Source organism: Arabidopsis lyrata (genome assembly GCF_000004255.2).
Source record: "Arabidopsis lyrata subsp. lyrata unplaced genomic scaffold ARALYscaffold_8, whole genome shotgun sequence".
In the NCBI taxonomy this organism is placed as follows: domain Eukaryota; kingdom Viridiplantae; phylum Streptophyta; class Magnoliopsida; order Brassicales; family Brassicaceae; genus Arabidopsis; species Arabidopsis lyrata.
The window spans coordinates 13,718,426-13,782,011 of NW_003302548.1; the positions used below are offsets into that span (position 1 = coordinate 13,718,426).

Consider the following 63,586-nt stretch of genomic DNA (forward strand, 5'->3'; position numbering starts at 1 on the left):
ACATGTTCAATAGAAATAAAAAATGAAAGAAGTCATTGTACTCATTATCAATTGGTTTAGAGTTGGAAAGCAAATTAAAAACCCATAATATTTTACTTCAAGAAAAAGAAAGTGTAAGAAAAAAAAGTGTAACAAAGATTTCTTTTTAATTTTTTCATTCTTTGGGTATATTTCCAACTCATTCGATAATAATCTTCCATCGTTTATTCATCTTAAATGTATTCAATTTTTTATATAAAGTGTAAATTTTTTTAATCCTCTGGTTTTCATTTTTTCATAGAATTTCAAAACTCTTAAAAGGAGAAAAAATATTATATCCTTGGCTTCCCAAACTAAAGGTCATCTTGTAGTTTGCTTCAGGGATTTGTTTTTTTTTTTGGTAACTGTTGTTTTGGTGTGGTAGTCTTTTCCTCAGTGTTGTCAATTACAATGTGTGATGGTTGTTCAAGCCGCATTACCTTATATGTGCAAACGTCGATGTACAAATTTGTAAAGTTTGTTTGTATATCTCCGGATTTTCCATACATTATCTTAAAGACAAACTTTGGTATATACTTACAAAAAATAAATTATGTATAAACGAAGCCGTCTTTAGTGGAAGAACACGTGCTTAGGTAGTAGGGCAAGAGGTTTAATTCGATTTTCTAAGTGAAAAGAATGGTCCTTTTGATACATCTAAGCAAATACACTTTTCGAAAAAAAATAGCACACAAAACTAAACAAAAGCTCATTCACAAGTTGTAATTATATTTCCTCTTGTCGACGTAAATATTAGGAATGTGGTCTAACTTAACCCAAAATTTAGTTCAACTGTTAAGGATTACAACCATTCTATATATATTGTCCAAAGATCTTAATTTAAAGCAATGTGGGATATTCTAATAGACCTTCTCGAGATGTAGGTGGGAAACGGTCCAACGGAAAACAGCCCAAACCCAACATCTCGGAAATAAAACAAGACATGCCACTTATATGGGTCATATAGGTGGGAAACCATTTGTGTGGAAAATTTGCTTGTTGGGTCAACTTTGGGCTCTGATACCATATTACGGAAAATTATCTGAGAGAATTTGTTGAAAATAATTTTCTCATTAAGAAACAAAGTAACTTTACATGGCTTTTATATACAAGTATGAAATCGTATAAACCGTAAATTATATACAGAATTGAACCGGATAATCATAACCGGTATACTAAACCATTACTAAACACCATGCGTCCAATCTTGTATCGTTTCGATTATGTTTCTGGATCTTTGTTCTAATATATGAAGATACATTTCCAATTGAACAATACTTCAAATCTTATTCAAGAACCGGACAAGAAAAAGATGGAATTCTTGTTAAATATTAAATATTATATTTACACTTAATTTAACCCAAAAAGACTTATAACTATTAAATGATATACTAATTAATAATAGATACAAAAAAATATTCACTGTTTCAACAACCAAAAAAAAAAAAAAATTCATTATTTTTGTCTAGGTTGTATATATAGAATCAAAAGTGTGTACTTAAATGTAGTTTTTTTTCAAAATTTTAGAAAACGAATACGTGTTGAAAACGTTATTTTTTTCAGAGCCGTGCCTCCTTTTATGGAGAGATGGCAAATGTCCAAGGCTACAAATTTACTTTTTCTTTATATAAACTATAGAGGCCACATTAAAAAAAAAAAGAAACTAAACTTATGTATTTAGTTAGTTTGATATAATGTGGTTCCTTGAAGTATATTTGTTTCTGGTTTCTTTAGTGAAAAGTTTTTTTCTAGTGAGATTTGTTCTCATAGAAATTTTCCTAATTCATTAACGTATTTCACTTTTTCTTAATTTGACACACATGCCTTAATAATATTATTATATATAAAACAAGTAGTTACTATAATTAAAAAACTTAGAAGCTTAAATGAACAAAATGTGTTTTCAAACTTGTCTATTACCGGCTTTGTTTATCATTATTTTGTTTGAGACAATATTATGGTTATTTTTAAAAATTTTATTACAAGAGTCATGCATATTTTTCCAACTGCCATAGGCTTTCCCAAACTCAAACATTTCAGTTAATTTCTTTGAAAAAAAAGAAATTAATACTAAACATACGAGAGACTCAAACTCGAAACAAATGGATCATTTTATTCAAACGAACTGTTTAAGTGAACATTAATTTTAATAGTTTTAAACTTTCAATTAGTTTATGTTAAGTTTCATGGCTTCCAACTCAAAACCAATTGGCAATGAGTGGATTGGCCCAAGTCCCTTATATACTACTCAAGTCCTCTCCCATATGTCCAATGTGGGATTTTTCTCCACACGCTCCCTCGAGATAATGACTCTTCTAGCTATTAATCTCGACAGAATCCATCACGTCCCATCGAGATAATGCTCTTCTAGCTATCTCGACAGAATTGAGCCTTCCTTTAGGCTATCAATTAGTGGGGGTGATCATGCCACTTTCCGGACCGGATTAATGGGCCAGCGTATGGATCGGACTCTGATACCATGTTAGGTTTCATGGGATTTCACTCATTGCCAATTGGTTTTGAGTTGGAAGCCCATGAAACTTAACAGTTTAAGGATTGTAAACACCTAAAATAACAACACATTCCCTTTTTTTTTACGTTGTCACACTTCCAATACAAGAATGTAAGCTTATATTGCATTTGCAAAATGAAACAAAAGCTTCCACCACAGTTCTAAACTAGAAGGGCAAGTTTTTGTTGTGCTTCCGATATGGTTTTTTTTTTCTACAACGCACCTCCATGATGTTTTCTTACGTATATCAGTATATGAGAGCTTTATAAGATTTTGATTAATTATGATTATGAAGCTAAAATCTTCTTTTTTGGTAACCCAGGTATCCCAATGCTTGCCGACAGGGTAGGGGTCCACGTGTTAGCTATTGGTTATCCGACAGAGCAGGGGTCCATGTGTTAGACTATCGGTTCGCATCAGACTAGCCACGTAGTTGGCCAAATGGCACTCCACGTGTTGGCTCCTGGAACGCTGCAACCCGTATATGAATACCGCAGTGGCCGGGGATCAAACTCGTGATGGCGGATACCTGAGGGTCCTTTACCAAAAGCTAAAATCTTACCTCGCAAAACAGCCTCCATGCAACTGACGGGTTTGTTCTATTTGTAAATAACAAAGAGCAAAAAGGAGTTTTGACCTCTCAGGCAATCAAGCTCTTCGTCTGTGGTGTCTTTCCGGAAGCATGTCACACGACCAAACTACAAATATTTTTCTTATGTTAACTTTTATACTTTGAAATATATACTAGAAATGTAGAATACAGTAAGATATCACAACTTGATTTAGAATCCATGATTTTTATTGTTTTGCTTTTTTTGTTTCTTTTTAGAACACATAAATGAGCCAATGCCCCAACAAATAGTAGAATACTACCACATAGGTGAAAACAGATAGAAAGACGACGATGATGATATTTTCTTTTTTTTTGAATGAATGTAAAAATATATTCAACCAAAAAGACATGTGTACAATGAATGCATCTGTTTTTTGAAAAGTTAGATAGAAAACATTAAAGGCAGAGTAGAGAGTTTAGAGAGGTGTCGAAGTCTTGTTTATGAAGTTGGTCGCGTAGAGAACCACAGACTTAGGCCATCACTATATCGATGATCTCCCAAGTCTTTGATAGCGCTGATGCGGTTTCGAACAGTCTTGTCTATGAGTTTGATGAGACGAGTTTTAGGGGATTGAAGTTCTCCATGTCTTCTTGCATTTCTCTCGCGCCATATGTGGTAGAGAGTAGCTTGAAAGACATACCTAAACAAGAAGAGGTTGAGCCGCGGGATGGTTGAGTTGTTGAGCAAAGCAACCAGTTGGGTCCAATCCGTGGAGTAATTGACGTGCAGCAGTCGTTGGGCTAGAGCCTTCCAAATAGCAGCAGCATATGGGCAAGAGAAGAATAAATGATCTCTTGATTCTTCAGTATTTTCACATAAGACACAGTCTACGCACTGTCCCGAGTTCCATTGTTTAATACGGTCTTCGGTAGCTAATCTGTTATGAATTGCAAGCCATAAGAGGAATGAATATTTTGGGGTTGACGATGATGATATTTTCTTACACATTGGTGACGTATCTCTATATTGCCTATGTGAGCACATCACAACTTGATATAATGGAGCACTCAAATCCATTATATATGTATCTGTATATAAATTCCTTACTAACATATTTGGTGACAACTTTGGGGCGACCAAAGATGGCTGAAGATCATAAGGTTCCTCTATTGCTTTTTTGAACTTTTAATATGGAGACCATGTGCTTTGTCTTTTTTCTTCAATTATTTCAGTGCTTTAATTAAATAATATATAGCATTGACAAATTTTATATCCATAGGATTTCAGGATAAGTACTATTCGCAGAGGTATATGTTTGAGTTTAAACCAAGAATAGTTATCCACAATTGGACCTATATTGAATTGTATTAAACGAATTATATGTAATTTCAACAAAATTGTTAGATTAGAAGATATAGAAGCAAACTGCTCAAGATGGTGGTATGGTTCAAGATTCATTTTACTAGTCGAGGCCATCGAGCGAGTCCCGCCCATGAGACCGAGTTCCGTAGACTGCAGCTCCAAATTAACTACTTTAAAGTGTTACCTCCTCCTCTATCAAAACTTCAGAAATTGTTATTCGGCCAAAAAACTTTTTTAGAAAAACCTTAATCAATGGATTTGGACTTCAATATAAGATAATGTGATTATAAAAAATAGAACAAATTAAAACCGAAGCACCAACTTTTTATACATTGAAAAGTGACATAATTGAAGAGGACCTATATTTGTGGTTGTTGACTGGCACGTGCTTACCGACTACTTTTTCATTGAACATATAAAGTCTGCTTTACAATGGTATGCAAAAGAGAACAGAGTTTGTTAATCAAAACTGCTTAATTATATATTGTTTTTACCAAAAGGACTAAACATGATTTATATATATTGTTTCTTGTCTTTCATTTCGAATGTTTGATCTACCAATAAGGCGGGGTCGATCATCATTAAAGTTTCCACCAATTTTGTTAAATTTTTGTAGCGAGTGAAAGCATAAGTCTTTTGTAATTATTACGCTTTTGGAAGAAAAAAAAGAACTATATAGTCCATCCGATTAAACGTCGGTCAAAATTTACGAACGAGAAATTTAGGGACTTCGAAAGTGGAATCGATTGGCTAATGAAAGATGTTGCTCCAACCGTAATCAAGTAGTTAGAGCACTCATATCCCATCTTTTTTCTCCACTTTTGACAATCTTGGAACCATGTAATTATTAGGTTTAACAACATCTCAACACTCTTAATTTGTTTTTCTTTCTTAAACTCATTTATAATTTCTTTATGAAAGAATTAGTGAAAATGAACCGTAAAAGTTTGAAAAATATTTTTTGGACCCTTTTTAAACATTTAAAGAAAACAAATCTTTCTATAGAGAAATACACTATTACCCTTTTCAGAAGATAATTTTACCAAAGGGAATATTGCTGATTTGGGCATTTGTTGGCCCAAAAATTTGAGAAAAGGAATGATTTACTGGCCTTCACGTTTTAGGCATTTTTAAGTTTGAGTAAATGATTTTTTTGCCCTTCTTCTCTCTCGATCACAATCCTGCGACTTCTCCGACCAAAACTTTCGATTCTGACCACAATCTTCTCTTTCCCAGTCATAGTTCTCACCATCGTGCTCCATCAAAACCACATCTTTCACTTTCAACACTTCAGATTTTGTTTCCGAAACTCAAATCTGAAACACAAAATCAACCTCCGCGGCTAACATCTTCTTCGATCCGACGAGTTCAATGGATTCAATCAGATTGCGTTTTAAATATAGAAGCTAAATCCTAAGGGGATAGTACTTAGTAAACCCAAGGGCTCTAATCAAAACACTAATCGAATCAAAACTTCCAAATCTATCTTTAAATCTAAACAAAATTTGTCACCGGATCTCATCATCTCCTCATCCCGTTACCGGATCTCATCATCGTCACCACTATCTCGTTTCCAGTGTGCATCTTCGTCTCGTCTCTTGATCGACACCATCATCTCTCACGAACATAGAAAACAGAGGCTGTGAAGAGAGACAATTGCTTCTCTTCATGATAAGGGGCAATTTTGTCTTTTCATTCGTCTCAGAAATGCCTAAAAACATAAGTCCCGATAATCAATCCTAAATCCGTAAGAAGTTGGGAAAAAAAACCCATTCCCGTAATTGATTCTTTTACCAAAACTGTATATATAAAATAAAGAAATATCTTCAAAAGTTTTTTTTTTCAGAAGGAAAAAAATGTAAAAATTTTAAGAGTGCCGTGTAAAAGAATTTGTTTTCTTTCTTTTCTAGTTCAAGCGTACAAGTTTTTTTGGATTTGGTTCTGTTTGATAACTTTTTATATGAACTACCCAAAATGATCGAAAACAATACTCGAAAAAAACTAACACCTTTTTTAATTCTAATAAAATTTGGTTAAATTTTGACAAATATAACTAAAGACTTTCAGATATTTCGGTTATTTCAGATATTTCGGTGTAAAAATAACTAATATCTTCGGATTTATAATTGTAGTTTTGGGTATTTGAATTATTTCAAACCTAAATGTAACTAACATTTTTGGGTATATAATTGTATTTTAGATATTCATTCGGTTCTCGGTTCAGTTCTTATTCTTTGGATATATGTGTCTAGAATCCATTCGAATAGTTACGATGATTCCGGTTCGATTCGGTGTTTTTCGGATTCGGTTTTATCCTGGCATAATATGTAGCATGTTTTGCATGCACTCTTTTGAATTTTCGAATTGACCTCAAGTATTTCCCGATTCCACTCCTAAGGTTCATACATGCTAGGATGATGAAATGAATTTTGATTGAAAATGCTAAGAACATAAAACTAGACATAAGAAAAGATCGATAATAAGAGAAAAAAAAGAGACAAAACAAGAACTTGAAATAAATAAAGAACAAACTGCAAGAGATATTACACGATTGAACAAGTAAGAATAAGCACGGGCAACAGAGCAAGATAATTACTACTCAATTTAAGATGCTAGATTAATAAGTTAAGCATATCTCAAGACAATACTGGAACACTCAAGTAGTCTAATCGACTTTCATGGTATTAATTCCTAATTAGATCCACTTTCAAATTTCACTTAGAGATTAAGAAGCTATTCAGTTATGTTCATTAAAATCACTTAACACCCTAGACTCAATATGGGAATGGAAAGCTCACATATAGGAGTTGGTTCAAATATTTTCATAAACATTTCGAGCATAAAATGTCTAAGATCTAGATATTGAATGATCTAGTCAAATGTAGATATAATTTCACTTTAGATGAGGAAAACAATCATATGTAGCCGTAAGCATCAAGAATTGACCATTAAACATCCTATTCTACTTAACCCATCATCCACCTAAAGAGATTACCCAGACATGATTAAAGAACAAGGAAAATTGAAAGGCATAATTAAGACACTTGTTACTTGGTAAACGATTGCTACCTTTCCTAATGAAAATGAAAGGCACTAGAAAACCAAAACACACGCAGATAGGTATGATGGGCCTGGCAATGCCAAACTTGTAGCTAGTAGATCTAACAAAAACAAGCTTGCTAATTGGTACACACCCCAAGTGCCAAGTCCGTCCACCTACTGAAAAATAGTTCAAATGGAGCTAAATCCAAATTTTGGGTCCCAAGAATAACTCAGTGAAAAGTCAACAGCTTGGAAAAAGGCAAGAGAATGTGCACACGGTAGCTGCTTTTAAGCAGAGACATATATAGGCAGAGTTCACATTACGTTAACCGGCTTTTTGGGTAAGAAACTAATTATGGAGAATGTAATCAAGAAAAACTGCGAGAGAATTCTCAGTCAAGAGGAGGAAAATTTGCGGCAATGTGATACATCATGGATTTACCGTTTTTAACCATGATATAGGTATTATTTTTAGAGTCTTTTTATTATTTCTAGAGTCTTTTATAGTTTTTTTCAGGTTTATACACGTTCGGGATCAATTTGGAGATTATTGATCATTCTGGAGCAAAACCGAGAAGTTATGCTACGAGAGCAATCCGGAGACCAAAATTCGTGCAAGTGTCGATCGACACCACCCCTATAGGAGTATTATGTAAATAATGATTAGTTAAAGTCCTAACTGTAATTTCCTAATCTTAGCTTAACCCTAGTCCTTCTCTAGAGTCTGTATAAATATGTGTAAACAACATTCTCTCATTAATAAGATTGATACAATCCTTATATGGTATCAGAGCAAACGCTCCTAAACCTAAAACCTTCAAATTTTCTTTCCAGCCGTCGTCGACACCATGTCGTCCTCTTCCAACACGCACGATGGGGTCGGTCGACACCAATATCAGACGGCAATTCGATTTCACGTCTTTTTGATGCTATGAAGATTTACAAAATCGCCCTAGAACTTTTCCCTATTTTCAAAGAAGTTCCTACACGTTTTTAAGAACATATAAATAGATTTTTAGGGTTTTGTTTTAGAAACATCTCTCAATCTCTTATTCTAGTGTATTTTTCGAGCTTGAACCCTTTGGGGAGATAATTGGAGAGAGCTCCTCCAGAGAAGATTTTTTTTAACTCTATTCTCTTATTTATTTTCTTAATGTAATTCTATTCAATCATGTTGTTTGTTTCATTCTCTATGTCTGAGTAGTTTGCTTGTTAGGTTTAGGGATTCTCATTAGAGATTGAGATGAATTAGTAGATCGATTACCTGTTAGGATTAATATATAGAGTTCTTCACCTTAGGTTGTTTTTAATGCTAGTTCTAGAGTAGCTAACTAGAACTTGATCATAGGATAATAGGTTTTGATATGAGAGGGCGACTGTTACTGGAACTATCTTAGGTCGACAGAAATTACTAGATACATTCGAGAGGAGGTCTAGGAATATATGTGAACATATCAAACCAGTTATTAATGCTAGTCTAATTCTAGGAGTTTACATTCGAGAGGTGGAACTTCCTGATATTAGGTTTAGTTAGTCAATACATCCGAGAGGAGGTTGGCTATACATTAGTGCTTTGAGTTCTAGAACTGTTCGATAATAATCCTAATTAATTTGCTAGATTTACTATTAGTTTATTTCCTAAGAAATTCCTAAGCTTGATGTTTCATCCATCTGTTTCACAACCGATTTACTTGCTTTTCTTTTATTTAATTTATAACCTTTTCTGTTTAGCTTAATTCAAAACCTGTTAGTCTATTGTGTGAACACGAGAGCTTTGTGGATTTCGACCCTAAAGTGCTACACACGATCTCTTATTTGAGAGAGTAGTCTTATGTCTAATTTGACAAACATCAAATTTGGCGCCGTTGCCGAAATTTTCTTTGCTTCACCATTAGATTAGGTGTAGAATTTAGTCTAAACTTTTTCTTTTATTTTGTTACTCACGCGTTCTTTTCCTTCTTTGTCCTGTGACAGGAGATAAAATAATTTGAACGCAACAAGGGATGGCAGAATTCGTCGACGGTGTCGATCGACACCACACGGGCAACAAGCCAATGACGTTTGCTGATTACAACAGACCCGATCTCTTCTACTCAAATCGATCAGCAATCAGACTACCTTCGTTTGCACGAGCTGATTTTGAAATCAAACCCGAGCTCTATGATCTTATTGCTAAGAACCAGTTTGAAAGTCATATTGGAGAATTGCCTTTTGATCACATCGAGACATTCGAAGACATGGTTTCAAGCATCAAAGCAGAAGGTGTTCCAGCTGACTACTTGCTCTGCAAACTCTTTCCACACTCTCTTGGAGAAAGAGGAATTATCTGGCTTAGACAGTTGAGACCAGGATCTCTAACTATTTGGCAGGAAGTTAATGACGCATTCTTAATCCAACAACAATATGTGATATATTGATACATTTGTATGTAATTATGTTATTTATATAGTTTGAAACGGGCTTTGGCCCAGAACCTCATGGTATTCAAAAATAAAAATAAAAAAAATCATGTGTAACTTGATTATAAACAAACAAACCTTTGTTCTATCTACTCTCTTGTGATTTATTACTCCAACCACACACATCAAAATAGGCTCATGATTAGATACTGAATTGACATAATTTGAACAACATATGTATAACTAACTATTCATTTGTTTCAAGAGTTTTCATATGAAAAGAAAGAAAAAAAAACAAAATCTTGAAGAGTATAATTCAAGATTTTTAGATGTCTCTCCTTGTATTTCTATATATATGAGAGAATTGTCGTGTCATGAATTCTTTGGTACGTCTAGCGTCTCAAAGGTCCATTACTTGAAAAAACTTGCATGTCATTGTCAATATTACCAACTTACCAAATTACAAAAAAAAAGGTCATATAATCGTATGTGAACCATAAAACATAATAATAACAAAAGATTCAAGGTAAAATACTAAACTAAGAAGAGGTTAAGTAGCAAACAGTGAAACTGTAAATTTTGTCATTATCGAGTAATAATCATTGATAAAAAAAATTAGTAAAATAAGAAGAGTATAATAAAAATAGTAATTGATACATTAGCATGATTTTTTACTTTTTTATTTTATTTTGAAGAAATCAATAAAAAGTGGTATTAGTGGAGGATTTAATACAATTGAGGACTTTTGATTTTACTTCACTTAATTTTGTTAATTTTCTATTTATTAATATAAAATAACACATGTCATTTTTTATGTGATGATGTGATATTCATATGAAGAGAGTTGACCAACTTTTATATATATACTAGATGAATACCCACGCTACGCGTGGGTTTGTTTTAAAAGTTGTTAATAACAAATTATTTTGATTGTTCTTGTTACTAGTTAATCACCCGCTAATCATTTACTCATAGAACAACTACTCTTAGTATTAAAATATATTTTCAACCAACATACTCAACAATACATGACTCACACAATCCGTAAACAATCTTTCCTAAACCAATTTTATAGATGGTAATGTTGGGATTATAGAACCTCCAAAATTTGATGAACTTACGTACTCTTCACCCTCAATGTCATATATAGATCAAAAAAATAAGAGAAAAACTTACTCAAACCATTAGCTAATCCACTATACTATTATCCACTCATATTTTGAGTTAAGATTACAAAAATTAGCGGAAAAAAACTTTGGAGTATATATAACCAATAAAATAATTTCATGCAAAAATAACATAAAATAACAAAATAAGTTAGTATTAGTAAAAATCAATATGTAAAAAAAATTAAATAATATATATAATTAAATAATAAATATATTATTAACTTGTGAAATAGATTTTCAAATTCATATGGGCCATCCCTTATGGGCTATTGTGTTTTCCCCATTTGACATTTATAATTAAAAGCTGATGTGTAAAAAATAAAAGATGACTCATATTAATGAAATGTTTTGATTGGATGGAAAGAAAGCTGATGTGGCATTTCCAGAAGAGCCTAAAATGCTGACGTGGCGACCATATGGAGAGAGATAACCTCTTTTCATATATATGATTCATCCACAACCATGAAAAGAATAGTCAATTTGGTGAAAAGAAGTGTGTTTGAATTTCTTCATAGCGTCTAGATACAATACATAAATTTCCTTTTCTTTAGAATAATATTATCCCACTGAAAACAAAGAATATATTATTTTCAAATAAAAGTTCAAAGTATAGTTTTTTTTTTCTAATGGCAAAAAGAAGAAGAAGAAAAATGAATTATTGGTCATCGTTGTTTCTATTAATGTTTTTACAAGCATGGATGGATTCATTATCTTACACAATATTATTAATTGTCCAAAAATATACACTCTATTATTTCTACTAGATACTTATAAAAGATTATGAAGTACTTTAGATAGAGCAACACGATATTTTGTTTTGTTTTTGTTTTTTTTTTCTTTGCTACATTTTGGCGACAATATCATGGTGGTCTTATGGTAAGCAAACAATAAGGGTTATTAAAAGGGAAAAATGTCATTTAAATCGTCACTTTGCCATTTGTGGAGGTTTAAAGCATAAACTTTGAGCCTGGTGCTTTTAATCCTCAATTTCTAGTTGACTTTCAATTTAATCTCTAACTTTCGTTGACGAAGCCGATTAAGGCACGTCTTTAACTGGACAAACCGAGGATTAAGACGCTGTTATCTGTCCGTCTAATATATCCGTTAATAAGCGAAACGACGTCGTTTAATCAAATGAAAACTCCCAAATTCGATTAAGCTCGAACCCTAGAATACCAAATCGAAATTATAAATACAAAATCGAATATTTTCTCTCGTTTTCTTCTCTAATCTCGATTTCTTCTCAAATCTCGATCTCATCTTTATTCCTCAAGATTTGTTGTCTCGATTCCGATGAGTTCTAGCTCCGAGACATCGATAGTACTCGCTGCCCGTGGAGTGCCTTCAAAGTGTGTGTGTGGGTTAGATGTAAGGATCTTTACATCGAAAACTCAACACAGCTTTCTTGAAGTCTTGATTAGAGAAGAAAACGAGAGAGAATCTTTGATTTTGTATTTCTAATTTCGATTTGGTATTCTAGGGCTCGAGCTTAATCAAATTTGGGGGTTTTCATTTGATTAAACGACATCGTTTAGCTTATTAACGGATATATTAGACGGACAGATAACAACGTCTTAATCCTCCGTTTGTCCAGTTAAAGGTGTGCCTCAATCGGCATCGTCAACGAAAGTTAGAGATTAAATTGAAAGTCAACTAGAAATTGAGGATTAAAAGCACCAGGCTCAAAGTTCATGCTTTAAACCTCCACAAATGGCAAAGTGACGATTTAAATGACATTTTTCCGTTTATTAAAAACGAAATTTTTAGGTTTCAAATATAATAGCCTTCAATTATATCTAAGTTTTACAAGTTGGTAAGATTTTAATATATAACCACATTAATGATACTTTTAAATATACCTCACATATGGCCCAAAAAACAAATATTGTCCAAGCATCCGTGGTCTAGTGGCAGAAGAAGCTTTGGGAAAGGGTGAAACTCCCAAACCTGAGTTCGATTCTCCTTGGAAACAAAAACACTTTTGTTTGGGAAGTCTGTCAGTTGGGTCTTGGCCCAATTAGTTTACCTGGTAGCTAGAAATGCAGGCGGCCTGACTACCCCCTGGCACTTAGTCGGAAGGCATTCCAAACTCGGGATAGGCATAGTGGTAGCCCGTAAAGGCCTAACCGTTAACACGGTGAACCAGTTCGCTATGTAGCACCTCGGTGCGTTCCTACCGGGGCCGACCGGATAGCCGATAGGATTTATCAAAAAGAAAAAAAAACAAATATTGTTCATATATAAAACGAATATATAAATAACCTTGTAGCTAATATATCAATCATGATAAATTATCCAAAATGGAGATGGTGTAAGCACATCAACGTCAGTCTCCTGAGTCCTGATGACGTCTCGATAGATACCAAACATAGTTCAAATCCATGGTTGTTGTACATTTGGATAGGACTGCATGCTGATTAATGGCTAACGTATTGTACAACACCAAGTTATTAATGCTAGTCTAATTCTAGGAGTTTACATTCGAGAGGTGGAACTTTCTGATATTAGGTTTAGTTAGTCAATACATCCGAGAGGAGGTTGGCTATACATTAGTGCTTTGAGTTCTAGAACGGTTCGATAATAATCCTAATTAATTTGCTAGATTTACTATTAGTTTATTTCCTGAGAAATTCCTAAGCCTGACGTTTCATCCATCTGTTTCACAACCGATTTACTTGCTTTTCTTTTATTTAATTTATAATCTTTTCTGTTTAGCTTAATTCAAAACATGTTAGTCTATTGTGTGAACATGAGAGCTTTGTGGATTTCGACCCTAAAGTGTTACACACGATCTCTTATTTGAGAGAGTAGTCTTAGGTCTAATTTGACAAACATCAAATTTGGCGCCGTTGCCGAAATTTTCTTTGCTTCACCATTAGATTAGGTGTAGAATTTAGTCTAAACTTTTTCTTTTATTTTGTTACTCACACGCGTTCTTTTCCTTTTTTTTCCAGTGACAAGAGATAAAGGAATTCGAACGCAACAAGGGATTGCAGAATTCGTCAACGGTGTCGATCGACACCACACGGGCAACAGGTCAATGACGTTTGCTGATTACAAAAGACCCAATCTCTTCTACTCAAATCGATCAGCAATCATACTACCTTCGTTTGCACGAGCTGATTTTGAAATATTCTACAAACCCGATCTCTTCATTCAAACGTCTTAATCCAACAACAATATAAATGTCTTAAAGTCTCTTAAATAAGAGACAATTATAAGACATGTCTCTTAACATAAGAGTTCTCTTAAAAAACTATCAATAAGAATGGTCTAAGACGTTAATCAGAAGTTTTTTATTTTTTCTTTCTTACTTTCACATGGAACTAAAGTAAGCCAAAGTAAAATGCTTACTCTTCTCCTTTAATCGTAGCTGTCTTTTCCTTGTAGGAATTTTTTCTCACATTAGCAACAACTTTTCTCCAAATCTCAATCAAACAATAGCTTTCACACATACATTTAGATATTTCTATTTATCAAAAGGAAAAAAAGAAAAGAAAAACATTTAGTTGATTCACATTTAGTTTAATAGAAATATCTTGTGTCTTAACAAGACAAAACACTTCTTACTATCATGAAATTGCCAACGTCACTAACTTTTTCATTTTTACTTTTCTTTCCTTTTGTCAATAAAGAGAAGATCAATTACCTCGAGGGAAAAAAAAAATTATAATTAATTAATATTATCCACTATCAACTGTAAGAAAATAAATTTTTATTAGTTACACTAGATATTGTCTTTTATATAATTACAACAATATATACTGATATATTGTATTTTTATCGGTTTTGAGTATTTGTTTTCTTTCCTCTAATGTTTTATAGAGTCAAATTGTGTTTTTATAGTCTTTTAGTCTTTTATCGAGTCTTTACAGATTTTAGGTTGCTTTGGAGGAAAACAAACTGTTTTGGGTTATAAACACACTTTTAGAGATGCAGTTTTGTTTAGAGATGCCAGACGTTTGGTCTTAGATGGAATACTTTCTACCGTTAGATCTTTCTGAATTTTTTGACACAAGCTAGATGAAGATGTTAGCTTGAGTTCCAAATGGTTTGAAGGCAATCTAACGGTGCATTCAATATTTATACCCGAATTAGTGAAGACAGATCAGTCTGGCGAGCGTTTGAAGCAGGTGCAGAGCTTGACACCAGGAGCTCCGAGATCGATCGATCCCAGGAGTGTTCATAGTTAAGAATGGTTCTTCATTTATGAATTCCTCGTTTCGTTTACCCCGCTATTCATTGTCTTTTGAAATATCCTATTGCCCAGTATCAGTTATTCATAAGTTTAATCGCCTATTTTAATTGCATTTTTATTTACAATTCTGAAAGCCCAAACAAAACAACTTTTCGCTTTAGCTAATAAAGAGTCAGAAATCTTTAGTTCTTGTGGATCGATCCTATATATATTATCTTGCGGTTAAGTGTATCGGGTAATTACTCGAGCAATCATATACCCACACCAAAAAAATAACTAACCCATGATGATATCAGTTAATATGTATTTTTCTAGAAAATATATTCCAAACATCATCTCCGTGAATTTCATTGCGAAGATCTGTCCAACCGCAACAAAACATGTTACTTGATACTCCATTTGTAGCATTATTAGTGATTTTTAAAAAAATTAAAAGACACACATTTGACGCTTAGTCATTGCGTATACAATTCTCTCCTAGGCACGACCATCGATTCAGCTCTCCCGTTAATCTCCTCCGACGTCAGCGTAGCTTTTGCTCGCCGGCGTCGGGATTTCCTAAGCTTCGCTCTCTTTCGATTGGTTTTCTTTCTTTTTGTCTTCCCTTCTTCGAATTTTTTCCCCAATCTTTCTAAGTTTTTTCAACTTTTTCAAACCCTCTTGAACCCTTTGATCCCCGACAGCTACTCATTATCCAGCGACAAAAGACAGAGGTGGTTTCCCCCCTAAAGAAACCTCCACTTGGGCTTCGTTGATGGCAAAAATCTCTCTCTTGGACCATCAGATGCGCCATGTCCGGTGGAGACGTCGACGGCGCACATCGATTTCTTCTTCAGGTCAACGGTTTTTCCTTCTAGAAAAGCTTTGTCTCTCAGCCTCTGTTTCGGACCGTAGTCATAGTCTGCTATTGTCGAATCATCAAACGCCGGAGATGCTTTATTCATCTCAGATCTCTCCTTCATTTTTGGTAAGCCGCCGCATCTGCTTTCTCCCTTGGTTTGCAGTTGCGAGATTAGGGTTTTGTCTGGTGGGCCTTGTCCCCAGTTTTGGCCCAAAATCAATTATGAAGCCCAAACCCACTTCAATTAAACCCAGGTCTGCTATCTATATTAGTATAATCGCAGCACTTTTTGTGACGGGTGGGTAAAAAAGCTTTCGGGTATATCGGATATCCGACCTATTTTAAAAATTCCTTCAAAAAAAATTTATTGGGTTGGGTTATATTTAACCCAACTCATACACCGGATATTCCATATTTAATAATTTAGATTTTTAGAAGATTTGATTAAGATTTATAATTATGATTCTCCTATCATTTTTGTTTGATTTGTTTTTAACTGTTTTGAATCATCATATAATACATAAAGTAAAAAAAAAAAATTCAATTTTTTTTCTGCATATACTGTGATTCGAAATTTTAAAAACAGACATATATTATCCAATTGACGAAAATGTGTGTTTAACGTTCTACATCGATTAAAATATTTAGACAATGATTCAGAATCATATCATAAATAAGAACATTAATAAAATAAATGAGTTTTTTGGCGGGATGGGTTTGGCGGGATGGGTTTTTGAATCAACAATAATAAAAAGATTAAAATATCATTAATCCGCCGCTTCAATACGGATTTAATCCTTATTTTTTTTAATACAAATCACAGGACGGGTTAAGAAATTACGGAACGGGTTATATTTCGGAAATGATTTATATGGCGGACGAATTTGAATCAATATTTATATACCGCTTTAATACGGGTTAAATCCTCAGTTTATTAATAATTATCTCGTGGACTCGTGGTATACCGTTACTTAATAACAATTGTAAACTATAATATAAATAAATATGTTATAAGAAGATACAATTTACAAAATATTTTTATACTAACTTTAAAATTAAATCATCCCGCGGTGTACCGCGGGTTAAAATCTAGTTCTATTTATTTTGTCAATCTTTAGACAATGTTTGTGTCGACATTACACTTTCAATGGTCAAGGAAACCATCTGAGACTTCATTCTCCACCTTCGTTGCTTTGGATTAACAATCACTCCCTGAGAATCCTGGATTTTGCTTCAGCTATGGCTATGATTTATGATTCCAAGAGTTTGAAGTCTTATGGTTTTTTGTTCCCAAACTCAATTTGTTGGAGTTTTGAAGACAGTCATGGAAGATCTGTGACTATGTTTCAATATCTGACAATCCTATCTAAAGATTTCAAACACCGTCCAATTACAATCTCTTCTAAGTTTCGGATCCTTCTCTTCCAAGAAGATATCGAGTGTTATAAGAGAGATCATGAGCCCCTGTTTTGTGCCTCAAAGCAAGCTTTACCCGACTACAAATCCGTAGCCTCCCGAAGCCTAGCCGATGCACTACTCCGTGTAGCTCTTCTTGCGTCGGCGAGAACCTTGGCTTTGCTTTCTTCATCAACGTCACCTTGTCTCATGACAGTGACCATCTTGTCATCCATCGAATTGTTCGTGGAAGATCTTTCGACTAACCGTGATCTCACATGTGCCAAAACGCTTCATAGCCTTTGTCTCAAAGCTCTCATGGAATCCTTGTCGATCTACTTTATCTATATTGTTAAGGCATTGGGGAATGTCCATCTTTGTTATGTTTTAAACTTTGAGTATCTTCAAATCCTCCTCTTTGTACTTGGAATTATTTGAATGAATTGTAACAAGTATTTTGAACCAAAAAAAAAGAAGTGATTTTTAAAAAATTTATACACAAATTCATAAAATACATAATTTTAATTTAATTTATCTCTTTTACATAAAACACCATTGAGTAAAATGATATCAACCAATAAAAATATATACTCTAAAATATATTGGGTAAAAAAAAAAAATTGCATAAAAATTTGAAAATATCACTTAAAATGAAAAAACAATTTTTTTTTAAAACATGACTTATAGTCTTATAGACTTATGGTGATACACAGGGATATTAAAATTCAGCTAAAAGAAAATTAAAGATCCGACCCAAATTCCAAAAAAAAAAACCAACCAAAGTTTAACACAGCCCAAAACAAATAAGTTAACTGAACCCAACTACATATATAACCCGACCCTCCCCAAATGACATTAAATCAATCAAATAGATTTCTCTATGTTGAACAAAAAAAAAAAAACTTTACTCTATGTAAGTAAGACTCACATACATAGCATGGTAGGCCTAATTGCATTTGCATGTATACAAATTTAACTAAATTGAAAAGAAAAAAAATCGTGTGTGACAATTTGGTCATATTACTCCCGACTACATTAACATTCGTAAATAGCAGTCATAGGATACGAACTTGAACTCTCTTTTTTTTTGTTCATAATTAATTTTATTGTTTCTCGATTATATATATTTTGTCTAATCTATAAGTTAATTCAGTAACAAATGGTAAGATTGATGAACGGATGGACCATCAATCCACTACGCAGTTAAGGGACCAACTTTCCTCAAGTGAGGAAATAGGATCGCGACTACCACTTCCTTACACACCCGTGATAATATTGTCAACGTCATTCATGCTTTTTCACCTAAATTTCTTTATCTTAGTGGACTAGGCAATCAATTTGAAAACTCTACACTGAGTTCCAAAGTTTAACAAAACCATAAAATGAAGAGTCCTACAAATATGTTCTGTTTCGTCGTGCAACAAGTTCCACTTTGGCTACACACTAAAACAAAAAACCTAACAATTTTCCATGATTAAGGTCAAATGTTTTGTGGTGGATTTCTGACAGCCATATATATATGTCAGAAATGAGTTATTTTCTTCTAATGGTTAAGCATCGTCTTTCGCATTTCAACTATCACTTTTTCAAAGTTTTTGGCTATAAAGTTCACAACCATAAGGTGTTTTATCCACATTGGAATGTTTTCAACTAGATCCACCCCTCTTTTATAGTCCCTCATTCCAAAATAAAACACAAATAACGTAAAACTTGTCCTAAGGAAGCCTAAGTTGTACGCTTTCTATAAGGGCCGGACCAAGTAAAAGAAAATATAAATTAATTTGAAGCTAAACATCATAAGTTTGATAATAATAATCAAAGAAAATTTTCCAATTTATCGTGACAAGGTTTGCAACAAATCAAAAACAATACAACGACAACGTGAAAATAAAATAAACATAAAACATTTTTACTCATAAATGAAGTGTCCTGGACCATGAAGAATGCATGAGAAGACAGGGTAGGGAGCAATTCTAGGGAAAGACGGACGACAACAAAACGTCAAACCTAACCTATAAAAATTAAAAACGTGATTTATATATAAAGAACCGTAATGAAACAAAAAAAAAAAGTTAATAGTGAAAAGTTTAAGAAAACCAAGCTAATGATGGGTCTTTTTAACATAATAGTTTCACTTTTAACCACAAACACACACAAAAAATGTTTGAAATGACTAAGAAATTAATAAACTAAGGGAAACTTAAATGATTTCTTAGTACAAATTACAAATACATGATGAAAACTGAAAAGGAACAAATGCTTGAAAGTGCATAGCAATCAAGACATTTTTAGGAAATTACGAATAACTTACACATTTTGGTAAAGCACAAAAAATCTCAAAGTCACATTTTGGCATAATCTCTAAGGTTTCAACTTTCAAGAATAAATAAATAAATCATCAAATAATTGAAAGCACAGTAAAACTAAATTCTACATCTCTTGATAGTAAAAAAGAGAGTTGTGATAAGGTGGTGGGGCCTTTTATTTGGTCTTCTTTATTTTGAGTCCATATATAGAAAAATTGGAAGAAGCTAATCAAAAGGTTCAAAACTAAAACCACTTTTCAAACATTGGAACTATCTAAGTATTGAACACAAAGATGGCCAAAGTGTTGACACTACTTGTTCTCCGACTACTCATGAATCTCTCACTTATCGGTTGGATTTCTCTCTGGATCATCAAACCCACGACCCTATGGATACAATCTTGGCGTCAAGCTGAAGATACCGCCAAACACACTTTCTTCGGCTATTACGGTAAACCCTCAAACGAACCACAAAAATTTCTTTTATTGTACTTCAATATAAGTCTAATTTTTGCATTTATGACTTGTAAGGTCTCAACTTTGCCGTATTCTCATTCCCTCCTATTGCTCTCTCTATCGTTGGACTCATTTACTTGAGTTTACTGCCACAACATCATCATCCAACAAGGTAAAAATAATTTCAGTCCCAAGTCAAAGTTGAAAGTAAGTAATGATCAAAACATTGAAGTAGTGTTTTGTCAAGTTGTAGAGGAGGTAGGAGTGCAGCTATTACTGTCTCAAGACCAGCCATTATCAATAGCTTCATTGGAATTGTGTCTTGTTTCGAGATACTTGCTCTTCTTTTGTTCCTCGTCTTTCTTGCTTGGAACTTCTATGCCCGCGTCTCTAACGACTTCAAGAAGCTGATGCCTGTCAAAACCCTGAATCTTAACTTGTAAAAACTCTTTCCAATTCCAAATTCAGCAGTCTTTCTATTTATAGTTGTTAAATATTAATTGTTGACTTATTATTATATGTTTTCAGATGGCAGCTTAAGTACTATAGAGTTGCTACAAGGTTCGGTCTATTAGCCGAAGCATGTCTCGCTCTTCTTCTTTTCCCTGTCTTGAGAGGACTCTCGATGTTCCGGTTACTTAACATTGAGTTTGCAGCTTCTGTAAAATATCATGTGTGGTTCGGGACTGGTTTGATTTTCTTTTCTTTGGTTCATGGTGGAAGCACTCTGTTCATATGGACTATTACTCATCACATTGAAGAAGAGGTAAATTTTAATAACTCAGTTTCTTATAACAATCTTGAACTAGTGTCCTAACTCTTTCTTGTGGTAAAAACAGATTTGGAAATGGCAGAGAACGGGTCGGGTATATGTAGCTGGACTGATCAGCCTTGTAACAGGATTACTGATGTGGGTCACATCACTTCCTCAAATTAGAAGGAAAAACTTTGAAGTTTTCTATTACACACACCATTTGTATATAGTTTTTCTTGTAGCTTTCTTGTTTCATGTCGGTGATCGTCACTTTTACTGGGTGCTCCCCGGCATCTTTCTGTTTGGACTAGACAAGATACTTCGGATTGTTCAATCACGAACTGAAAGCTGCGTTCTTTCCGCCAATCTCTTCTCTTGTAAAGCCATTGAGCTTGTTTTGCCAAAGGACCCAAGTAAGAAAGTAAATTTCTCCAGTAATTTACACACAACAAAAAAGTTGCTTAAATAATTGGTGAATTATTTTTGTATTTTGCAGGGCTTAACTATGCACCCTCAAGTTTTATATTCTTGAACATTCCGTTGGTCTCACGGTTTCAATGGCATCCCTTTAGTATTATATCGAGCTCTAGTGTAGACAAACACACATTGTCTATTATGATAAAATGTGAGGGGGATTGGACAAATTCTGTTTATAACAAAGTAGAAGAAGCGGCAAATTCTGAAAAGAAGATTAACAACATAACCGTAAGAGTAGAAGGTCCTTATGGACCTTCCTCGGTAGATTTTCTCAGGTTGCTAAAACACTCTCTACATCAGCTCAATTTCAATAAGTTGTTTAAAACTTAAAATTATTGATATGTTTGGCAGGTATGATAATCTGTTTCTTGTGGCGGGAGGGATCGGGATTACGCCATTTCTAAGTATTTTGAAGGAACTCGCGTGCAAAAACCGCCTCAAATCTCCCAAGAGAGTGCAGCTTGTGTTTGCGGTTAGGACATTCCAAGATCTTAACATGTTGCTTCCAATATCCTCTATACTCTTTAACCCAATCCACAACTTAAACCTCAAGTTAAATGTTTTTGTCACTCAAGAAAAAAAACCTTCCAATGGTACAACAACATTGCAAGAGTTCTTGGCTCAATCACAAGTTCAGTCTATTCACTTCAAAACCGACGAGGACTATTCAAGATTCCCAATTCGTGGGCCAGAAAATTTCAGATGGCTTGCCACATTAGTCCTTATAACCGTGCTTACGTTTCTCGGCTTCTTGATAGGTCTAAGCCATATCTTTATACCTTCTGAACACAAGAATCATTCAGGGGTTATGAAGTTAGCTGCTTCAGGAGCAATGAAGACAGCTAAAGAAAAGGTTCCTTCATGGGTTCCAGATTTGATTATCATTGTCTCTTACGTTATAGCTATCACAATTGGTGGTTTGGCTGCAACAATTCTTCCATGGAGAGGAAAACACAGAGAGGCACCAAGAATGACTAAAGAAGAAGTAATTAAACCAGGGGAAAGAAACTTCACCGAGTTAAAACCAATTCCTCTTATTGAGGAACTTGAGATACATACCGGGGAAAGGCCAAAACTCGAAGGTACTTGTTAATTAAAACTACAATCTTCTTGAGTTATAGTGTCTATAAATTAAAGTTCTATGTATTTATTTTTGTAACACAGAGATAATGTCGGAGTTTGAGAAGAACTTGAGAGGATGGTCGAGTATAGGAGTGTTGGTATGTGGACCAGAGACAATGAAAGAAGATGTGGCATCGATGTGTCGCAAATGGCCTCAGTGTTTTGGAGTAGAGGATTCAGGAAGAAACAGAATGAAGATGAATCTAAATTTTCATTCTCTTAATTTTAACCTCTAATCTAAAAGCATTTTCTAAGATTGTATCGTTAGGGCATCATCAATGGGAGATCATGTCAGGTTGTTCTTAGAGAAAATATAATATTAAAATAATGTAAGATCATGTGTTTAGATATTTTGTTTAGAAGTTGATTAGTGGGAGAACATGTGTAAGATCTTAAGATTTAATAATATAATAATCTAAAAATTTTAAAACATATTACAATTATTAAAACATTTAAAAATAACATATAAATTGCAAACTTTAAAAACAGAAAATAAAAGTGAAATTACAATACTAAATATTTATGAAAAAAAACATTACAAATATAAATAACAATAAACAAAAATGAAAATGTTTTCTCCTTTGCAAAAAAGCGGATCCAATCACGGGCTGACACGTAGACCAGGAACAAGGCTTAAAACAGATCTCGAGCGAGATCACTTCCCTCTAATCCAAGCCCACTATTCATTTTTTCTCAATTTTTATATTCCTAAGCATATGGCCCATGATCTGCCAATGCATTCACGTGTATTTTACTATTTTTTTTATCTTATAATTGTATAATTTTTAGGTCTCTATCTTGTTTTAATGTTTTCAGTTTGAACCTTCTTCTCAAAGGAGAATTTGCATATAATGCAAATTCGTTTTTTCTTTTCTTTATATGGTATTTTCTTTTGAAACTTAAATACAGCTAGGTAAAAACATGCGCCATGAACGGATAAATCTTATGCTATTTGATTTTATGAATATATCTTATTTACAGTAAATTTATACATTTTATAAGTTTATTAAGAATGAAGTTTTATTATGTTTAAAGAGTACATAACACTTTTCTTTTTAACACAACTTAGAAATAAAAGCGGACTATATCTTGTAGATCTTCATATCGAACTGGTTTAATTATGGATTAATGGCTTGGTCAAGTTTTATTAAAACATATAAAAATACATTTACATTTATATATATATATATAGTACATATATATATATAGTATATATAATCATATATATAAAGCTGGCTCACTCTTTCAATATGAGTGTCACGTCGTTATTCTAGTGGCTGCCACGTGTAATCACCATAAATTCACTAAATTCTTATTATTATTTTTTTAGTTGAGAAATTCATTAAATTATTTTACGCTTAAAATATGAAATAATTGTGGTAATCAATATGTTTCATCGTCCCCTACATCTTTTTCGATACAGTTTTATCATCATATAGTTTTCAAAACTTTAACAACATTGTCTTCGCCTTAGAGAAAATGAAAACGCTTGTATCCCTAGTTTCGCTAGTCTCTTTGTAATTGCCAATTCGATAATAAATTTTTTCAATCGAAAATAATTTTAAAAATCCGGCTCGCTCTCGCCCTCGCCAGAGCTCTTTGACGAACTCACTTATCAGCACAAGTTCCTCCAGGATCAAAGGATGCCAAAAATCAGATCTTATTAGTTACAGTAAACTAGATCCGGATCCGCACATACGTGCGGGATTTTGTTTGTATTTGAATTTTTTGATGTATATAGCATTTAAGGCTGGATACCTGTTACATATATTCAATCCATTTTCCAACTCATACTCGTCTCGAAAAAAGGGTAATCGTGATCTTAGGGTCGGGTAAAAGATATTGTAATTCTATTACCCTTGGCCCGTGGGTAAGAATCGAGTATCGGGTATTTATTTTTAATACTTATTCCGTTATTTGATATGTTTATCGCTTTACTACATGACCGGTAAATGTTTTATTAGTGTTTTATAATATTACTAAAAAATTTATAAATATATTTTATTGTAAAAAATATAGCCTAAGTCTGTAATTTTATACTTTTGGAAATATACTATAGTTTTATGAGTTTTTTTTCTTTTTATAATTTTAATGTATATTTATGTTGGGCCTGTTTTTCATATTGGCCCAAAAGCATTTTTTTTGTTAAATGACTAACGTCACGTTTCTTCTCCCTGTAGCTCCTCTTCTTCTCATCGAACACTTTTTTTTTCTTCTTCTTGCTTAATCAATGGTATTCTCCATCTTCTTCTTCACATTCTCTTCACCTTCACTTTTTGGGCTTTTCGTTTGAGAGATAAAGACTTTCTAGACGTTTTTTCTTCTCTTATGCAGTACTAAGCAGAAGATCAATTTACAACAGACACCAAAAAAAAAAAAATTGGTACTGCAATTCGTTCTCTTTCACAAAACACACAAATCTTATTTTTTTTTTTTAATTCTTTCATTCTTAGGGTTCTTTCGATTAATAGAGTAAATCATTTGCTTACTCACCTATCGCGAGGAAGACAATGCGGTTTCAGAACTGCGAGTTAGAGTGGAAGATGATGTAGTTCAGAAATTAGGCCATTATATTAAACTCAGTGTGGAGTGTGGACTTCGAAGTATTTCTCAAGAAGCAGATCATGAAGAGGAAGAAGATTCATTATCACCGTCTTCTTCTTCTTCTTGTGGACGGGATAGATCTGTGTGGTTATGTTCAAGCTTGGTCTTTTCTTCGCGATTCTAACTGCTTTGGGTCTCGCTGGTTACAAATGGCTCGCTCCTTCAATCATGGATAAGGTTTAAAATTTCCTCCTTCAAAGATAATTCAATGCATGTTCCATTACAATGATACCTTGTTCCTAAAATCCAGTGTTGAATTTGTTCTGTTCTTTAGAAATTTTAGATCTTTATCAATTGGGTTTAATTAGGATTTCATCAATTAATCATCACTCTTGAATAAGATCTTAAGTACTGACCACAAGTCTGTATGAATTCGTCTAGTGTAGAAAAAAGTTCATTTGTAAGATTGGTTCATGTTTCATGTGAATTTGTATATGCCATTACCTTCAGATTCGATTAGCCGAAATAAAGTTTGCAGTTACTGTCCTGTGGCTAATTTTTGATACCTATATAACCAGACCCTCTTAACATATCCAATCCATAACATTTTTGGCTCTGTAACAATTATGTTATTATCCATTTACCTTTGTTTGCAGGAGCTAAACCATCTCGTAAAATGGGATATCAGACACACCCATTAAATATATGCAAGCTCATGCCATTTTTGTCAAAATATGATGCTTTATTTTCCCTTGTCATACTCTTTTTGATATTCATGATGGATGATTCACGTTCATGGTGTTAAAATTTTCTTTCCATTTAGGAAATTTGATTTGACTCACCATTGTTTTCTTGTGATAGGGAAGAATGCTGCTTGATATTAATTTCCGTGAAGGAAGTCTAGAAACAAAGGTTAGTAAGTTTCTTTTACCACATATAGATGATACCTTAACCTTATTTTACTTCATAGAATCAAATATTGTCAATTTTCTTATATAGAATTTAAGTTCATTACTATAACTCAGGGGTATAAGTGAAACAAACCAAGGAAACTTCACATAACTTGAGTATCATGAATGACTTTCTAATATAACTACGACAATGTAGTTGTTTCAATATCCTCAATTAAACACAATAAATATGTATCATGTCAGGAAAATAGTAAAGACAAAACAAAAGCATAAGATTTTTAAGAAAGTTCAAACGAAAATGGATGCAAAGTTCCAACAACTTTTGATACACACCATCACACGCTTCTCTTAACATTCAGGTTTCCATCTAACCTGGAATAAGAAGAACCATATGTTCATACAAAAAAAAAAAAAAAAAAAACCATATACCAGAATTACATTGTGAATAATAAACAAAACAAAAAAAGTAGAGAAGTTGTTTTTCTGGTTTACATTTTATCTTTGACACTTTGTAGTCACTCAATATTTTTTCTCTTTTGTGTGTATGTTTCGATTTTGGAATAAAAGAGATTTAAGAGGTTTCGGTGAATTGGAAATGATATAGATCACTACAATATTTATACTAAAAAGAAGTCGGCGAATTCATAAATAATTTTATAGGTTTTAAAACAATAAATCTTATACAATCTTGCTAGTTACGTAAAATTTAGTTTCAGTATTGGAATATGCTCTTGAGATTCCGTGTATAATATTAAGAGAATGTCTATATACAAACGTTTGTTTGGGAAATATAGATTTTCTTTGTTGATGATTTGATAATCCTTGATATCAGGTTGTAGATTATACTACTATTAAATAGATAGGAACAAATAAGGAAATAAGTTAGTAAGACTTTGAAAAAATGAGTTTAGAATTAGAGCTATTTATTATTGATTTAAATACAACTAGTGATATAAATATATTAGCAAATTTATAAAAAATGATTGAAATTAACATTTTCAAGTATACAAACCTTGAATTACGTGGTTAACATTATTGCTAGGATTTGAAATTTTAGTAATTGGTATAATTTTTTAGGAAATATTCAATTTGTTTTTTATGCTTAAGATTTTGTTTACTGTTTTGATTTAGTAGTTTTAGTAAGTTCTTAATATATGAGATTTGATTTGAAATTCGAATTAATCTTTTACTTGTCAAGTAGTTATGGCAAGTACAAATAATTAGGGTGAAATATTTGATTATCATTTCCTTATTATCTATGTTTTAATTGATTAATTATTTATTTATTTTATAGAGTAATTGATACTAACATTTTTGGTTTAAGCATTAATTTTTGTACTAATTTTAGGAAATGTCGAATAACAACATTCCTAAATTCCCAACCGAAAAAATCGACCCCAGGATCCACATGATCCACGTGTGTATCCACCCCCATTAGCCCAAAATCCAACCCAGAAAGTCTAAGATCCGCGAGTTTGTACACTGTCAAAATACCAACTTTACCCTTTAAAGAATTTTATTGTTTACTCTTTAAATTCAAAATTTCTAATGGCATCAATTGTAATACTTTACCCTTAATGAGGTTATTTATTCTACGATGATTCCCAATTAATAGTATAGATAATTTAGTATATTTTTATACGTTTTAATTAATATATTTTTACTCGTTTCATAAATTACAGTTGAAAACCGTATGGTTATAGAAAACAGTATGCGGTTATGGTTTGATTTTGTTCATGGAATTTAAATACAATGCCACTAAACCAGTAATTAATTCACTAACCAAATGATATTAACCCAATGAGAGTAAACCGACTATAGAAGCTCTAATACACAATGTAAGCAAACTTTCTATCAATACGGCCAACTTTAAAAACAAATGTAAAATTTTGTGGCCCAAAATACGTGTAAGACAAATGACTGTGACACATAGTTATGTGACTTACGTACGTCAAACAAAATCACCAGCCGCCTTGAAATTTCAAGTTTGTGGATTGAATCAAAAATCAGAAACCATATACGTATAAGATTTATGTTACATCCTTAAATTTGGGGGCAATGTATACATTGAATCGAAGAGTCTTGATTTAAATCGAATAATTTATTTCCAAAAATTGTTTAACATTATCTAAGAAATATTAATTATGGTTTAAATTAATATTTAATTATGGGGGCACTATATTATTATTATATACAATTAGTTGATGTAAGTAACAAAAATAAATAGGGTTGGCTGATTTTTCAGTCCTATACTAGTTGCAATCTCAGCTTTCCACCCCAAACTACCTCTGAAAGAACAACCAAAAAAAATTTAATCTTAATAAAACTACACGTACTTTCGGATTTGTTCGTAAAACTACGCCTCCAATTGAACCGATCAATTAACCGATAATATTTAATCCGGTTTGACTTACCCAGAATTTTGACCAAAATTAATCGATTTTGACTCTATTTTAACCCAATTTTGACCCAAAAACAAATATAAAAGAAAAAATGTTTTCTCTATAAATAAATTTATTTATTTATTTATTTTTATAAACAATTAAAATAATAAATTATAACTTAATTTTATCAAAAAAAGATAAAAAAAAAATAAACCACAAAAGAATTATATAATAAAATTTTGGTATATACTTTTGGTAATATTACAAAAAACTAAAATAATAATTTTTTTTGGCAATCATAATATATGACCTTTGAATTTTGTATATTATGAAATTCAAAGTATATGCAAAACTCATATATATATATATATATATCCTTAAACACCACAAATCAAAGTATATATATATATATATATATATATATATATATATCCTTAAACACCACAAATCAAAGTATATATTATGATATTTATAAATTCATTTTTCTTTATAGATTCAGTTTTTTTTTTATAAATTCAAAGGTCGGTTATATATATATTTATATAATATATATATATATATATGGTGGTTTGAAAAAGAAAAATGCGCTTGAATTTTATATATATATTATACCAAATTCATTATATATATATATATATATAAATGATTAAATGAATTTTATTTGTGGTGATATTATATACTTTGATTTGTGGTGATATTCAAAATATACATTTTATTTTTGGCAATCATTTTTCTTTATAAATTCAAAAGTCATTTTTCTTTCTAAAAACACAATAATATATATATATATATATATATAACCAACCTTTTAATTTTTAAAAAGAAAAATGAATTTATAAGAAAAATGATTGCCAAAAAGAAAATGTATATTTTGTTATATTACCAAAATTTTATAACAAAATATAGCACAAAAAATAATTTGTGGTCTATTTTGGTATATTTTTTGTTGTTGTATATTTTGTTATATAAACAAAAGTATAGACCAAAAATTTGTTATATATATTTTTTTGTGGTATACTTTCATATTATTTTTTGGTATACTTTCATATTATTTTGTGGTATATTATTTTTTTGGTAAAATTAATTTATTATTTTTAATTGTTTATTAAAAATAAATAAATAAAAATAATAATTTTATTTATAGAGAAGACATTTGTTTTCTTTTATATTTGTTTTTGGGTCAAAATTGGGTTAAAATGGAGTCAAAATTGATTAACTTTGGTCAAAATTCTGGGTAAATCAAACCGGATTAGATATTACCGGTTAACTGATCGGTTCAATTGGAGGCGTAGTTTTAAGAACAAATCCGAAAGTACGTGTAGTTTTATTGAGATTAAAGTTTTTTATGGTGGTTTTTTCAGAGACAAAAAGTTTGGGTTGAAAAGTTGATATTGCAATTAGTATAGGATTGAAAAATCAGCCAACCCAAATAAATACCTCAAGAAGTTTTTAAAACTAATTAATATTCTTTATTTGCTCTATTTTAAAACGTATACTATATTTTTCTATTATTTAGCTTTAAACCATAACAAAAATGTAGATTACGTTTATCGAACCGAAATAAATACTGAATCGAAATAAATCTACCAAAAATAATTTTGTTATCAACCACATCCACTTTAGTTAAAGAAAGAAATCACAACAATTCCCACAATTCAATAATTAAATCCACAAAATCTTGGAGAAAGTAAGAGAAATAAAAAGATCTTACATAAACAATTCAAAGATGCCCTCTCTCACAATTCACACACACTTACAAAACAAAAGAGAGAAACATTGTTTTTAATAACTCTTTTATTTCAAAACAAAAGAGAGAAACATTATTCAATCAAAAGATGGTATACTAGTACAAAGAGCTCAAATTCTAATAACTCTTTTATTTCCCAATTACCCAAAGATTCTCTCTCACTTCACAAAACTAGCTTTGAGAATCGTGTGTTCCACAAAATCCATTAAAGCTGAAACGGTTTTGCTCACCATTCAAACAAAAACAACAAATTATTAAAAATTATTAACATGAAGATGTATTTTTAGTCAAGCCGTGACCTTATTTTCCTCGTCCTAGTTCGAGTCTATTTTCTCACCGGAGTTCGCCTCTAGTAAATCACGTTTGCTTAATAAAGATTTTCTATAGATATTACTCTTTTTTTATTGCAGTTTGACTCTAATAAATTACGTTATTTTGTATGGTAGAGATTGTCTATGAATTTTGTCGATCTAACGATGTAAAAAAAAAAAAGAAAAAATTGATTAAAAAAAATGAAAAACCAGTAAAAAGAGTGAACCAACAAAAATCGCCGAATGAGAAAACCGACCGACCCATCATCCCAATCATCTCTTTCCGTGTCACTCTCTTCCTCTCCCACGTTTTGCTTCTCTCTTCCTTTATGGGTTTTAATATCTTCTTCTTCTTCTTCTTCAATCTTCAGTTTTCAAATTCACATTTCTTCGATTCCTTCATCATCATCATCACCTCTCTCGCTTCTCTCTCAAATCGATGAGGCTCTACGTCTACATATTACAAGCCAAAGATTTACCAGCCAAAGAGACATTCGCGAAGTTTCACGTTGGGAAACACAAGTCCAAAACGAGAGTCGCGAGAGACACTTCGTCACCGATCTGGAATGAGGAATTCGTTTTTCGAATCAGTGACGTCGACGAAGGTGACGATGTTGTTGTATCGATTCTTCACCATGAGCAGCAGCAAGATCATCAGTCTATTGTTTCCACCACCGGATTAATTGGTAAAGTTCGGATTCCGCTTTGTTCCATTGCTGCTGAAGAGAATCAAACTTTGTTGCCGACTTGGTTTGTTATTGAGAAGCTTAGTGATGGCAAGTTCGTTAACATCGAATGTGGTTAGTTTCTCTGTCAACTTTGTTGATATCGATTTTGGTTTTTGTTGGAATTTGATTCTCTAATCACTTGTGGAACCATTAGAGTTTAAACGTTTAGCATTAGAGGAAATGTAACTTGTGCCTACTTTGTTGATTATGATTAAGTGACTTGTAGAGGTGTGTATGGAGGGAGGTTTTGGTTTATCTATGGATATGAACTTTACCATTGTCTATCAGGTAAAATTCTTCTGAGTTTGTCTTTGCAAGGGAAGTGGGAAAGTACCTCTGGTGAAAAGGTTCTTAATGATAAGCAGGATATTAACTTGGAGGGTGTGAAAGAACTCCAAGGATCGCCGAAAGATTTGATATCTTCTAAAGATGGGAGGCGGCGTAAACACCATGATGGGAAGCATATAATGAAGAATTTTGTCAACCAGATTGACAAGCTTTTTCATAAGAAAGAGGAAATTTCTAAGAGGCTTCATGATGATTCATCGGTAGATCAAACCGTTAACTCAAATTATGAGGATGCTACTGACAAATGTTCTTCCTCTGCTACTTGTACTGGCTTTGAGGAAGGTCTTGACCTGATGCAGTCTTGTGACAGCGAAAGAGAAGAAATGCCTGAGAATCTTCAAGGGGGAATTCTTCTTGATCAGAAATATTTAGTTTCACCTTGTGATCTTAACAAATATCTTTTCACGCCTAGTTCGCAATTTAGGAAAGAATTGGCCGAACTTCAAGGTCTATCGGATGTACAGGAAGGGCCTTGGACAGTGATGCAAGAAGATACTCCTCGTCTAACACGGGTTGTTACATACATGAGAGCTGCATCAAAGATGGTCAAAGCTGTAAAAGCTACTGAGAATCAAGTTTATCGGAAAGCGAGCGGGAAGCAGTTTGCTGTTTTTGTTAGTGTAAGCACACCAGATGTTCCATATGGAAATACCTTTAAAATAGAGTTGCTTTACAAGATACTACCTGAAACAGAGCCAACTGCTGATGGGGAATCTTCTCGACTGATCATATCATGGGGAATTCAGTTTAATCAAAGTACTATAATGAAAGGTATGATTGAAGGAGGTGCTAGGCAAGGGCTGAGAGAGAGCTTTGAACAATTTGCTAATCTCCTGACTAAGACTTACAAAACTCTTGATCCGGCTGCTGTATTGGACAAAGATCAGGTTATAGCAACAGTGCAGTCAGAACAAAAGACTGATTTGAAATCAGCTTTTCTATACTTTTGGAGTTCCTCTGTCTTCTGTGCTGTTCTTTTGTCTGTATATGTTGTGGCTCATATGCTGCACTGTGAGCCCAGCAAAATCCAAGGGTTTGAATTTTATGGCCTTGATTTGCCTGATAGTTTCGGAGAGCTATTAAGTAGTGGAATACTAGTTCTTCTTTTGGAGCGTGTTTATATGATGACTGTGCACTTCATACAAGCTAGATTGCATCGAGGCGAGTCTATATTTAAATAACACCTTTAACAGTGTATTGCTTGTGCAGTCCAATTAACGTCTAGTTTTGTTATTTTCTTGATTTCAGGAAGAGATCAGGGAGTCAAAGCAAATGGTAAGGGATGGATTCTGACAATAGCTTTAATTAAGGGAACAAATTTGGCTTCAGTGGAAGCAACAGAGCTCTTTGATCCCTATGTTGTTTTCACTTGCAATGGGAAAACAAGAACTAGCTCTGTCAAACTTCAAGCTCAGGATCCACAGTGGAATGGTAATCAAACCTTTTCTCTTATTTATCTCTTTATTGTCAGTAAATATACTGTGTCTCATTTTTCTATCTGTCATTATTCTAATATATCGCCACAGTGCCACTAAAATACATTGGTGTGGTTCTTGCAGAGGTAATCGAGTTTGATGCAATGGAGGAACCACCATCGGTATTAGATGTAGAGGTATTCGATTTTGATGGTCCATTTGACCAGGGTGCTTCTCTTGGGCATGCAGAGATCAATTTCTTGAAACATACAGCCGATGAACTTGCGGACATGAGTGTTCCTCTAGTTGGTCATCATGCTCAAGCCTCCCAGTCAAAGTTACAACTGCGAATTTTTCTGGAAAACAAGAACGGGGTTGAAACAATGAAGGATTACTTGAGTAAGGTGGAAAAGGAAGTTGGCAAGAAGGTAAGCATGTGCATTTACTGTAATGATGTATCATTAACTGGCCAGTATTTGAGACTCAGTGTGGTTGCTGGAAAAATCTTTTATTATTTTCATGTGTAACCCTGATGTCTTTTCCCTTATTGTATGTGCTGACAGTTGAACATTCGGTCACCACAGAAGAACTCCGCTTTCCAGAAACTGTTTGGTTTGCCCCATGAAGAATTTCTTCTCAAAGAATATACTTGTTACTTGAAGAGAAAACTGCCTGTGCAGGTTTGCTTTTTGTTTTCCTTTCTCAGATTCTTGAACTAGTTTTCCCTTCTTTACCAAAGAAATATCTTCGACAGCGTGGTGGACTTCACTCATAGATCTTTGTGGATTGTACTCATAGATCTTTGTGTATTGTAGTTAAGCGAGAATACAGAAAACCCGCATTGTGATAGTATAGAACTGTTATTAGAATCTGAAATCTGCTTGCTAATGTTGACAGGGCAAGCTTTTTCTGTCTGCTAGAATTGTGGCGTTCTACTCGAATGTATTTGGACACAAGACAAAGTTTTACTTTCTTTGGGAAGATATTGATGACATCCAAGTGCTTCCCCCAACTTTTGCTTCATTAGGAAGCCCTTTACTGCTCATTATTCTGAAAAAGAACCGAGGTCTTGATGCAAAGCATGGGGCTAAATCTCAGGATGATGAAGGAAGACTTTGGTTCTATTTTCAGTCATTCGTGTCATTTGATGCGACCAGCAGGTACTTGAAGGAATTTGGTTTACATGCTCATCAATGACCAAACCCAAAGCGATTAGTTTACTGGTTGTATCTAACAATCTATATTGAATGTGAATCATTCATGAAAATGGCAGGACAATCATGGCTTTGTGGAAAACAAGGACGTTAAGTGTAGATCATAGAGCACAAATAGCAGAAGAAGACCAAGATGTGGCAGATCCTTTCCTCTTGCCTGAAGCTGTTGCAGTTGTTTCAGATACGGATGCATTAATGATGTCAAAAGTGTACACGTGTGATCTACCTGGCGATGTATAAATCATCTTTCACTCCTCCTTATGCTACTTCCATTTTAATAGAGGCTATGCAACTCTTGGGTTTTAGTGAGGATCGGTTTGAAGATGGTGTTTTCGGAACTTGATTTCAAATGATTTTCTGTTACAGGTAGAATTGGTAATGAAGATCTTTGGTGGAGGAGAATTGGAGCGTAAGATCATGGAGAAATCCGGATGTCTGAGTTACGCGAGTACAACATGGGAATCTAAAAAACCAGGCATCTACGAAAGACGCCTTTCTTACAAATACAATCACTATGTGTCTGTATTTGGAGGCGGAGTTACCTGCACACAACAGAAATCTCCAGCTCCAAATGATGAAGGCTGGATCATAAATGAGATTGTGGCTCTCCACGATGTTCCATTCGGAGACCATTTTCGCGTAAGTCTTCTTCTTCTACCTCAGCTTTTATATAGACAGTCCAATATTGAAACAATTTACTTTCGCTAAACGATAATGACGATAATGTAGGTTCATATAAGGTATGAGGTGAAGAAAGCAGGAGTTGATTGTAAAACAAGTAAATGCGAAGTGTATCTGAAGATCAGGTGGCTAAAAACAATAAAGTTCGAGCAAAGAATTAGCAAAAGTATAATGGAGAAATTCAGGAATCGATTCAAAGTTATATTTGATTTGTTCCAGAAAGAATCTGTTGCAAATTCATCTTTGACACTTCTCTGACTAATAAAACTATACCTGTTTTAGATCTCTTCTCATTAGTCAATATTAAAACCTTCTCTTGCTCCAATCATGTGGCTTGCACGTGATCGTGATTCACTTGCCAACATGGGAGGGAATTGAACATTTCCTAACAATGTCCCCAAAATTAGTGCTTAGCTACACAATTAGCACCAATTTTATCTACTTCTGAAAACTGTGATGTTCAAATAGCCTCAGTGAAATCAAATGATTGTCACATTCAACAAAATCTTACACCATAGCACTACTTTTTTCAGTAAATTGTAAAAAATTTCAATAAGATTACCTTTAATAGATTCTATCATTGAAGCAAAAATACAAGAATAATACATACGTAGGTAAAGACTAAATGTTTGCATAGCTATAAATTTCCAATATTTGAAATACTAAGTAATTATGTCCGACTTATACGTGTGTGTCTCTATCTATTCAGCTACGAGCGACCAACCAAAGCAGCTACAAATCGGTTAACTAAGTGAAATCAGCTACATTACGAGTAAATTGCTGTACTTAGGCCTGGGCAAAAAAACCGTACCCGAGTACCCGAACCGAAACCGACCCGAAAAAACCGGTTCGGGGCGGGTACGGGTATTAGCTATTTACCCTATTGGGTTTTGTATTGTCGTACCCGTGGGTATAGGGTAAAACCCGATCCGAACCCGATACCCGAACGGGTACTCGATTACCCGAAATTACTTATACTTATACATATAAAAACTTTATATATATGTAATATTTGAGCTAAATACATTTATATCCAAATATCCGAGAGTAATTACCAAAATTAAATGCACTTATATTTATATATTTAAGACTAAATATATTTATACGCGAGATGCTTGTAAATTTTTTAAATATTTGGACAAAATTCCGGTTATTCGGATAAATTTTTGGGTGAAACTCGGATATTTGAGTAAAATTGCGGATAAAATTCGGATATTAGAGTAAAATTTCGGGTAAAATTTGGGTATTTGGTAAAATTTTGGGTATTTGGGTATAAAATACCCGAACCCGATGGATGCCCGATTTTTTCGGGTATTTAGCGGTTCTAAAAATCTAAACCCGAACCGACCCGAACCCGATTAGACCCGAACCGAAACCGAACCGATATTTTAGATTTACCCTATTGGGTCCTAAACTCCTCTACCCGAAAGACCCGTACCCGATCGGGTTTTACCCGAACCCAACCCGCATACATGAATGCCAACCCCTAGCTGTACTAAACAAAAATTATTGAAATAACCGTCGGCTCAATTAATTGTGTAGGCAATTATTGTTGGTAGATACAAAAAGTTGGCACAAATTTGAAATTAACTAACGTGATTTTATGGAATTTTATAATAGCAAATAGAATCTTATGTTATATTTATACTGAAAATATTATACCTAACAAGTAGTATAGCATTCTATTATTGTAGTGATATAATGCACTGATAATAATAACATGTTATTCTTATATTACCGTATAATAGTGTTTTTGAAAATTAAGTAAGAATATAAATATATTGAATAGAATTTTATGTTTGAAAATAATGAAGGTGTTTTTAGCAATAGAATAATAATCAATATTTAAAATGGTATATAACATTATGGATGTCATGTTATTCTTCATTTTCTTGATAAGATTTTTTTTTGTAAAATAACGTTCCCAAGTCATGTCACAAATTCTCATTTCTCTACCCCTAAGAAAGATTCATGAATTTTCCACATCTCTTGGAAACTAGTATAGCTAATTTGGTTCGGGATATTTTGATGATTATCCAAAAAGATATAGAAAACTATTTCTTTCATTAGTTTGGGTTTGTTTTTTTTTTCTTTTTAATAGAGTACTGTGTCATCAAATTGAGTTTTGCGATGCTCGTTTGTAGCATAATCTTAGATCCATTGTATAGCCAATCTATAAACCTCGAGTTGCTACCTCAGCAACACATCCCAAAAACTGACTCAGCAACCGAACATAACATACATTGCTCCTCAGTTTTTGCCCCGAGATGTGGAATCCTTACTTACACAATTCCCATGCTTCTGTCTGTTCATTGTCTTCATCCATCTTTTTCATTTCTTTAATACTACAAAATAGACACCAAATGCCTTTAAGTGTCTCCTACTTCAAACCACTTTCATGAATCATTTCATAACACAACTCATAAAACTCAACCTCCCCCATGTGCCTTCACATGCATTCCAATGAAAACACCACTCAATTAAATTAAATCTCCTATTAAATTCCATTTAAGCATTGTTGTTAACTTCAAAATTTAGGCAAACCACTTTTGACTTACACATTCACAAAACTATGGATCTTTGCAAAAGTAGAGCAACAACCACCGTTACTCTCTCATGTCTCCTCTTCTTTGTTTCTTCCTTCTACACAATCTCCACCGCGAAATCTGTCACTAATCCGCTCTATCAACTCCTTCTGTTCACCGCCTTCTTTCTCGCTGCAGCCTTGTCTCTTCTTATACTGGTGGCGGCGGCACGAGCCACCATGGTCGCGTGGATAACTATCCTCGTCTTACTGGCCTTTTCGGGTACACGTCGCCGTGTTTTAGCGCGGAGAGGGAAGACAATCACCGCGGATGTGGCGATGTGCTTGTTTAGAGAGACAAATCCTCGCGGTTAGTCTCGTGAGGCTTGTTTGTTGTTAGAGAGTATTTTCATATCACTTTTGTATATAACAAAAATATGTCTTTTTGTGAATGATTTTCCCCTTTTTGTATTCATTTATACTGATTCTAATTTAATTTTAATATATATATGTGCTTTAAATGTTTATTCAATACTTCTATAGTTACAAACCAAAATATTTTATTTATGAAAATATTTGATCTTTCTAATACAAAAAAATACTTATTTTATATCATAATCGGGACTCAAATTTTGATCTTAAAAATGATTAAAAGGAAATAAAACCTAAAATGATCTCAATTTTTTGCCACTGCATATTTCACTATAAATAAATCAAAAGTTTTACAGTTTTCTTCTCTTCTTCTACTATAAAACTAGATTTTAACCCGCAGTAAACTGCGGGATAATTTGTTTTTAAAATTAGTGATTTTTAAAATTTAATAGTTATATATTATATATAAAAATTTGCAAATTTTATCATTTTAAAAGATATTTATATTTTATAGTTTAAAATTGTTATTAAGTAATTGTATACCACAAGACAATTTTTGCTTATACAATTTACTTTAGTCAGGATCATTCGATATGTCTAAATTGGTGGTGTTAAAAAAATAAAAATAAAGATTTAACCCGTATTGAAACAGCGGGTTAATGATGTTTAAATTTTTTTTGATTCAAACTCGTCCCGTCATATAACTCCATCATGCAATATAACCATGTCCTGCAATATAACTGTCCCATGTTATTTTAACTCTTTATATATGTTCAAATGTTCTTAATATTATAAAATTTTTACTCATTTTAAATATATGAATTAGAATATTTAAAACTTTTTAAAAATTCGTCCCGTTATATAATTCCGTCTAGCAATATAACCCGTTACGTGTTATTGTAACTCTTTATATATGTTCGAATGTTCATAATATTATAAACTTTTTATTGATTTTAAATATAAGAATTATATTATTTAAAACTTTTTAAAAGTTTAAAATTTAACATTTCCGGTAAAATTACGCAGTTAAACTAAAAATACCGAATGAAAGTGTATATAATTTTAAATTTGGATACTTATTAAGTTGAACTTCTTGTTCATTCGGATTTGGATTTATTTTGGCATTGTTTATAATATGATTCTGAGTCAATATCTAAACATTTTAGCCGATATGGGACGTTAAACACACTCCTTTTTCATCAATTGGGTAATATATATCCGTTTTAAAATTTTAGAATCTCAATATATGTAGAAAAAAATTTGAATTTTTAAAACTTTATGTATTACATGATGATTTAAAACAGTTAAAAAGTTCAAACAAAGATGATAGGAGAATTGTATTTCTAAATCTTAACCAAATCTTCTAAATATCTATATTTTTAAATATGGAATATCCGGTTCATAATTTTGGATATGTTTTGACTTGATCCAAAAAAGATATGAACTATCCGGTGTAAAATTTATGAAGAAATTTTCTTATCGGATCGGATACCAAATTTATCGGATAATAATTTAACCCACCCGATAAAAATGTACTTCAAAAATACTAGATAATTTTAGCTTTCTAAAATAAAAGAAGGAAGAAAACCAAATACATGTCTAAAGTATACTTACAAAAGATCCTTAATTAAAAACTCACCAAAAAAAACAATCCTTTAATTAAAATTTTCAAAAGGTTGTTGTAATATATCAGATCCATTTAGATGACGTCACAATGCATACAAATATACAATACGTTACTACGTTGCGACACTTTCACTAGACTGGTGAGATATTATTTTAGAACAAATATGTCAGCCAGATAAGAAGATGTTGTATTTTTTTTTGGGATTTTTGCCAAATCTACCACATTTTTCAAATTCCTTAGCATCTCTGCCACAATTGAGAATGATTTAGCATTTGTATCACATTCATATGGTATTGTGGTATGAAAAAGACGGTTTTGCTCTCGGCTGATGTGGCAGATAAAGTGTAACATTTAGGGACAAATATATGGGGGACAAAAAATCTATTCGGGGACAATCATCAAACGAAATGTAAACATTAAACAAAATGAAAAGACCGCAATTAGAGTTTATATACTAAAATCCAAGAACAATGAATTAAAATTGAGGGACAAAAACTAGCAAACATGCAAAAATAAGATAAAATTATGGAGAAACTCAAACTTCGGGGACAACTGTATGTAAACTTCTTTCTGTGTCCTCAATCTATGAATTTTGTCCCCGAAATTTGAGCAAACAAAAGAAAGGGCAAAATGGTCATTACACACCTCAATTGTGGTATAGATGCTAACTGAGCTTCGAAAGTGGTACTGGACCTAAATTTTGGACCAAATGTGGTACTCAATCTAATTTTCCCTTTTTTTTTCCTTCTAAGAATGTAATTATTTCATTAAAAATGAAAAAAATTTAGATTTAAACTCCAAAATTTTTAAATTTATATAAATGGTTTCACGGCAAAAAAAAAAAAAAGTAAAAAACATGGAAACATAATTCAGAAAAACACTTTTAGTCCATCCATACAGAAATATTTCTTCATCTTGTCATCTTCTTTTTCTGTTCACTCAGGCATATGGTTTTGAGTTTTTGACTTTAAGAAGATGCATTAAGAGGAAATGAATCAAATCAGTTTTTCATTTGTTCCCGAGTGTTTGCTATCTTCGCTAAAGTCTGTTGAGATCAAAACCAGCATCTCGGGTTATGCTGCAGAAATGAAGCTAGTAAGGTACTTCCTAGAGAATTCTGTAATCCTCAAAAAACTCACTCTACGTATGAATTATTGTGAAAATGTAAATGGCATCTTCAAGAAGCTCCTGAAAATTTCAAGATGCTCCATCACATGTCAAGTCGTCGTACAATGATATGTTAAAGACTAGAGAGAGAGAAGTGAAGATAAAGCTCTTGCCACTCAAGATTATCCAAGTGTGGGCTTTGTTTATATCTTTCTTTTGGAGTAAATAGAGATGGTAACTGTTGAACTATCCTGAAAGTAGCTCTGTTGTATAGTACTAATGAATCTCTTTGCTTTTGACCGACCACAAAGCGACCTACTTGGTTCATGTTACATAATCACATTTGGTTCCGAATGTTACATATAAATATAATCATTAAGCATAAAAATTCCCTATTTATAGCCGATATTTGCATATGAATATTACCCAAATTAAATCTAAAACTAAGTTTCCCAAAAAAAAAAAAAAAAAAAAAAAAAAAAAAAAAAAAATCTAAAACTAAGAAGAATGTTTTGAGAAACAAAAGCAAGAATTTTGAACCATGTGATATGTTTCACCAATCAATCATATAAACTTCTTCTGGTTTATCTTTTCATTATCATATCATTACCACTCCATACTCATAACTCTCTCTGTCACTCTCTTCCCTCTCTCTCCACATCAAGAAGAAGTCTCTACTACTTCCACCATCAAAGATAAACTAAACAAACCACCAAAACTCAACAAGTGAATCCCTCAAGCTTCTTATTTACAAAACCCAAAAACTCACACAGATCCACTGATCCACTTCTTGTTCTGTTTCTTCTCTCTTTGTTTTGTCAAGATTCTTCTCTTATCCATTTCTATTTTATATTTTATATAAATTACTTATATTTTAGTTGGGGGAGAGCTTGCCTGGTGTCGCCTTCTTCTCTCTTTAAGACTTGTGCTTAATTTACGGACATGTGAGGATACTTCGCTTTTGCCTCATCAAAGGGCATGTTAGCTATTTACTTATCTCTTCTCTTCTTTGCCTTGTGAGCTCTCTCAAATCTTCAGAGATACAAATCAAGAAAGTGATAAAACGAAAAAAAGGACAAGTCTTTTTTGTATCTCAAGATCGGGTAAAAATGTGGTTGCAAGGTTTGAAGTAATCTTGGTGTTTTGTTGTGAATTCTTGCAATGGATTCTTTGAGTGGATTTAGAATGGAACCCAAATGGCAAATTGATCCTCAGCTTCTCTTTGTTGGGCCAAAGATTGGTGAAGGAGCTCATGCCAAAGTCTATGAGGGAAAGTAAGCTTCTTCTTCTTTAACTTTCTGGATTTGGTTTAAATTCATTCTTAGCTTTGAGATTGTTTGGAAAGTTTGGATTTTGATTTGTGGGTAAGTGAAGTTTAGTGGTTGTTGTATAAGGGTATGAACAAAATGCTTGTTTGGTTAACTCATCTATCTGGATTATGGAAATTGGGTAATCAAAAGTTGGGGTTTTTAATGGATCCCTACTGTTTTTGGTGTGTATGATCTGAGACAGATACAAGAATCAGACAGTTGCTATAAAGATAGTTCACAGAGGAGAAACACCAGAAGAGATTGCTAAAAGAGATTCAAGATTCCTAAGAGAAGTAGAAATGCTCTCACGTGTTCAACACAAGAATTTGGTCAAGGTTCTGTTTTTTGAGATCCATGGCTGTTTTTGTTTCATTGCTTTACGTTTTTTCAGTTCTTGATTGTCTTTTGTCTCTGAAACAGTTCATTGGTGCTTGCAAGGAGCCTGTAATGGTGATAGTTACGGAACTTCTTCAAGGCGGTACATTGCGTAAATATCTGTTAAACTTGAGACCCGCATGTTTGGAGACCCGTGTGGCTATCGGTTTTGCGCTTGATATTGCTCGTGGTATGGAATGCTTGCATTCCCATGGGATCATTCACCGTGATCTCAAACCCGGTAAAACTACCATTCTTTAAACCTGATATGTATCATTTAATGATCTGCTTAAAATATTTGCAAAACACCTTGCTTCATGGAAACCACATGCTCAGATCTCAATCACAGAATCTTTCTTTTTTATTGTCTGACACCACACACGCTTCAAGTTCTTTTAATATTCTGGTTATGATTTAGATTTAATCTTAAGTGTTGAAGATAGTGTTAAAGGATCTTGTCTGTTTTGCAGAGAACTTGCTTTTAACTGCAGACCATAAAACGGTAAAACTAGCAGACTTTGGATTAGCAAGAGAAGAGTCACTGACTGAGATGATGACGGCTGAGACAGGAACATACCGATGGATGGCACCAGAGGTTCTTTACAATAGACAGATCTTTTAATTTCTTGTGGTTCTCTTTGACTACTTAAAGACAATCTTGGTGGGATATTTCAGTTGTACAGCACGGTTACTCTTCGATTGGGAGAGAAGAAGCATTACAACCATAAAGTCGATGCATATAGCTTTGCAATCGTTCTCTGGGAGCTTTTACACAATAAATTGCCTTTTGAGGGAATGTCTAATCTCCAAGCAGCATATGCAGCCGCCTTCAAAGTGTGTAACACTGTCTTCGTTTGCTTCTTTTGAATTTGATTTAAGATAAGCAGTACCCTCGTTTTTTGACATGTTTCTTATACAGAATGTGAGACCAAGCGCGGAGAGCTTACCCGAAGAGTTGGGAACCATTGTAACATCATGTTGGAATGAGGATCCTAATGCTCGGCCAAACTTCACACATATCATTGAGTTACTACTTAACTATCTCTCCAAGGTTGGATCTCCGATATCCGCAATTCCTCAACGGATTCTTGCTTCGAAGAACACACTATTGCCACCGGATTCTCCTGGAACTAGCTCTTTGATGGCTAAGCTTGATGAATGTGGGGAAACTCCAAAGGCCAAAAGTGATGACAAACGAAAAGGTTTGTTTTTCTGCTTCAATCAATGTTATTAACCTTCAATCACAGAGTGGTTTAGGACCAATGATTTGGTAGACATCACTCATATTATTGATGTAATAATATCCTCCCTACCATACGAATTTAGCAAGAAGTTCATTTATATAAATAAATAGTTGTGTAATTGTAATGAATTTAAAAGTAGACGTAAAGAGAAAGTTTCCTAAAGAGGCTCATGTTCCCTAAATAAGAAAGTTTTTGTTGTGTAAAATTTACCCTTTTGTATTTTTCTATCTCTTCTATTATCAAGACTCGAGGAATAAATAAGTCAACTCTTCATTTTCAACTTTTTTATATCGTCTTGATTGTTTTTTCGATCAATTAGTATCACAAGATGTCGAACTTTTGAAAACCAAAGTTTGATCTCTCAAATGCTACCACAGAAGTGAAGGTTATGTGGCTTAGCCAAAGCATGAGTCGCGTGCTTCATGTAATATGGGTGCATTAGCGTAAGGATGAAATCTATATATATAATGGGAGAGTTGTCTCTCTATCTAGAGTGTCCACATCATCATCCAAGAAAAATTAAATAAATAAGAAAAAAATTATGTAAAATATATGACATAAATAATAATAAAAATACTATAAAATTTTTGTTAGTAGTAATAATATAATTCAACTTTTTAAAGATAAAATCTATATATATATATATATATATATATATATATATATATATAATGGGAGGGTGTTATATTAAAACAAATTTAAAACATTTATTTAGTTCAAATTTATATTACTTATAATTAATAGAAAAATTAAATAAATAAGAAACAAATTATGTAAAATATATAATATATTAAAAAAAAAAAAAAGATACTATAAAACTTTTTAATAACAAATTTTCTTAATTCACCAAAATCATCTCAAAACTCAATAAAACTCAACTCACTCTAAATTTTTCATTTAATATACCCATTAGTATTATCTTTCTCAATTAGTAATTTTACTAAAAAAGTTTTATTATTACATATAATTGAATAGATAACAAATCTGAGTCTGGTAATACTATCTATCTATGGGAGGTGCTTATTTGAGTAATGTTAATATAACATCTTTGTAATATAGCCATGCATTAATAGGTTTAGATTGATATATAAACTGTCCAAAAGTAATCAATGTGTGGCAATTGTATAGACACTATAAATATAGTTTCATTTAGACAACCTCACTCAACATTTCAATACTCCTCATATTCAAAACATAATTCAAAGAAAAGAAACATGAAGCTATTCTTGATCACCATGGTGACCATTTTGACCATCTCAAGAGTATTTGACAAAGCACCAGCCACCACCGAAGCAAGAAAGTCGAAGAAGATGGACGGGCATGAGCATTTCAATGACAATTTGGATCCTACTTTTCGTGGGCACACACTTGGTGTACTTGAAAAAGTTTTCATTGAAACAAAATTAAAGAAAATTGAGGGTATAAATAGTCTAAACAACAAGTTTGCAACTGATTTTGCGACTACTAATCCAGGAGATAGTTCTGGTATTGGACATCCAGGAGTTGTTTACAACAGATTTACAAATGATTTCGCGCCTACTAATCCAGGACATAGTCCGGGTATTGGACATCCAAAAGTTATAAACAACAAATTTATAAATGACTTTGTGCCTACTAATCCAGGACATAGTCCCGGTATTGGACATCGAGGAGTTGTAAACAACAGATTTACAAATGATTTCGCACCTACTAATCCAGGAAATAGTCTGGGTATTGGGCATCCAAAAGTTATAAACAACAAATTTATAAATGACTTTGCGCCTACTAATCCAGGACATAGTCCCGGTATTGGACATCGAGGAGTTGTAAACATCAGATTTATAAATGATTTCGCACCTACCAATCCAGGAAATAGTCCCGGTATTGGTCATCCAAAAGTTATAAACAACAAATTTATAAATGACTTTGCGCCTACTAATCCAGGACATAGTCCCGGTATTGGACATCGAGGAGCTGTAAACAACAGATTTACAAATGATTTCGCACCTACTAATCCAGGAAATAGTCCGGGTATTGGGCATCCAAAAGTTATAAACAACAAATATATAAATGACTTTGCGCCTACTAATCCAGGACATAGTCCCGGTATTGGACATCGAGGAGTTGTAAACAACAGATTTACAAATGATTTCGAACCTACTAATCCAGGAAATAGTCCAGGTATTGGGCATCCAAAAGTTATAAACAACAAATTTATAAATGATTTTGCGCCTACTAATCCAGGACATAGTCCCGGTATTGGACATCGAGGAGTTGTAAACAACAGATTTACAAATGATTTTGCACCTACTAATCCAAGAAATAGTCCCGGTATTGGGCATCCAAAAGTTATAAACAATAAATTTATAAATGACTTTGCGCCTACTAATCCAGGACATAGTCCCGGTATTGGACATCGAGGAGTTGTAAACAACAGATCTACAAATGATTTCGCACCTACTAATCCAGGTTATAGTCTCGGTATTGGGCATCCAGGAGTAGTTGACAACAGATTTACAAATGATTTCACACCTACTAAACCAGAAGATATTCCAAGTGTAGGGCATATGAAAATAGTTTCTGATGTCCACTACTAAAAATAATGTAAAACAAAAAAAAATCTAAAATAAAGATATATGAAATTTAGTTTATAAAATTAGTATTCTGGTCGTCTTCAAATTTAGAATAAAAAAAATCTAAAAGAACCTTTAAAATATTATTTTCCATATTCAGAAAAACTAAAGGGATGTAAATATTGACTTCATAATCTCAAATAATAATTTCATTTTCTCTCACTAAATTAAACCAAATCAATTGATAACTTATGAATGATTTTTCTTTATTTTTTATCTAATAAAAAATAGTGGGAAAGAAAAATTATTTATATTTTAAAGCACAAATCACTTCCTCGATCAAATTCTACCATGTAGGATTTGTTTTATAAAACTTATTAAAAAAAAATTTAGAGACACTATGTCAAAAAGTGGATAAGACATAACGGCAACTAGCCCTGAAACCAATTATCCGGGATCCAATCCGGGATCCGCTCCGATCCGCTCTGAAAAATAGGATATCCGGGTGGAGCAGATCCATATCCGGATAATGAAAAAGCAGATCCAGCCGGATCCGGATAATAGAAAATTTAAAGCCGGATATCTGGATCCGGGATATTTTATATTATAATAATATTTTTAATATTTTATTACTATTATTTAAATTTTATTAATAAATTTTATTATTTTATATAAAATAATATTTTTTAATAATATTTTAATTATTTATATTAAATTATTTGTTTTTAAATATTTTTCTTCAAATTTTATATTAATAAAAAATTATATAAAAAAACCCTGATATCCGGGTGAAACGGATCCGGATAATGAAAAGGCGGATCCGGCTGGATCCAGATACTCTAAAAAAGCCGGATATCCGGATCCGGTCGAGGCCTAACGGCAACGACTTAAAAAAATCAATTTTTGTTAAACGTTTATTTCACAGTGTCTTTTCTTTATAACTTGGGTAATTTAATTTAAATTTTTTGTACACTCACCCAAAATATAATATATATTTTTAAAACTACTTATTTTTACTAGGTTTTTTAATTTTTCCACTTCTACACGATCTCCACTAACTCCCCCAAACTCTCTTCCATCATCTTACGAATATATTCGACACGATTCTGAAATCTTTACTTCCTAGAAACCGCAAAAACCACAGCTTCTTCTTTGATTAAGATAAACTCTTACTAACTATAACGCCCTGACCGCCACCTTACTTAATGGGTCCCACGTCCTTTCTCGACCCGTGGCCCATCCATATCCGACGGTCAGTCCGCTACGTTCGGGAAGTTTTAAAGACTCGGTTACCGACCCTACAAATCACCACATAATCTTTTCTTGTGTTTTTCCTAACTCACACAGTTCCGACAATCACTTCCCGGAAGGTCACCCATCCTGCAATTCCTCCATCTCAAGCATGCTTAACTGTGGAGTTTTCTCATGACGTTTGACAGAAAAGATAAGTGCACTTTGGTAACATAGGTGGCCAAATCAATTCTTTTAAACCTCTATGCATGCACCACCATATTTCTAAAACCGGATTGTTATAATTAACCCCCACTAATAGATCACAACGTCCTCGTTAGAAAAACTAGAAAGTATGAAACAGCAGGAAAAAAAAACTGAAAAGTCAAAGGCGGGATCAGGGGCAAAGAAGGTACCAAGTCAAATATACAATCGATCACTCCAATGTCTCATGTAAATTTCAAATTTTTATTTAAAATGTTCTAGTTATAGGTACTACTATATTTATAGATCCCTCCAAGGTCTTGGAGGCAAGCGTCCATCAATAGAAGTTTTACTGTCAACGTTTTGCAGGGTACTACAAAACAAAGAGAAAAATGAAACAACTCTGAGTCATCATATAAAACCATTTTAAGTTGTTCAAAACAATATATTGGTTTGTTGCAAACTTGCACTGCTCTCTCCTCCCCCAATGCTATGGTGTTTTATTTTTTCTCTCCAATTTTAGTCAACCGCATTGACCTTTTTTCTCTCCAATTTTTGTCAACCGCATTGACCTTTTTTCCGCAGCATCCAAAAAGATTTTAATACATTTCATCTAGGAAAAACGCAACCAGAGTAATAAGTTTGGGTATAAACCCGCGTTTAAGCTTTCGATAAACCACATGCAACAAATCGATTGATGGTAATTGTCAACTTTCCTTCTTTACCATAAGCACCTTTGATATAGATAATTGTATAAACAAACTTCTAAAGTGCAAGTACATTATAGTAAATATTTCTAGCTTCCCACTAAAATCACATAGACCACAATAATACAAATATGTCATAGATTTTTGTTGCTAAGAGATTGACATACCTTGGCATGCTCACAGACAATCTGCAGTGCTTTCCTTCCCTCAGAGACTTGTTCATCTTTGTTATGACCAGATGCCAGAGAAGTTTTCAGACCCTAATTGGTTAAGGAAATCAATGGACAATGAGTTTGCTAGCTAACTAAGGGTCAAATTCAGACAGAGGTTTACCTCCACATCACCCATTGATTTCATTGGTTTACGTAGCTTTTTCAACACATCTTCCTCATTTCAGTACATAACACCGGAAACAAATTCCTTCACCACACACAGAAATAAACCCAAATAGTTTTCTAATAAATGACACAATACGTACTTGAGCTTAGAAGTAGGACCAGAAGCTTTGATCTCAGCTAATATAGATTCCAACTTTGTATCTTTATGCGCATGCACCATAAGCTCATCATACTTCTCCGACGTTTTCTGAGAGCGATTTTACCGTTATCGAGAAAAACCATACACATGAAATAGAGAAGATTATTGGAATCGAATCATAATCCAATGGCAAAATCAAATGGCGGAGGCAATACCAATCAATCGAAGCGAACGAGGAAGCTTGAGATAGCTAGTAGAGAAAAGAAATAAAATAAAACGTTTAGTAAAATTCAAACGCCCAAAGAAAACAATTATACTTGTTCGTTTCCTTTTTCTTCATTTAGCAATATAAAATTATAATGGGCCTATAGACTCATAGACTTCATTTATTCATTTATAAACTATTTGTCCCAAGCCCATAAGTTATAGTTAATCCTTAGAAATTCAACTTATCTTTCATTTTCAAGAGAATGCAAATCAATTTATTTTTTATTTTATTTTGACATTGAATGAAATCAACTATTAAAAAATCAAAAGTAATACATAATATAAATTTTTGTACATATTTTCTAAAACTATTTACAATCACATACATTAAAAAATCTAAAATTGCCAAAGTGCACTTAAATTACTCGTCCCTAGAATTTCAGTTTAATATATTATTTATCAAAGTTTTACAATTTGACGGTGATTATGACGGGTTATATTGCGTAACTTTTTTTGAATTCTCGAAATTGACCTGTATTTTTGGAGATGAAAGATAATTACATTAAAATGGCGAATTCTTTGGTACAAAAAACCATAATAAAAAATATATCTTAATTAGATTTATTATTACACAATTAATGAAAATAAAAATTAGACAAAAGAGTAATCCATTAAATCATAACTAACTTGATCCAAATTAAAATTCACTATAAATTATATTATTTCATCTGTATCTCCAATGTATTCATCTCTTTTTTTTTATTCTAAAGCAAAGTAGTATTAAATAAATTAAGTTTTTTCTCCAATATATCATTCTATTTTTTACTTAATAGTGTAAATAGAGTATAATTTATCTCTTATATACCATTTGATTTAACACAAAAGAGCATTACTATTCAAAATTATTCAAAATTACACGGGAAAGGGAGAGATTAACATGAAATGAGAACCGATTCTCACCATTTTTCTAAAAAACTATTTTTAATATATATATATATATATATATATATATATATATATATATATATATATGGATATATTTTAATTGCACATACTCTAAACAATTTTCCTATAGTTGTAGCAAAGTAGAAGAGAACAGTCTTTCCTTGATGTGTATGCGGCTCAGAATCTTCTATTAGCAAAGAAATTATGGAAAATGACCAACCCGACGAGTCAGACCCTAATCCAAACCCTAAATATGAGCCCGACCCAGACCTTGAGCCAGAGCCGCCAGAACCAGAGTCAGAGTGTAAGTCTGAGTTTGAGGAGCCTGAATTTCAAGGCATTGGAAGTTTGTTTCATACACAATCTACGATATAAGATCAATATCTAGGCTTGACAAAAAAAGTTGAACAAAAGAAACTTGCCTTAGGGGAAGAACCAGAGTTGGATATTATTGTGTTGTGTTATTTGGTAAATGGGCTCGACCAATGGGACTTTCTTGGAAGATGGTAGGCGGGTTTTCAGATTCAGAAAAACCTCTATAATTAATAATTTCGGGACTATGATATTTTATTAATTTATGCGATATTAATTTATTTCTAAAATTAATATTTATTAAATTTTAGTTTAAATTAATATTTATGAATTTCTAGTTAATTTTAAATTAATATTTATTAATTTATAGAGATATTTGTTTTTTTTAATATGAGTTTAGAAAATTCAATATACATAAAATTAATGATTTAGATGTTATATTTTTTGTAGTATATTAGAATTGAAAATTTTGATTCTATAATTGAATTAATTTATACAAATGGTATACATAAATTTAATTTATGATTAATGACCTCAAATATCGTATTTTAACAGTGTATTAGGCTAATGAAAATTATGCATACTAAAGAGTTGGAAACTTACAAAAGATTTATGGCTATTTTTATTATGAAATTGTAAACAATACTAAAATATGATAATTTAAAAACTTAACATAGTATTTGAGAGTTGGGCTTGGCTAGTGGGCTTTCGGAAAGTTGAGAGAGAATTTGAGTTCAACGAAGGCGGAGATATGAATTAGTACGAAATCGGTATATAAATATCAAATTCTTGCTAATGTCAGGCGCGTAAAACACTTTTTTAAGTGCTAGGTTATAAGAATCAAACGGTAAGAGAGTGGAACTCGTATTGAAATGGTTAGAGAATCATCTCCACTATTGTATGGTTGGTGAATTGAGAGGTTGCTGAGCTTATTGGTGATATGATGTGTTGCTCCACTGTCTAGGAACCGGTTTTTTTGCATTATAGTAAGATGCAACAACAATGTCAGCACGAGTCTACCAAGGCACAAAAGGACTAACATGATTGGAATTGGCAGGTTATGTTATGGCATAAAGTGTCGTACACCTCCTCGCATTGTGCCCATGAACAGTAAAACTTTGGTAATGACCAAAGTAGATATGTGACTGTCTATTGTTTAAGTGGTTAGGCTGATTGGACGGGTTGGTTTGCCAACATTGATTATTGCGGATATGTGGTTTTTGTTGCTGACGATTGTTGTTGTTGTGTGAATGTGATTGATGGTAGGTAACATTTGTGGAGATTGAAAGTTGTGGTGATGGCATGGAGTGAACAGTTTCACCTCGTGATTGATTAGTAACAGCGGATATAATTAGAAAATGTAGAGTACCTTGTAGGTGATGTAACCATGGGATTGTTTGGAATCTGAAACTGAATTATTTAGTTGATAAATAATAAATCAAAATACTCATATCTCATCCTTTGGCATGTTTAGAAAACACAATCTTCCCAAGAGTATGCTAAAAGTAAGCTTAATAATAATCATATGCCTTCACTATTACCCAAGAGTATGAGCCATAAACGATTCGATTGATTGGGTAGCCAAAAGGAAGTTCTCTCTTATATAGGAGAAGACAGAGCTCTTTGGTGTTGAACTTTTTGATTAAAGATCATAGTAGACACATGCCTTGAGTTGTAATGAAAACAAATTTCAATGAAAGTTAATTTGTTTCTTTAGTCTTGACAGAAAAACCCAACCCACTGCTGAGTGCTCCGTGCGAAACTCTTCTTATTTCGTCCTCCCAAAGATTTTTGTCGAGTTAACCAACTTCTCGAAGCCATGTCTTACATTTTCAGTATATGCCTCTAAGGCAACTTGTACTTTCTCAAAGTGTGGTTTCCCTATGGTCATAACTCGGCTTACCTAGAAAAACAAGACAAGGGTTACAATGTTTTATGCAATCTCAAAAGAGAAGCAGAGAAATGAATAAAGATGGAAACATATTAACCTCAAGATAGTAGTATGAAACGTCAAATGATTGGATGAGATGTGGGGTCAATGCCTCCTTACACGTATGTAACACCTCCATGGACTTATCGGTTAAATATTGAACTTTTGGTTCGAGATAAATGGTTAATGTCACATACGCATCTTTGATGCTTGGAATCCATTTCTGTGAAATCTAAGGGAATAATTCAAAGGTTAATAAGAATAAAGCACGAATGACTTCTCTTATAACGGAAACCGAAAACTTTCACAGTAAATTTTGAATCCAAGACAACCCTTACCTTTTGAAGAGTTTGGCTAAGATCTTGAAGCCACAGAGTCATTATATATGCCTGACCCCATATAAAAAAAAAAAGAGAGGGTCTTTTAAGATTAATCACTAAGATTTTATCGATGTTATGCACCTTTTTATAGAATTACCTGAGTTTTATTTAGGTTTAATCCAAGCTTAGACAAGAGCCACTTCCCATCGATCTGAACACAAGTAGACAAAAAAAGTACAGAAAGCTTTTGAGTATGTTTATACACATACATCAGATCCAAGGGGACACCATGTTTCTTACATTTTCAAGCTTTGAGCTAAGTTCCGCAACTTTCTTATCTGCGAATTCAGCTCGAGCTTCCACCTCGAGACTTCTCTTGCGTTGCATTTCCAGTTCTTTTCGTAGTTCAAATATCTGCCAATGCAGAATTGAATTGAGCTAAGAAAACAAGAAGGAAATACAAAACTCAAACTACAAAACGAACCTGTTTCTGAAGTTCATAACCGTTTCCTTCTGCTTCACTAGTGTGCTTCCCTGGATTGTCAGTCTAAGAAAAAGCAACAAAGGTAAAATAATTTTCTTCTGTACATATTTTAAAAAAATGAATCAAAAACAGAGATAAATACAAATCTCACGTCAAGAGACAACCACATCAAGAGAAGAAACACAATGCAGGTTGAGTAATAGTATAGTCTTGTTAACTTTGGAAAGAAACAAAACGTTACAAAGTGATTTCCAGAAACAGAGAACAGAAGCTGAAAAGTCTCTCTTTTGCCAATTATATTAAACCCTAAAGGAAAATCAATTTCTCAGAAACCAAACAATGACACATAACTTCATATAAAATCCAATGAAACGTTACCTGAGGAAGAAGCTTCTTCGTTATTAGTGTATAATAACAGAGAAGAGGTATGAGTAAAAGAAACAAAAGTGACTTAGAAAACACCATTGTTGTAGACTGCAACAGAGGACTTAGCTCACTGGAAGATAGAGAGTCGCGAGAGATAGTGAGAAAGCGTATCAACTCATATAGAGGGTCTTCTTATCTTTTCTTTAACTACATATTTATTCATCTAATTTTGTATATACAACTGCAGTTGTAAATAAGTGGGTTGAGTTAATTATGCGGGCTGATTATAGAGTTTTTTAATTGAAATTACGATTGTTTTTTTTTATATATATAAATGCAATTGTATATTTGGGGGTGTTAACTTAAAACGGATTAACCCGTCTTATATAAATCCATGTTGTTTTTTTTTTTTTTTGTGCACATATAAATCCATGTATCCAATACTAATATTTGGGAAGTACATCCTAAGGATCATAACGTTGATTTTGTAAGAAATTACAATATATGCCATTAAAGAATTCTAATCATAATTATTTTATTCCATGTCACTAATATATATTAACGGGTCAACGGGTCAAACGGGTTTGAATATATTAAAAGATTTTGTTTATATAATTCATATAATTCGAAAAAATATTTCTTCAAACGATTACACAATTAATATAATTCGAAAATGTTATATACTAATCAATTCGAAAATGTTACAAAAATAGTATAAATGTTATATACTAATCTATTATTCGAAAATGTGATCGCAAATATTATTGAAAATGTTATATAGTAATCCATTATTCGAACATGTTATCAAAAATGTTATTGAAAATGTTAATGAAAATGATACATCATTGAAAACATTTTATATCAATCGAATTTATAAAAAAATGTTATTTTGAATTATAATACTCATATAGTTCGAAAATGTTATTGAAAATGTTATATACTAATCCATTATTCAAAAAATTTATTAAAAATTGAAAATGTTATATCATTGAAAAAATATTATATTATTCGGATTTATCAAGAAACTATTATTTTTCACGTCTATAGTTAGCCAAAATATATTATTCGAATTATAATTAAACAAAAGTTATTATTCGATTTGGTGCATTACTACAATTCGTAATCTTTGAGAATATTTTCAGTTTCCTTAAAATATTTTATCATCAATTATTGATTTCGTTTGTTATATTCTGTTTCTTATAATTTAAAAACGCAAAATCAAATCCCCTGTATTAAGCAACTACAACAAACACCAGTAAAAAAGTCAACAAAATATTCGAATTTTCCTAAAATATATTTATCATTAACTATAAAATCTAAAATCTTTCAAAAATTGTTAACCACGTAAAGATTTTGTAGTTAAGGAAACAAAAATTTATTTTTGAACATAATTTTGATTTTAAAAAATATAAATCGTAATGTATCTTGCAACTTAGGATTCCTTATATTATGGGAATCAAAGATTTTTCTTTTTCAATCATAAATTGGGTTAGATATAAGGATAGTTTTTAAAATTTAATAATAAAATCACCATATTTGTTAAGATCTTAGTAGTTAAATATATTTAGATTAGTCGGCTAAACCTAAATTATGTACAAACTATCTCTCTATAAATAATGGCATTTCAAGCTAACTCGGTTTGATTTAAGGTTTTGTTGTCAAAATAAAGTTAATAATATTTTTTTGCTTTTGTCACTGCAGATAAAAACTCCACTTATCTACACTTATGGCATCGATGTGACGCGTAAAACATCTAAAAGGGATATTGTGGTGATTCATGAAGACGCCTGTTTCTGTTGATGGCTAAGACAACGATTGGAAACTGTTTAATGATCCGTTTAAAGGTAAAACCAAAGACATGTGTTTTTTTATGAGAGAATTTGATACCAAAAATCTGTGAAACATAATTGTGAAAGATTCAGTGCGTTTATTTTACAGTGCAACGAATGCAACATGGTCTATGTGTGATGTATTGGTATACACGTACGTAATAGTATTGTTCTAATCCTCTTAATTGAATATTTTATTTTTCAGATGTAAAGATCTGGTCTTCAACCCGATGTAAAAGCACATGAAAAGAGCTTGACGAGAGAGAAAAGCCTTAATTCGAAATGGTATATTATTGTTTATATACCAATTTTTCTACATAATTGTAGGAACCATACCTATTAAGAAACAAATTTCTATATCTAAATACACATTTTAATGATGAGAGATATTTTCTTTATACTTAAATCGTTTATAGATTTGTTTTTTTTGTATAACTATAAATATTGCTTCTATTGACAAGTCGATTTTTCTAATTTATTTATTTAGATGAATTTGAATACCTTTTATTTTGTTTATTTTCACATGTCTTGACTTGATGGTTTGTTTCAGATCTTCATCCAAAGAATCTCATCCAAAGAGTCTGATTCAATGAGCCTGTGTATTGGGAATCTGGAAGTAAAAAGAAATTCAAGGTGAAACTATTTAGAAGGTTTGTGTGTTTCAAATATTTATGATTTACATGAAAACGTATATCTATTTTTTTTTACTTAAGGAGATATATAAAATTGAAGTCACTATGAAACATGATTATGTCACCTACTGAGAAACAAAGAGACATCTATGATTCATGGATCAAGGAATATTGATCGAACTCATTGACAGCGTAAGTCTTATCTTTTGATTTATTCTTTTATATTGCATCTAGGTCCAGATCCTGTGAAGTAACACAAATCACAATATGTAGAAAATTTGAAAAAAAAATTAGCAGATGAATATGTAAGTAGACAATAAATATTTTCGAGTCTCAATCTAAGAACTTCCCTACAATTTCACGAAAAAAAATCATTTGTACCTTATGATTTTTCGAGTCTCTCTATATTTGGTATCACCAAGGCAAGTATTGTCAAATGTCAAACTGTATTATGATCATCTTGGTAAGAACGATGATCTAAATTTCGGAGTCGGAGGTCACACTGAATCTGCATGTCTCGATGATGTCCTTGATGTTGAAGATGACTTCTCCCCTCCCCGATTAAGCTTTCTTCTTTGGGTCTAAATGATAAATGGGCTTTTTAAGACCTCAAACTACAATATGTTTGGTTCTAAATTATGTGTTTAATGGGTTTCAATTTGAATTTAGCCTTCTTTTTTTCTTTTTTTCGTTTCCAACAATTTAAAATCATTTGACTCATTCGACTCTTCATATATCCAACTAGATTATATGTGTGAATACTTGCAAATTTAGCACATTGATATTATATATATCTACCAATTCTGTTGCTATTTACTTTCGACCTTATAGTCAGGGTTATTACATTCGATGTCTTACATCGTATTTGTTTTTAATTTATTGTACAATGATTAAGAATAAAAACATTTTCATATTATTTTATGCAAGCATCCTATACCTTAAAATTTTATTGAACCTAAATCACATAACCTATAAATTAAACTCAATTTATACGAAGAAAAAAAAACGGATTGTTTAGTCATGAACTAAATTCAGTAACAATCTCATGAACCTGAATTTATAAATTGAAATCATAGTTACAACTCAATAAGTATTATGTACGCCACAATCTTTCTTATAAATAAACTATAATTAAATGATATAACAGAAAAGTGATTTAATACTTGAAATTCAAATCCGGTTTACATTCAGTCATGATCTGACCGCCGGGTCAATCCGAGTTTCAAGATACACATAAAACTATTATCATTTTTAACATTCATAAACAGGATTAAACCTAGACCGAATACTAAACTGAATACCAAACCAATATGTATACAGATTATATATGTTACACCAAATTAAATGTTTACAAATTAAATGTTTATATATGTTACACCAAATTAAATGTTTATAAACATGAATTACGGATAATAAGAAAGTATCAGATATTTTGGGTAGCTAAATTCAGTTATTAATATCTCACTAATTTGGATATTATCAACTTCGGGCCGGGTAAAAGTCTATTTTGGGATGAAAGTTTCGAGAAATTCGAGTGTTTTTTTAAGATATAATTGAGAAATATATATAAAGAACATGTGGATCATTTTAACTAATTTTGTAAAACTTAAATATCCAAACAAAAAATACAAGAAATACACGTATCTCATACGAATCCTAGACCTATTCTCTTACCCGTTGAACTGAAATATAAAATTGCAAACGTGTAAATTATTTAAAAAGAAACGGTTATAAGATGGAATAATTTCTGACAGATTTGGGTTGAGAAGGGTTTTCCGTCCCGAAATGGACTTTCCTACTTTTTCTCATTTTTTTTATATAATTGCCTTTACTGATAACAAAAACAATTCCAATACTCCTTCTCTCTAAATCGAATCGAAACCGGTATGTATGCAGGTTATAAGTGCTACATCAAATTAAATCTTAACAAACATATCTTCGCACGAACGGGCGATAATTACGGTAATATGAAGGTATCATAAATTTAGGGTAGCTGAATTCAATTCTTAAACTCTCACTAATTTAGATATCTATCAATTTTGGTACGGGTAAAGGTATATTTCAAGATAAAAGTTCTGAGAAATTCGGGTATTTTTAAGACATAAGTGAGAAATATTAAAAAAAAGGGATAATTTACACTAATTTTGTAAAATTAAATACTCAAATGGAAAATACAAAAAAATATAATACATGTATGATGTATCCCATCCGAATCCTAGACCTATTCCCTTACCCGCTGGACTAAAATTTGAGGACCAAAATGCATGTGTTAAAATAAATTCTGTAACCGCATAATAATTTCATATTCCAAAATAGAAGTATTTGTTTAACAAAAAAAGAATTCATAAACATATACAATATATATTTCCAAAAAGTATAAAATTATAAACTTAGGCTTTAAGTTTTACTATAAGATATATTTATAAAATAAAAGAAAAATTATAAAACACTAATAAATTGGATATTTACGGGTCACATAGTAAAGCGAGAAATATACCGGGTAACGTGACAAGTATTAAAAAAACATATATCTGATACTTGACTTTTACCTACGGGTAACATAATAACACCCTTTACCTGACCCTAAGGTCACATATACCTTCTTTTCGAGACGGGTACGAGACGGATACGAGTCGGGTACCTATCAACCGGTTAGTTTATCTCATCGGTTCACAGATTTTTAATCATTCACAAGTTTAATAAAAATCTTATAGATCACTAATCCGCTTCACGGTTATTTCCAGTCCATCTGCTTCAAAGTAATGGTCAAAATTGAACCATTTAAAACATTTAACTATTTTATACTTCACACTAAAACCGAATCAAACTGCACTTGGTATAAATTCCACACGTACGTGCTGATCAGAATCTACATATAGGACCAAAATTACAAAAGAATCTATATTGAATTAAATTTTATGAAAACAAATTTTTTATAATATGAAATCCCGCACATATGTGCGGGTCAAGATCTAGTTAAACTTAATATTTTGCATGTTTTGATGGATCAACTTTTCGAATGATCATAGTCCTACTACATACATCAATCCTAGTTATACAATTTTACCATATGATATGATCCACGAGCTCTTAAAATTTATTTTTTAATATATAAAATTAAAATATTTCAAATAGTTTAAACTTTGTGATCAAGTTAAAGTATTTAAAATAGTTTGACTTTGCGATCAACATAATTAAATATAATCAACATTTTCATTTTGTTAAGCCGGAAAATCACGTCTAATTATTTATAACAACTACGTTTCCGATATATACAAAATTTTGACTTGTAAGAAAAAGAAGCAATTCTCAAAAATACCATTAAAATTAGGTTTTTCCCAAAAAATAAGACTATTAGGTTTTTTTCAAAAATTACACTAAAAGATATTTTCTTAAAAATACTACAAAAATTTTAACTAAACTTTAAACCTTTAAAACTAAATCCTAAACCCTATAAAAGTTCAACCCTAAATCCTAAAAACAAAACCCTGAACTCCAACCCAAACTTTTAAATTATAAATCCTTAAAAACCATTTTTAGTGTTTGTGTTATTTTTGGACAAAAAGTTTGTAATTGTATTTTTGAAAGAAAAAAAAAATAGTGATAGTATTTATAGAATAAAAACTTTATTGATCGTATTTTAGGATATTTATCTAAACAAATTATTCACAAAAAAAAGTTTGTATTAAAGCAAACTCCTATGCTCATTCCATACAATCTTTTTTGGAAAATTTATTTTCGATTAGTATATCTTCTAGATTGGATTCATAGAAAAAGCGGATACAATTAGAATATGTAGAGTATCTTGTAGGTGACGTAACCATGAAATATAGAATTGTTTGGAATCTGAAACTGAATTATTCAGTTGATAAATGATAAAACAAATACTCATATCTCATCCTTTGGCATGTTTAGGAGCCATCTCTCAGCTGGACGGAGACAACACAGACACTTGTGCCAGAGAGGGAACACAATCTTCCCAAGTCTTCGAAAGGGTAATCTCAGACCAAACCGTTGACTTTGTCCTTAATAATTGTTTATGCTAAACCGCAAGATATTTGGATCCAAAGGATTACCATAAATCACTATATAAAGACATAAATGTGCACCCCACTTTTCTTATCAATCATAAAAGTCAGCAAAACACAAGGCATATTCCTCTTCTCTTCCTCAGCCTTATTTTCTTGATATTCAGATTCAAGAATATATTCATGGCGATTCACAAGATCCTCTTCGCTTCACTTCTCATATGCTCTCTGATCCAATCCAGCCATGGGGCGGAAAAAGTAAGACTCTTCAAAGAGCTGGACAAAGGTGCTCTTGATGTCACCACTCAACCCAGTCGACAAGGAGACGGTGTTGGTATGTATAATTCTCTTTAAAACATCCATCATTTGCTACTTCATTCGTCACGCCTTTAGGTGCTTAAATAAATTTCCGATTTTGCTCTGATATCATGTTAAGACCAAAAAAAATAAAAAAAATTGAAGTATTGGAAACGTTATAGTTCTTTTTTGCCATCTATTACATCATCATTAGATCTTATCCTATTAATTATAGTTACTTAGAATTAAGTGATATGAATGATATATGATCTAACATCAATATATAAGAATTGTCATTCATTACTATTTTGAATGTCTGAGCTACAGTTTTGGATGCCGGCAAAGATACATTGAACATTACATGGAAGCTAAGCGCTATTGGGTCTAAAAGAGAGGCTGAATTTAAGATCATCAAAGTAAAGCTATGCTACGCTCCACCTAGCCAACTTGACCGACCATGGCGCAAGACCCATGACGAGCTCTTCAAAGACAAGACCTGCCCACACAAGATCATAGCCAAGCCTTATGACAAAACCCCTCAATCAACTGTTTGGACCGTTGAGCGTGACATCCCCACCGGAACCTACTTCGTTCGTGCCTACGCAGTTGATGCCATTGGCCATGAAGTTGCCTATGGACAGAGCACCGACGATGCCAAGACAACCAATCTCTTCAGCGTTCAGGCTATCAGTGGCCGCCACACGTCCTTAGATATTGCCTCCATCTGCTTCAGCGTCTTCTCCGTGGTGGCTCTTGTCGTCTTCTTTGTCAACGAGAAGAGGAAGGCCAAGATAGAGCAAAGCAAATGAGTCGTTTACTTTGTGTATTTGTGACGTTGAACCCAAAAAAAGTTGACTTTGAACTTCTTGGTTACCAATTCCTTTTGTCTTGTTGCTTACTTCTTCTTTCCTATATGCTTTTATTTATGTGTTTGTACAATTAAGCCATTGATATGGAGCAAAACTAATCCTACGGTGGTGATGCGTTGTGTGCTTTTTATATTTTTTTATACACTTTTTGATATATTAATATTCTTACACACTTTGTTTCACAAAGATTGATATTTGAATATTTTTGTGGTAACCATACTAAAAAATACGGTATTTATTTCTTACTTTCAAAGAGAAATTATAACTATAACTAAGCAATAATTTTATATATTGGGAATTATGATATAAAATTTATCTAAATGAATGGAGTATAATAAAAGCTGAAGAAAGAAAGAAAGAATGAAGTATAACAAAATAACAGTATATGACTTTTGAGTGCAAACAAAAACTTTATACTTTTGTACGTATTTGCATAGTTTCAAGGAGATGAAAGGAAACGATTAATGTTTGTCGTCTAGACCTGAAAATATGATATGCATATTAAATCTAAAAGTGATAAGTTGCTGACCAGCGATACTGATCATCGTTAAGATTAGGTTGTCATCAAGATCTAGTTTGGGGTTGTTACTCAAAATGTCAAACATGTCGACACATAATAAGATTACTATATTTGTAACTATATACTAATAGATGTACTGACGTCGGACAATGTGAGTGTGATTATAATATACTAATACGCAAATGCATACGTACAGTACTGAGGCTAAAATGTGAATACAGCTTTCGTCCAAAGTTTAATTTTTCGTTCATGCAAAAGTCATTGTTATACTGTCTGATTGATATAACTATAAATTTAAATAAATTGGTTCTCTGCTAGTATACAAAAAAAACAAATTAGAAGTTGTTGCCCACCGTCTTTCCCATCAACAAAATTGAGCCACTTGTTTGGAAAACCAAATGTCATAATCAATAGGGCTTATCAATAAGCTGTGCTGGCTATTACAAAATTGAAAAGTCCATCTAGCCGAATGACGAAATAATTATACTATTGTTTAATTATTTTTATCATTAACGATACATTGACTTTTCATGGTGGAACCCATTCCCAAGAGACATGGAGCCAAACAAAGCCACGTTCAAATGGTTAAGTTCTCTGTACGGAGGTAGTACCTTTTTTATGTTCAACAAAAAAAAAAAACAGCCATCATACTGTTTCTTTTGAACACTGAAAAAAGTAAGAAACATGCAAAATTGGTTTTTGCAACCTTATCTTATATTTTCTATATTATATATTTATATGATATATTTTGAAGCTTTTGCAAAAATGCCACTTTTTCAATGCTACTTTTCAAAAATACCCTTTTTTTAAATTTTTATAAAAAATGCTCTTAAAAATATAAGATTTATCCAAATATTTATATAATATCATTAAAACATACACAAACTACATTTCTATGTATCTAAAATCTTATAAATACTTTATAAATACCTTATAAATGCATTTTAAATACCTTAAAAAACCTTAAAATATCTTGTAAAACCTTTGAAAAACCTTAAAAATCTTTTAAAATAACTTGTAAAACCTTTAAAAACACCTTATAAAACCTTATAAATACTTGGATCGAGTATTCAAGTAGTAGTTACAATCCATAAGTACCTTATAAACTTAATAAAACTTTATAAAAATTTCAGATTTAAAAAGGGGCATTTTTTAAAATGGACATCTAAAAGAGGCATTTTTGAAAAATGGCACACCAAAAAAAATATTTTTAACAAGTTCCCTATTTTAAACATTTTGTTTTGTTTCACGATATAAAATATTTTTTAAAAAATATACAAGTTTTAATGCCAAAAATTAAATTCATTCAATTTTTGATATTAATATTCCGCAGTAAATTTTATTTATTAGCCAAATTATCTTTAGTTAGATATTAAATTATGTTTTTAATATAATAATATAAAATAAAATAAATATAAATTACTTTATTAAACTTTGTGTTTTTACCCAAAACATCATGTATTTTGAAAAAAAAGAGTAAAATGATCAATATATAAATGAAACATCAAAGATATGAAGAGATTTAACTGAGAATAGGTGGCAAGTGGCAACATGTCACTTGAGTTGGGTAGTTTATCTTTTTCTTTATTTTTATTTTTCTTTTTTTGGTCTACAATATAAATGCTGAACAATAAAAGTTTTTAGGTGCCAAAAGCTACTTAGGAAATAGGAGTATTGAAGAGAAAAAAATAAAGACAAACATTGTCTTCATTTGTTGATAGGGATTATTACGGATTTTGCCCTTTTTATAATGGCATTTATGGATTTTGTCATTTTTTGAATAGTTTATGGATTTTGCCCTTTTTTAACACTTAAAAATATACGTAATTATGATTTTTTTTTGCAAAAATACGTACATTATACCAAATACTAAACCCTAAGAACAAATGGAACCGACTAAACCCAAACATAACGAATGAAAGGCATGTTATATCATATTTTTGGAGCCTAAAAAAGGGCAAAATCCATAAATTATTCAAAAAAGGGCAAAATCCATAAATGCCATTATAAAAAAGGACAAATCCGTAATTAATTCTTTGTTGATCAGAGTCTTTGGAGAGGCTAGAATTTAGCTGTTTTCTACTACCTAAGAACGTTGATGGCAAATCTTCAAGGTGTGTCAAAAATACAAAGCATATTCTTGCTTTTTAATATTTACGACTTGCATCATGTCTCTCTGTCCCTGTCGATTTAATCATGCATGTTATTTTCGTAGAAAAATAAAGTATGGA

At 32.2% G+C, this 63,586-nt stretch overlaps 8 protein-coding genes and 1 long non-coding RNA gene across 12 annotated transcripts; 7 read left to right on the forward strand and 2 right to left on the reverse strand.

The window, feature by feature from the left end:
* Nucleotides 1-15,521: 15,521 nt before the first annotated feature.
* LOC9301852 lies at nucleotides 15,522-18,402 on the forward strand. The gene is made up of 2 exons (XM_002863992.2): nucleotides 15,522-16,358; nucleotides 17,190-18,402. The coding sequence occupies exons 1-2, from the start codon at nucleotides 16,009-16,011 to the stop codon at nucleotides 17,926-17,928; spliced, it is 1,089 nt and encodes a 362-aa protein (XP_002864038.2). The 5' UTR covers nucleotides 15,522-16,008; the 3' UTR covers nucleotides 17,929-18,402.
* A 230-nt stretch (nucleotides 18,403-18,632) lies between these two features.
* Nucleotides 18,633-23,028, forward strand: LOC9300115 (ferric reduction oxidase 8, mitochondrial). 2 transcript variants are annotated; one of them, XM_021031622.1, is made up of 8 exons: nucleotides 18,633-20,246; nucleotides 20,327-20,423; nucleotides 20,499-20,690; nucleotides 20,780-21,017; nucleotides 21,091-21,418; nucleotides 21,502-21,757; nucleotides 21,834-22,564; nucleotides 22,647-23,028. In XM_021031622.1, exons 1-8 carry the CDS (start codon nucleotides 20,090-20,092, stop codon nucleotides 22,838-22,840), a joined length of 2,193 nt encoding a protein of 730 aa, XP_020887281.1. In that variant the 5' UTR covers nucleotides 18,633-20,089; the 3' UTR covers nucleotides 22,841-23,028. The 2 variants fall into 2 exon arrangements, with proteins under 2 accessions (XP_020887281.1, XP_002864039.1); XM_002863993.2 differs by having other exon boundaries at nucleotides 18,634-20,246; nucleotides 20,505-20,690.
* Nucleotides 23,029-24,783: 1,755 nt separating this feature from the next.
* Nucleotides 24,784-35,173, forward strand: LOC9300117 (C2 and GRAM domain-containing protein At5g50170). Of its 3 annotated transcripts, XM_021032705.1 has the most exons (12): nucleotides 24,785-25,385; nucleotides 26,010-26,060; nucleotides 30,873-31,301; nucleotides 31,456-31,517; nucleotides 31,595-32,738; nucleotides 32,826-33,008; nucleotides 33,137-33,420; nucleotides 33,556-33,672; nucleotides 33,890-34,152; nucleotides 34,266-34,440; nucleotides 34,573-34,845; nucleotides 34,936-35,173. In XM_021032705.1, exons 3-12 carry the CDS (start codon nucleotides 30,941-30,943, stop codon nucleotides 35,143-35,145), a joined length of 3,072 nt encoding a protein of 1,023 aa, XP_020888364.1. In that variant the 5' UTR covers nucleotides 24,785-25,385; nucleotides 26,010-26,060; nucleotides 30,873-30,940; the 3' UTR covers nucleotides 35,146-35,173. The 3 variants fall into 3 exon arrangements, with proteins under 3 accessions (XP_020888352.1, XP_020888364.1, XP_020888358.1); XM_021032693.1 differs by having other exon boundaries at nucleotides 24,784-25,385; nucleotides 31,446-32,738; XM_021032699.1 differs by lacking the exon at nucleotides 31,456-31,517 and having other exon boundaries at nucleotides 31,518-32,738.
* LOC110230275 lies at nucleotides 26,265-27,144 on the reverse strand. The gene is made up of 2 exons (XR_002333390.1): nucleotides 26,552-27,144; nucleotides 26,265-26,431 (listed from the first exon to the last, which is right to left on the reverse strand). It is a non-coding gene; the product is annotated as an uncharacterized LOC110230275 (long non-coding RNA).
* A 1,889-nt stretch (nucleotides 35,174-37,062) lies between the features above and the next one.
* LOC9300118 lies at nucleotides 37,063-37,960 on the forward strand. The gene has a single exon (XM_021015656.1). It carries the CDS (start codon nucleotides 37,460-37,462, stop codon nucleotides 37,784-37,786), a length of 327 nt encoding a protein of 108 aa, XP_020871315.1. The 5' UTR covers nucleotides 37,063-37,459; the 3' UTR covers nucleotides 37,787-37,960.
* Nucleotides 37,961-41,126: 3,166 nt separating this feature from the next.
* LOC9300119 (serine/threonine-protein kinase HT1) lies at nucleotides 41,127-43,651 on the forward strand. Its single transcript, XM_021013919.1, has 6 exons — nucleotides 41,127-41,791; nucleotides 42,030-42,162; nucleotides 42,248-42,443; nucleotides 42,673-42,797; nucleotides 42,878-43,036; nucleotides 43,122-43,651. The coding sequence occupies exons 1-6, from the start codon at nucleotides 41,679-41,681 to the stop codon at nucleotides 43,434-43,436; spliced, it is 1,041 nt and encodes a 346-aa protein (XP_020869578.1). The 5' UTR covers nucleotides 41,127-41,678; the 3' UTR covers nucleotides 43,437-43,651.
* A 678-nt stretch (nucleotides 43,652-44,329) lies between these two features.
* LOC110225648 (DNA-directed RNA polymerase II subunit rpb1-like) lies at nucleotides 44,330-46,081 on the forward strand. The gene has a single exon (XM_021015474.1). It carries the CDS (start codon nucleotides 44,556-44,558, stop codon nucleotides 46,020-46,022), a length of 1,467 nt encoding a protein of 488 aa, XP_020871133.1. The 5' UTR covers nucleotides 44,330-44,555; the 3' UTR covers nucleotides 46,023-46,081.
* Nucleotides 46,082-50,662: 4,581 nt separating this feature from the next.
* LOC9300120 lies at nucleotides 50,663-52,467 on the reverse strand. The gene is made up of 3 exons (XM_021015447.1): nucleotides 52,349-52,467; nucleotides 52,069-52,242; nucleotides 50,663-51,983 (listed from the first exon to the last, which is right to left on the reverse strand). Exons 1-3 carry the CDS (start codon nucleotides 52,388-52,390, stop codon nucleotides 51,849-51,851), a joined length of 351 nt encoding a protein of 116 aa, XP_020871106.1. The 5' UTR covers nucleotides 52,391-52,467; the 3' UTR covers nucleotides 50,663-51,848.
* A 7,204-nt stretch (nucleotides 52,468-59,671) lies between these two features.
* On the forward strand, nucleotides 59,672-61,003 carry LOC9301853 (high-affinity nitrate transporter 3.1). Its single transcript, XM_021015676.1, has 2 exons — nucleotides 59,672-60,003; nucleotides 60,294-61,003. Exons 1-2 carry the CDS (start codon nucleotides 59,853-59,855, stop codon nucleotides 60,773-60,775), a joined length of 633 nt encoding a protein of 210 aa, XP_020871335.1. The 5' UTR covers nucleotides 59,672-59,852; the 3' UTR covers nucleotides 60,776-61,003.
* Nucleotides 61,004-63,586: the final 2,583 nt, after the last annotated feature.

Excerpts from the sequence above, each read along its gene's own strand:
- LOC9301853 (XM_021015676.1), top strand. The coding sequence starts at position 59,853 with ATGGCGATTCACAAGATCCTCTTCGCTTCACTTCTCATATGCTCTCTG. Across the intron at positions 60,004-60,293 it reads TCGACAAGGAGACGGTGTTG|TTTTGGATGCCGGCAAAGAT; the intron begins GTATGTATAATT and ends TCTGAGCTACAG.
- LOC9300119 (XM_021013919.1), top strand. The coding sequence starts at position 41,679 with ATGGATTCTTTGAGTGGATTTAGAATGGAACCCAAATGGCAAATTGAT. Across the intron at positions 41,792-42,029 it reads GCCAAAGTCTATGAGGGAAA|ATACAAGAATCAGACAGTTG; the intron begins GTAAGCTTCTTC and ends GATCTGAGACAG. Across the intron at positions 42,444-42,672 it reads TCACCGTGATCTCAAACCCG|AGAACTTGCTTTTAACTGCA; the intron begins GTAAAACTACCA and ends TCTGTTTTGCAG.
- LOC9300115 (XM_021031622.1), top strand. The coding sequence starts at position 20,090 with ATGGCCAAAGTGTTGACACTACTTGTTCTCCGACTACTCATGAATCTC. Across the intron at positions 20,424-20,498 it reads CAACATCATCATCCAACAAG|TTGTAGAGGAGGTAGGAGTG; the intron begins GTAAAAATAATT and ends TGTTTTGTCAAG. Across the intron at positions 20,691-20,779 it reads AAAACCCTGAATCTTAACTT|ATGGCAGCTTAAGTACTATA; the intron begins GTAAAAACTCTT and ends ATATGTTTTCAG.
- LOC9300120 (XM_021015447.1), bottom strand. The coding sequence starts at position 52,390 with ATGACTCTGTGGCTTCAAGATCTTAGCCAAACTCTTCAAAAG. Across the intron at positions 52,243-52,348 it reads TTAGCCAAACTCTTCAAAAG|ATTTCACAGAAATGGATTCC; the intron begins GTAAGGGTTGTC and ends TTATTCCCTTAG. Across the intron at positions 51,984-52,068 it reads TTTCATACTACTATCTTGAG|GTAAGCCGAGTTATGACCAT; the intron begins GTTAATATGTTT and ends TTGTTTTTCTAG.
- LOC9301852 (XM_002863992.2), top strand. The coding sequence starts at position 16,009 with ATGGCAAAAATCTCTCTCTTGGACCATCAGATGCGCCATGTCCGGTGG. Across the intron at positions 16,359-17,189 it reads ATTAAACCCAGGTCTGCTAT|TCTATTTATTTTGTCAATCT; the intron begins CTATATTAGTAT and ends TTAAAATCTAGT.
- LOC9300117 (XM_021032693.1), top strand. The coding sequence starts at position 30,941 with ATGAGGCTCTACGTCTACATATTACAAGCCAAAGATTTACCAGCCAAA. Across the intron at positions 33,009-33,136 it reads TCAGGATCCACAGTGGAATG|AGGTAATCGAGTTTGATGCA; the intron begins GTAATCAAACCT and ends TGGTTCTTGCAG. Across the intron at positions 33,673-33,889 it reads AGAGAAAACTGCCTGTGCAG|GGCAAGCTTTTTCTGTCTGC; the intron begins GTTTGCTTTTTG and ends TAATGTTGACAG.
- LOC9300118 (XM_021015656.1), top strand. The coding sequence starts at position 37,460 with ATGGATCTTTGCAAAAGTAGAGCAACAACCACCGTTACTCTCTCATGT.
- LOC110225648 (XM_021015474.1), top strand. The coding sequence starts at position 44,556 with ATGTGTGGCAATTGTATAGACACTATAAATATAGTTTCATTTAGACAA.